Source organism: Fundulus heteroclitus, chromosome 5, assembly GCF_011125445.2.
Source record: "Fundulus heteroclitus isolate FHET01 chromosome 5, MU-UCD_Fhet_4.1, whole genome shotgun sequence".
NCBI classification, from domain to species: domain Eukaryota; kingdom Metazoa; phylum Chordata; class Actinopteri; order Cyprinodontiformes; family Fundulidae; genus Fundulus; species Fundulus heteroclitus.
The window spans coordinates 42,922,024-42,991,561 of NC_046365.1; the positions used below are offsets into that span (position 1 = coordinate 42,922,024).

Below are 69,538 nucleotides of genomic sequence, written 5' to 3' on the forward strand. Positions count from 1 at the left end.
AGGCGTCCTCATCAGATGCCTGAAACCACCTCATGTCCTCATGTAGGAGCAGCAGCTTCACTCTGAGCTCCTGAGATGTTGGAGGCTTTCATATCCAGGATCTCCTGTTCTTGATCGTGATCCGTTCCATGTGGCGGCAGATGAAGGCTGTAAAGCAGATGGACCGGTAACCTGAGAGCTTCTCCTGTCAGCTGCTCTCCAACGTCAGGCTGCTCTGACCATGATGTCGTCTGAAGCGTAGTCTACCCAAACCTTTGAGCTAATTAATGACCTCAGCCTCTAATCCCTCTTACAACAATGTTATCTCTGATCACTTCTCTTCTGAAGGCAGAACTTTTACCTGTATTTCAAGTGATGACATCATCATTAAACAGAGTACCCTACCTTTCTCTTGTAGATAAAGTTAAGGATATATACTGTTAACAAAAACTAAAATGTCCCATTTTCGAACACATTCAGGTATTTTTCCTCTTCAGTGACCATTTGGCTGCTGCAGGTGATTTAAAATATGGAAGGTTTCTGATTTTAAACCTGCCCATGTTCAAACGTAACTCTTCTTCAACTATTTGATTTTTATAAACTGTATTTATAACAATTTAGTACGGTGGCCGGGAAGTGCAAACCAACAATACAAAATCTGAAACACTACAAAGCTTGAAACAAATTCACATTTCAGAAAACAATTTAACAACGCACAAAACACTTTTAAATGTTCTGTTAAATTGATGTTAGAACATTGGCTGGTTTAAAATGAGAAAGCTTCCATATTTTTAAGAGCACCATATTTCTGTTTTGTTTTTTTATTTTGTGTTTACTTTTATGCATCATGAGGTTATGTTGTGTTTTTTTGATTATTTAGTCTTTTTGAGGTTATAACTCTGTTATAGACAGTTTATTTCTGTCTATATTTGCAGTTTTTCTTTGTCTTTTTGTTGTTATGTTGTGTCTATTTGTCAATATTTTGTGTATTTCTGTTCTTCTATTGTGTCTATATTTTAGTGTGAAGCGCTTTAGAAGTCACCAGACTGGTTAAAGCGATATACAAGAACAAGCCATTTACCGTTAATATTTCTTTACTTTGGGTCTTTTGTGATGAATTTGGATTTAACTGCTTAGTTTTCGTCCTCTTTGTTCTATATCTGGTCATTTGCTGTCCATTTAAAGTTTCATTTTACTTAGTTTTTGTTATTCTTTGTATTTTTGGTGCTTTTGTTCAGACTCTTTTACTGTTGTGTGTTTTGCATCCTGTGTAATGTTTGGATGACCCACCTGGTCAGGTGGTTTGAGCATTTTATTGTATGAGGTGACATCAGAGAAGGTAATTTGGGCTCCTACCATCTGGAAAGGGATTCAGGCAGCCTAAAGCAAGGACCAGCAGATGGAAAACTCTAATTATTACAGCTATTGTACAGATAAATGTAAAATATTATTGGGCCTGATTGCTTTGTCATTTCACTCTGATGACCTTAACTAATTTTTGAGCTAGGGCTTTCTTTCCGTTATACCTGCTGTTGTAGAGTTGTTGCATGTTTTTAATTATTTTCACCATGGCTTCATGGCAAATTTCCCTACAGTGACAATAATAAAGTAATAATGATACGGATATGTGTCAGCCTGATATGTTTTGTTTAAAGTTTACACAGCTGTTGCTTTTTCTCAGGTTATTGGTGCCTTTTTACAGCTGTTTCTGGTTGGTTCTCGCTCTGTGATCATTAGAATTAAGATCTTCTGGGGTGCAGGGAGCGCTCCTCAAGCTTTTCTTTTGACTCTATGGTGTTATCAACCATTTTCTATGGTGCAGTTTGTTGGAGCAGCAGTTTATCACCTGTTAAGAGGAATGCATGAAGCTGCTGCAGAACTGCAGAGCTCCTTAATTGGCAGACTGCTGCATCCTGGGTGCACAAAGCAGCGTTATCGCAGCTCCTTCCTCCCAGCACTGGACTTTATAACCATCACTGATCCCAACAAACTCAATAAGAGGTTTACATCCCTGCTGTTGATTGTAGATTTTTTTTTTCATGCACTTATTTATTTTTTGTAGTCTGTTGCCACCTTTAATGCACAGTTATACATGTGCATTTAGTATCATTTTAGATCACCCTACTCAGTTGCAAATTTAATTCTGTAATAACTGTACAGTAAGTTTCACCCATTTATCTCTGATATACAGCACTGAGGTTTTCCTATTAACTATCAATCCTTTATACAATGTTGATACCACTTTACTACCTTTTATATTAGAAGCATCATTTAGTGTTTGTGTAATTACATTCACTTCACCTGGGAGGTCCAGCCTTATCTCTTTTAAATAATGCTTCCGTACCTGAAGGTACATGTAAAAATCTTGATATTTTAAATTTATTTTAAAACTCCCTCTGCAGAGTTTGGAAACTTGCAATTCTATGTAGAATGTTTAATCGTTTGTCACCCCTACTCATCCCACTGTTTGGTTTATGGGGTTCATTTACTTATCTACTGGCAAGCGCACAGAGTTATGCTGCCATCTCCCTCGCTGTCCAACCAGAACGCTCAACTTTTCCAGTTTTAATGTGTTTTTATAGCTGCAGCTCGTTCACTGAGGTCTTTGTAGCTGAAAGAAATCACTAAAAGCAGTCAGAAACAAAATAAGGTTACACCACATACCGGTTAGAATAAGAATAAATAGATTTTAGAATTACAATGATGTGTTTTTAAATAGATCCATTAAATAGACAGGTACACAACACTAACATAAAGTAACATTATTTGTATTGGTTAAAAATGTAATTAAAAAAAATCAGGATTTGCACGTTCTTGACTAAAATGGGAGCTGACCTAGAAGGTTACACATCATCTGTGCTCTTATTCACTTCTGCAATGATCGGCCAGGATATTTACTGCATTTTGTCCATAAAGTGTGTCCAAGTGATAGACTGCACCGCTTTGGGATAGAAACTGTTTTTGAGTCTGTTGGGTTTAGTTTTTAAAGTCCGGGAACCTTTAGTGGGACTAAAGAGAAAAGAATGTGTTCTGGGTCAGTGGAGTCTGTCGTAATGGTGCTGGCTTTCTTTTGGTGTAAATGTTTATCAGAGAGGACAGCTAGGATTCAGTAATGCGTTCCTCTAACTTCACCACCGGCTGCAGGTTCTTCGTGTTCTCCTGAGAGCCGCTGGAGAACCACACAGCAGTACAACCCGAACCAGGAAGTTCTCCATCACTGCCATGTAGAAGGTCATGAGCAGCTGGTGAGGGAGGAAACCGTGCATTTATAAGACACAATTTCATTTATTTTTGTTTTTACTTCTATGCAGGGGAAAAAATTAGAGAAAATGAATAAACTGACAAGAAAACTGAACTTTCAGTACTAAAGGATGCCTTAGCAGCTGATGTGTTACTTTATGCCAGTGAATGTTTTTCACACAGTAACATCCCTCCTCCACATATTCAGGTCTGCGGTCTGTGACGATCACCACAGAACCTCTGCTTGGGTTTCCTAATGTTGGATTTTAAGGCCTGGTTTTCGTGTGTAACCTGGTTTCGGTTTCGTTCAGCTGCAGAACATTAGATACTTTTTCTGCATAGTTGTAGAAAAACTCCTTAATGCACAAAACACACGTATCACTACAGCGACTGTGCTTTTGTCTGCAGCCAAGTTGGGGGGTTGCCTGATTCAGGGCCATTCTTAATTAATGAGGACTGGATTTTCAAGCGGCCATTTGCATGAACAAAAGGGAAGCTGTTGATGTCCTTCTTTGACATGTAACCCACCCCCAGCCCACCGGCAACAATGCAGCCAGAACCACCGGCCCAGACCCACTCCATACCCAATCAGACCTATAATCATGCTGAGAGACACATCAACCAGTCTGATGGTGGCTCAACAATTAAATATTTGTTTTATTTGCTGCTAGACAATGAAATATACTTTTAACTTTTAAGCATTCATTGAAGCTTGAACAGTTTTATCAAACTTTGTAGACAAATTCTTGTGTGCATATGATTTCCACACAACATAAAATACAGTTTAAGAATGGAGAAATATTAGTTTTTTTTTACTTTTTATATAACTGCTTGAGGCAGATTAGCTTTTAAAAGTTTAATCGCCTGAAAGCACGTAGATTAAAGTATATCTGATCAGTTCAAATTTCAAATGAAGGGTGTTTTTAAAGGCGTAGCCTGATAAAGGGCGTTTTGGGTTGGCCCACTGTAAGCAGAACTGAAAGCAGGGCTGCGTGTAACTGCTGCAGCTTTCAAAAAACAACAAACGGTTGAATCTGCAGCCGGAGACATTTTACTATCGTCTTTAGCAGCTGCAAACAAAGGGCGAGTCCGTTTCGCGCCATATGTTTAAAAGTCCATCGCAGCCAATCATGACGGGATAGACAAACCCGAACGCCCGCCTTCAGAGAGCTCAACCAATCACAGCTGAGAACGAGTTCTGTGCCACGGCGTTTAAAATTAAATGCTTACTGGTAGCCAATCCGCTGAAGAGGGGGCGGAGCCGCGGAACCAGTTTTAGGCGGTGACAAACAGTTGTCCTTTCTTCCTCATTCAGTCGTTTACAGCCAGCGTTGTTGAAAGCAGGTAAGAGACGTTGTTTCTGACCAAATAAACACATTTTGGTCTTTTTTCTTACCAAGTTAGCGGTTTGCGTTGTTGTTCGTCAATATTATGTCCTTTTCGATCGATTCGTTGAGTTTTAACAGCGAGAAGTGAACTTTTTGTGGCCTTTTTGGCCTAAAGGGTAAATCTCAGCGAAATTAAAATAATCGATAAAGGAAAGTAATCGGCGGGTGAGTTTGTAGGGATGGAAATGGCGGCTTGTGTGTGTTGGGAGGTTCCGGTTGTTTTTCTGCTGTGTTGTGTTTTTTTTTTTTTTTAAGTGGCGGTCGGAGTTGGTGCGTAACACGCAGTTGAAACGCCATTTGGCTGCGCAGCGCGGCCGCGAACACGACGGAAGCTGCGCCTTTCGAGTCCGAACCGGGCCGCGGTGCCGGTCCGGCGGGGCGCAGGTCGTGGTTCTGGCCGTCCGAACCCGTGAGCGGGTCAGGCGGAAAGGGGCCGATCGGGGCGGCTCTGCTGGGGGAGTTAGGGCGCAGTTGGCGTTTAGGCGGGAAGATACAAAATGGAGTCGCGTCTTTTTGTCCCGAAGAGGCAGAAATCCGATTAGTGTCTGAAGACGCGGCCAGCCGGCGTCTGGCGGCCGGTACCGGCCCGCTTTCACACGGAAACCCGGTTAAATACGAACCTCTGTTCGTTTTTAACCGGGTTTTAAATAACTATGAGCAACTTAAGCGGTTTTATTCAGCGACTGATTATCAGGGTGTTTACATGTTTACACTCAACTGCGTCAAAAGTCTATATTTTATAATATAATGCAACATTAAATGAAGTGAAGGCGTTCTAATAAAATCTGAAATAAAACATTTTCCCCTCTTTAGACCATGTAGTGAAGTTGGAAGCTCTTTTTGACAGGAATAATACTGTTAGCATTTTAACACTAAATATTAATATTTAGATAAAATGTCTGTTGATACAGGATTTTGTGTAAATAAACCCTCTAAAGGTCACTTCCTGTATTACATGTAGCCATTAGGGCAGCTGTAGTTTAATAAGTCCTAATTTAATCAAATATTTAACTTTCTAAATAAAATGTTTAACTTTTTAACCTTCTTACAGGAGTAAACGCAGCCATGACGAAGGACCCCAACAAGCCCAGAGGAAAGACCTCTGCCTACGCCTTCTTCGTGGCGACCTGCCGCGAGGAGCACAAGAAGAAGCACCCAGGAACCAGCGTCAACTTCTCCGAGTTCTCCAAGAAGTGCTCAGAGAGATGGAAGGTGAGTCGGGTCGGCGCCGCCGTTAGCCAGGTGTGTTAGCCACCAGGTGTGACAGGTGTTAACGGGTTCTCTCTGTTCAGACCATGTCGGCCAAGGAGAAGGTGAAGTTTGACGAGATGGCCAAGAACGACAAGGTCCGCTACGACAAGGAGATGAAGACGTACGTTCCTCCTAAAGGCATGAAGAAGGTCAAGAAGAAGAAGGACCCCAACGCCCCCAAGAGACCGCCGTAAGTCGACCCGCCGCGGCGCCTCAACATTAAACGTCGCCACCGTGTAACACTCCTCTCCTCCTCCAGCTCTGCTTTCTTCGTCTTCTGCTCCGACCACCGTCCCCGGATCAAGGCGGAGAACCCCGGCATCTCCATTGGCGACATCGCCAAGAAGCTCGGCGAGCTGTGGGCCACGCAGGGCGCCAAAGACAAGGCGCCGTACGAGGCCAAGGCCGCCAAGCTGAAGGAGAAATACGAGAAGGTACGTTCCCGTCGCGCTTAGCTAGCTGCGCGGCTAGCCGCTTAGCTAGCTGCGCGGCTAGCCGCTGAGGTCGCTAACGGCTAGCCGCTGAGGTCGCTAACGGCTAGCCGCTGAGGTCGCTAACGGCTAGCCGCTGAGGTCGCTAACGGCTAGCCGCTGAGATCGCTAACGTTGGCTCTCCGCAGGACGTCGCTGCCTACAGAGCCAAGGGGGGCTCAGGGAAGAGCGACGCCGGGAAGAAGAGCGGCCCCGGCCGGCCCCCGGCTAAGAAGGTCAAACCCGTGGAGGATGACGACGATGATGAGGACGAAGATGACGAGGAGGAGGAAGAGGACGATGATGAGGACGATGATGATGAATAAGTGTGTAAGATGTGAAGTGACGAATTGTTCAGCTTAAGTTTCTTTTTGTGTGGATGGTTGCAACCTTTAGCCTGCTGTCCCTGCGGACCCGGCCGCCTCGTCTCATTCAGGGATTTAGTTCGTTTCCTCTTAGTCCAGCGCCGTGTTGCTTCTACTGAAGCCGGGTCCGCGGCGCCGTACACCAGCCGACCGGACCGCGCTCCACCAGCGGACGGCAGCAACGCATTTTTATTTTAAGAATCTTGTTTCTGGAAGCACTGCTCATGTTTCTGTTCTAGTGGTGCCGTTTGTATTCGCTGTTTCTACCACGATGTTTCTGTAGCTTCTTTTTTGGCAGCCATTTTTAAAGTGGAACTTTAAGACCTGTAGAATTTTTCTTTTTATAATAAAATTTTGTATATTGACTATGACTGGAGTCTGCTGGCATTTCTTTAACGGGCTGGAGGTACTGATGTTCTGCCAACGGGCCCGGTTCCTCACTCTGGTACTGATGACGTCAAAAAACTTATTTAATGTATAAAAGTTTCCTTTTTCCAGCTAAGCCATGTGATGAACGTCCTTAATGTGAACTAAAGTCCAGGTTCTGGAGAAAACCTGCTGGTTCTGGTAAATTCAAAGCATACAGACCCCAGAATAAAGCCATGGGCTCCAGAACCGGGCCTTGGTGTGATGGGCCACAGTGAGTTTTGAAACCAGGTTCTTTGGACTTTTCTGGAGAACCCGACTAACCTTAGAGCTGCTCAGGGCTGGTTCTCCATCTACAGTCATAAATGCTCCAGTACTTCAAAATAACTGTTTCAATGACTTAATGCATAAAGGGGAAACATTTAACATTAAAATAATTAAACATTTCAGCCACTGAGCAGCTTAAAAACGTACTGGGTTCTGTTGCATCCAGCTCCACCATCAGTGTGCAGCTGGGTCATGCCTTCATGGGGACGTTTGTGCTAAAGTTACCCACCTGTGGATATTATAAACTTTCATTGTACACTGAATTCTTACATTTTCCAACTAAAACTGAATCAAACTTTACAATCAAATATAGAAATTCTCAATCAGGCGACATCGTCGGTTCTGTCCATTTAGGTTTGATCTCCTGAAGGCCCAGAATGAGGAGATGCTCATGTAGCTGCAGCAGGTCAGCAGAAAGTGACTGATGTCCAGGATCATGGTGCCGAGGTTCTGTCTGCAGCCAGAACCGGTCCCAGAACTACGCTGGACCAGTAGGTTGATGGTGCGACTTCAGAGCAAAGCTGAGTAATGAGGTCTGTGGGAGGAAAGTCCATCTCAGACCAGGAAGGCTTGTAGAAAATTAGCTTTTGATATAAATTAAAGTTTGAGTCATTTTGGACTGAATTTGTCTGGTTTTTACACGGTATTAGTTTCTGGGATTAAAAATGCTATTTTTAAATTACATCAACGAAACCACTTCCATTGTGTTAATATATGTATGCACACACCTATATAAATGTGTATATATTTACACACGGATATACTTATATAGATCTGTGTATGTGTGTGTGTGTGTATATATATATACCTTTTTTTAAACTATATTCGTATTATGTTTTATATTTTTAATAATCGCCCTATAATAAGTCATAAAATAAAAGGACCAGAGGCTCCTCCGGACAGGAAGAGCGCTCTAACGGACGCTCCAAGCGGCCAATCAGAGCTCAGCAGCAGCCACCTCAGGGACCAATCAGAGGCGCCGCCGCAGCGGCCCCGCCCCGCTCGGACGGCGCTGAGCAGCAGGAGGCGCGGCAGGACTCCATTCAGCACCGGAGAGCTGTCCGCCGCGGGCCGGGCTGCCGAACCTGACGGTGCGGGAGGAGAAGCGGAGCCACCCCGGGCTGCCGGAGAGCACCAGCCGCCCAGCAGCGCGCAGAGACCCGCAGGTAGCGCAGCCGCTCACCGCGCCTCCCTCGCCGCGCTGCCGCCGCAGCGTCGCGCAGGTGTCTGCTGAACGTCTTCCACGGATTAGTTGGTGTCGCTGAGACCTGTTGCAGGCTCAGGTCCTGCTGACACCCCCCACGGACCGGAACCTCGGTCCGTGGGGGCGGCCGCTCAGCTTCACCCAGGTCGTCGCTTCCTATTCTGTCGGGGTAACGTGGACCGGTCCGGTCCGTGGGTCCGGCCGCGACAAATACCGTCTCGGTCACGAGTGGACGCATCCGCCGTGACACCGCTATGATGTCTGCATAAACAGCCAGAGGAGAGCCGGACCGGGCAGAACCGGGCCCGTTTCTGCTGGAACCGGGTCTACCGGAGCCTGTCAGCGGTGCGCAGTTAGAATAAACCATCAGCGGTTCGGGTCCAGATAAAACTCTCCAGGAGTTCTGCTGCTGCTGGACCAGAACCATCACCAAGGGTCCAGCTGGGGTTCGGTACGCTCCTGTTTCTGCTCCAAACGCAGGTTCTAATGAGCAGATGGGCCGCACCAGAACCGTGTTCTCCTCAAAGCCTGGTCCCGGAACAAGTTGGACCCTGATCCTGCTGGTGATGGGCTTTGTGCACCGCTGGTTCTGTTGGTGGAGGAGCCTGGTGTAAAGTTCTGCTCCTCTCAGGAAGGACTAAGTTCCACTGACCAGAACCAGAACCAGAACCCACCAGAGGAGCTACAGCCAGGAGTAATTTAGAGGTTTGGGTTTTCAGACTAAAACATTTCGGGCTTCTCCTAAATGGACGCCGTGTGAGTCTGAGACAGGTCTCAGGGGTCAGGGGTCAGGGGTCAGGTCAGCGACCACGGCGTAGAAATGAAGAGCCCAGAGTTTATAAATGTGTTCTGGATCAAATGTTCCTGTGGTGGGAAACCCGGTTCTGTTTGCAGAGGAGCTGGACCTCCACCTGCAGCCGGAGACGCTCCTCCATCATTTCCTCATTAATATGTAAATTATTCCCATTTGCACCTGACAAGACAAGGTCAGGGGCAAACGGCGGCGCCGGCCTTTGAAGATCCTCGCCGTCCGCTCGTTGGCGGCCATAATGGCTCAGAGCGGCCTTTTAGTCGCGACCCTCTGCAGAGACGAGAGTCACATCGTTTACTCATGGAAACAAATAGAAATGAATGAGAACCAAGAGGCTGTGCAGCGGCTGCAGGTGTTTGTAGAAGCAAACCCACCTGTAGTTCAGGGCAGGTTCAGGGCAGGTAACATGCTCCTGCAGGTGATCTGGCTAAAGGTGTTGCTGTTTCTGCAGGTGAGGATGGCCAAGGTGAAGCAGGTGGGCCTCCTGGCGGCGGGCTGCCAGCCCTGGAACAAGGACGTGTGTGCAGCTAGCGGGGACCGCTTCGCCTACTGCGCTACTCTGGCCATCTACATCTACCAGGTGAACCGGCGCCGTGATCACGACTGACCAAACGGCCGCCTCTCTAGATTCAGCCCAGGGGGGGGCGTCACACCTAAACAGATGAGATGCTGAAAGGGGAAGTTCTGAATAACTGGAAGTGGACCTGCTGGTTCCACGAGATGCAACTCAGAGTTCTGGAGTAAACCAGATGTGCAGCAGTTAGAGGCAGGAGATGCAGGTCCAGATGTTTGTAGATGTGCTCAGCAGCAGCCAGTGTTGGGCAAGCTCTGCTCTGGAGGCAACACTAGGAGGAACATTAGGGGCAAAACTGGGGGCAACACTGAGGGCATCACTGGGGCAACAGTAGGAGGAACACTAAGGGCAACACTGGGTGCGACACTGGGGGCATCATTGGAGGCAACACGGGGGGAAACACTGGGTGCGACACTGGGGGCATCACTGGAGGCAACACTAGGAGCAACACTAGGAGCAACACTGGGGGCATCACTGGAGGCAACACTAGGAGCAACACTAGGAGCAACACTGGGGGCGACACTGGGGGCATCACTGGAGGCAACACTAGGAGCAACACTGGGGGCGACACTGGGGGCATCACTGGAGGCAACACTGGGGGCAACACCGAGGGCATCACTGGGGGCAGCACTGGGGGAAACACTGAGGGCATCACTGGGGGCATCACTGGAGGCAACACTGGGGGAAACACTGGGGGCAACACTGGGGGAAACACTGGGGGCATCAGTGGGAGCAACACTGGGAGCAACACTAGGGGCATCACTGGGGGCAACACTGGGGGAAACACTAGGGGAAACACTGGGGGCAACACTGGGGGAAACACTAGGGGAAACACTAGGGGAAACACTGGGGGCATCAGTGGGGGCAACACTGGGAGCAACATGATTTCCAGACGTTTGTTTTCTGTCCGCCATCTTGTTGCAGCTGGACCAGCAGTACAATGAATTCAAGCTGAGGTCCATCATGTCGGAGCACAAGAAGACCATCACCGCCATCAGCTGGTGTCCCGACAACCCGGACCTGTTCGCCTCGGCCTCGGCTGACAACCTGCTCATCATCTGGAACGTAGCAGAGAAGAAGGCCGCGGCGAGGCTGGACAACACCAAAGGTGAGAGTCCGTCTCCTGCCGCCGGTGCGCTGACCCGCCTCTCACCCGCCTGTCCTCCTCAGGGGTCCCCGTCTCCGTCAGCTGGTGCTGGAACTCGGCGGACGGAGTGGCGTTCGTCTCCCAGCGAGGTCCGCTCTACATCTGGGACCACCGAGGTTCTGACCCGGGAGTCACGGTGCACAAAGAGGCCCACTCCTTCCTGTCGGACATCTGTCTGTTCCGCTGGCACCCCACCAAGAAAGGCAAGCTGGTGTTCGGGCACACAGACGGGAGCCTGTCGGTGTTCCAGCCAGGTGAGCACCTCCACCAGCAGCAGGTGTTAAAGACAAAGGTGCTAACAGCTGACCGCGCTGAACAGAACCTGCAGAAACAACCAGGAGAACCTTCTGGTAGCTATACGGTCTTGGTTCTGTTGACCACAGCACCTTAATATCACGTCTACGTCGTTTGTTCAGATCCTGCCTGGTTGATCGTTCTCTGTCAGCTTTTCAATCACTGAATCACGTTGGGGTCCCACAGGACTCAGTTTTAGGACCTCTACTCTTTATTCTTATTGCCTATAGGCTCCATCCTCAGGAGATATGGAGTTCCTTTCTATGCTGACGACTATCAGCTCTATGTGAAGCAGGGAGACGGCTTCTCAGGGAAGCCCTGAAGTTTTTAAATTTTAACAATAAGAAAACTGATTTAATGCTGTTTGGACCAAGTTGCTCCTGTGACCCTGGTGCTGATCATCTGGGACCCCTGACAGCGTATTTTATACCAAGTGTCACTGATTTGGTTTTTAAGTTAGACTCAGTTATGGAATAAGGAATAATATATATTAGTTAATAACGGCCCCTGCACATCAGAGAGGCTCCTTCACTGCCCGCCTTAAAACCAACTATTATTCTTTGGCTTTTACCACTAGTGGGACTTAGTTTTTTTAATTTTAATTGATGCCATGGATAAGTGTTTTCATGCATTATCTTTTTATTTTAGCTTTTAATGGACGTGTTTTAGCTTGTAGCGAACTACAGCGCTTTGTTTCAGCTGTTGGCTGTTTTATGCGCTTTATAAATAAAGATGGTAAGTATACCCCATGATCCATGAGGAAGAACCCGCAGCAGCAGCAACCCATCAATTAGGACGTCAGGATTTGACTAGGCCATCGCAGCACCCTCTCATCCTGTAGTGGTTCTGTTCGGGTTCATCGTTCTGTTGAGGACCCAGTTTGGTCCAAACCTCAGCTGTTGGACAGATGGACTCTCCAGAGGAGATCCTGGTCCCTCAGTGAACGCTGATTCAGATGCAGCTTTACAAACCTTCTCTGTGCTGCTGCTGCTGGAGACAAGAGGCTTTCTCTCTGACCGTTAACCTCTCTGAGGTCATTGCTGATGTCTGTCCATCCTGGCGTTGTGTTAACACTCACCTGTTTGCTGAAGAGCAGCGAACTGGCTGATTCCCTGCGGTTATAGCGGTTCTGACTAATAATAATAATAATAATAATAAATTATTATTATATCATAATGCTTTAGATCCTCTCATTAACAATAACGACACTTTATTAATGCATTTATTAAGGGAATTAAGTATTTCAGCAGATTTAATCAGACGGCAGCTCGTTTGCTTACAGCCTCAGTTTGTGTGAAATGGTGTTTTTACGGTTTGTCTTCTGCCCAGGGAGTAAAAGCCAGAAGCACGTCCTGCGTCCAGAGGCGCTGGAGGGGACGGACGAAGAGGACCCAGTCAGCGCCCTGGAGTGGGACCCTCTGTCCACCGACTACTTACTGGGTCTGTTCGGCTTTTCTCAGCAGACGGGATTAAAGCTGCGAATGAACGGTTTATTTCAGACCATGCAGTGAAATTATGGATTTAACAACATATTGTGTAAATAATAATTTATTTAAGGGAAACATGTTTAATCTTTAGTCTTCCTGGTTCCTACTTTACTCATGAGTCCGTATGAATAAGCAAATAAACCATGAAAAGTGTGCAGCAGCCGGTTCTGATCCGGTTCTGTGATTGACTAACATCGGCTCATCTGCAGAGCTCTGTGGGGGGGGGGCTGCCTGTAACCAGGCAGTTTACCCCCCTGGTTCTGGTTCTGTTGGGCCGGGGAAGCGTCTGGAGGTTACAGGACACCGGACCTCCAGCACTGCAGTTCCAGATTCACGATGCTGGTGATGCTGATGTTTTATCGTCTCCACGTTTCAATGCAGACTAAAATCACAAACCTCATTCTGGAAACAGAACCGGTTGACATTTGGGTCAAAGTTCTGCTGCAAACGGACCTCTGTTGCTTTGAAACGCTTCTTTTATTACCGGATTATTGGTCAGATCTTTAATCGTTCTGTAGGAATTCACGTCTCCCAGCAGCAGTTCAGTTTATTCATAACAGGCCAGGCGTTTCTGGACTGTTAGGATCCAGAAGGTTAGTTAGTTAGTTAGTTAGTTAGTTAGTTAGTTAGTTAGTTAGTTAGTTAGTTAGTTAGTTAGTTAGTTAGTTAGCAGCTCCTCCTGGATGAGCGAGGAGCTGTGATGGAGTCGCTGCTTTGACCAGACAGGACAAATATGCAACATAACAAAACTTCACCGTTATTAAAATCATTTCATTATCAAAGAAGTGCAACTGAAGAGGACGTGTTTAAGAAATGTGCCAAACATGAATGCATATTTATTAATAAAAGACCAGCTGTTAGGGTTAGAGGAGCAGCAGGATCGTCGCTGGCGGCGTTAAAACTCTGAGGTAACGTCAGGTTTCCACCGCATCTTCTGCCGCAGTGTCTAACCTCCACAACGGCATCCGGCTGGTGGACAGCGAGGGTCTGGCCTGCATCACGTCCTTCTGCTTCCCCTCGGCTGCTGCGTCCGTCCAGTGTCTGGCCTGGGTCCCCTCGGCCCCGGGCATGTTCATCACCGGAGGTAAAGCGCGGCGCCAGCTGGCGTGTGGGACTGAGTGTGGAAATGTTTTCACGTCTGAATGATGGGACTGAGAACGTTAGGATGTGAGACAGAAACGCTTATTTTCCTGTGATTTATGGAGAATGTCCGTCAGATTCACAGGTCGGCGTGTTGAGGGTTTGGAACGTGTCTCGGTCCACGCCGCTGGACAGCTTCAAGCTGAAGAAGACAGGATTTCATGCTCTGCACGTCCTCAACTCCCCGCTCGCCAAGAAAGGTAAAGTCCTGAGCAGCAGAAAGCCAGACAGCAATTTACACCTTTGTCTTCCTGATAAAACGTCACGTATTTCAACATGGAGGCAGAAACCTTTACTAACAACCATAAGACACAGAAAGACGCAGAGATGCTACAGACTGGGTTAATTTCAGCGCTGCACACTAGAACCACAGTCCTGCTGCCATAAACTGATCGGTACGCAAGTCTGGGTCTGTTACCCAAAGATGGAATCAAACCCACAACCTTTGCATCCCAAGGCGACTTCCCACTGATCCACAGTCGCTCCTCTATCAGTCAGAGATGCATAGTGAACTAAATGTGAATTAAATGTGAACTAAATGTTAACTAAATATTGCTGGTTTCAGATTATTCAGTTTCAACAGATCATTAAGTTGTTTTTATTTTTTACCAGAAATGATGCTTTAATGTAGTTTCTCCAGATTTTCTCCTCTGGACGCGGCCCTGAAACCAGCCACAGGCTCACCTGTGCACACCTGTGCACATAAAGCCCGGTCTCTGCTGTCTGCAGCAGAACCGGCGGTTGGACCAGAACCGATGCTCAGACTAACTGTCTCTGCTCTCTGCAGCTCAGAGCTCCTGTTCTCCCAGTAAAAGCCAGCACACCAGTTCCACCAGCGAGGCGGTCTCCCCCCCGACGCTGTCCCAGAACCGGGCCTTCTCCCTGCCGCCCGGCCAAGCCGTCTGCTGCTTCATGGACGGCGGCGTCGGACTCTACGACATGGGCGCCAAGAAGTGGGATTTCCTGCGAGACTTGGTACGACCGGCACAGAGTCAGAGAACAGGAGCTTCTCTGCGCTCTCGCTCTCTGACGTCTTGTTCTTGTTGCTTCCAGGGTCACGTAGAAACCATCTTTGACTGCAAATTTAAACCCGATGACCCCAACCTGCTGGCGACGGCTAGTTTTGATGGAACCATAAAGATCTGGGACACCAACACGCTGACGGCTGTTTATACCTCGCCCGGCAACGAAGGCGTGGTTTACTCGCTGTCCTGGGCTCCAGGTGGATCAGCTGCAAACACCCTAATGTCGGCTAATGTTAGCATCAGCTAGCATTTATTAGCGTTAGCTCGTTAGCATTAGCATAAACAGTTAGCCACCACTATCTGATATGCTAATGGTTCCTACCATGTGATTTTAGCTAATACGTAGCATTAGCTTAAATGGTAAATGGTTTGTTCTCGTCCAGCGCTTTAACTAGACCGCCGACTCCAAAGCTCTTCACTCTACAGTCGTTCACACCTTGACGGTGGTGAGCTATGCTAGCAGCCACAGCTGCCCTGGGGCAGACTAGATATTTGATGGCAGCTACTGGACGTGTGTGACGGTTAGGAGGCGGTAAGTGAGGTCGGTGCTGCAGGGCATCAACAAGAACAGGGAGACGGTGGTGAGGTGTGAGGGGCGGTTAACAACCGACAACGTTTTGATCTGGAAGGCTGGAAAGGCTGAGGTAGCATCTGGAGCCAAAAGGAAAGGAAGGCACAATACGACTGAAATGGAAATGGATCCAATTATTGGTGGACGAAGCTTCTCAGCCACTGAAGGTTTACTCTGGAGGAGCAGCAGAGGTTCAGGGAGTTTGGCTGTCTGGTCCATCTGTGCTTCTGGACCAGGAAACAGTTATGACTGCATCCCTGAAGGTTCTGTGGAGGTTCTGGTGTACGAGACGCTGGAAACGGCTGTTCTCTGCACATGGTGGGGGTTGGGCTCTGGTCCTGTTGGTGGTGTTCAGGGACTGAAGCTGTAGATCTGGGCGTGGCTGGTTTAGGAGTGATGAAGAAGAGAGGGCAGGCGGTGGCAGTAGATGAAGAGTGGCAGAAGGAGCTGCTAGCGGGACGCTGCTCTGAATAAAGTCTTTGATTCTGTCTCAGTCCGTGTTCTTCTCTGCTTGTTCTCAAGGAGACCTGAACTGCATCGCAGGCGCCACGTCTCGTAACGGAGCGTTCATCTGGGACGTCAGGAAAGGGAAGATCATCACCCGCTTCAACGAGGTCTGTTGGGAGCTCAAAGCTGCGGAAACGAGCTTCATTCAGGCGCTGGAGTGACACACTGACGGTGTTTTCTTTCAGCACGGTAAGAACGGCATCTTCTGCATATCCTGGAGCCACAAAGACTCCAAGAGGATCGCCACGTGCAGCGGAGACGGCTTCTGGTGAGGGTTCCCCCGCTGCAACAGCCGGGCTGGCTTTAATCCACACATCCTTAACCGTGGCGTGTTTTATATTCTTCTCACTGCAGCATCATCCGAACCATCGACGGGAAAATCTTACATAAATACAAACATCCTGCAGCTGTTTTCGGCTGCGACTGGAGCCAGAACAACAAGTAAGACCTCAACACCTCCGCCCAGGACAACTATTCTGTTAGAATATCTGAGTGAAGCACAAAATAGATGCAAAATGGTTGTTTTCTGTGCTTGATGCACAAAATTTGGCTGAAGTCGTTAAAGACGGCAAACGTGCACTCGATGTGTCCTTAAAGGCCAAACAGCGTCATATTTTATAGCTAAAAACATGAAAAGGTTGTTGGTTCCCTAATTGAAATGTCTACCTCTTAAATGATTGTCATCTGCAGAGTCTTTACTTTTCAAACTGTTTCTGTCTCCATACACCAAGTTCATCCCCAGCTTACTTGCATAATGGGTTATAGCCACATCATATGCTTATAAAAAAGACCAAAAACCGTTTGATCATGATAAAATAAGGTGTATATACCTTATTAAATACATATATATTAAACCTCTATCGTGTTAATGTGTTGATGGTCCTTTTTGTAGATAAAAACAGCCTCAGCTCCAGGCGTGATTATCAAATATAATCAGATGTGGCGCCATCTAGTGACAGTATCGCAGAACTATCATAATGCCGGTTTCCTTAATTAATAAATCAAAATGAATTAATGGCGGACCGAGCCTGATCCTCTGCAATGCCTCGCAGTGAAGCAGCAGCTCAGCGTGATGAAGATCCACCGAGGTGACCATGGGTGTCGTTTGTGAGCTTAAAGTTTAGTAGAAGATGTTCTTTTGATGTGGTTTATACTTTGTTAAGGTTGGCTGTGATGTTTTGCTTCAGCCGTATGTTTTTTTCTATCTGAGGTGAGAACAGTAGCTTTGCACCGTTTTACGTAGCCATGCAATCTGACGTTAAACATGTTAGCTTTGTGGTTAGCTTCCTGCGCGGACACAGCCGAATAGAGCAGGATTTGTGCCCTGACAGGATGCGGTATCACAGAATCACTGAATAACAGCAGCTCTGTTCATTTTAAAGGTGCGCCGTAGCTCTGCTCAGTGGCGCCCCCTGTGGTTAATCAGAGAGCAGCAGGTTGATTTCAGCCTGTCATGGTTGAAGCAAATTTCCACGGACTCAACAAAAATAAACATTAGACGATGAAGTCGGTCCTTTAAAGCAACAAATCCTGCATCAACAGAATATAAAGGATCTATTTAACCTGAACCGGCAGAATGAAAGGATATTCCAGTCCGACTGAACAGTTTTCTCCTCCTGAGGAGGAAGTGGTGGTCAGTCTGCCCTGCTGTGCCTCTGCAGGGACATGATAGCGACCGGCTGCGAGGACAAGAACGTGCGGGTCTACTACCTGGCCACCAGCTCGGACCAGCCTCTGAAGGTCTTCACCGGACACCTGGCCAAGGTGTTCCACGTCCGCTGGTCTCCGCTCAGAGAGGGCATCCTGTGCTCCGGCTCGGACGACGGGTGAGTGCCGACGGGGGTGGGGGGGTGCCTTCTCCGGCTGAACGGCTGTTCCTAGCTGTGGATGTTTGTGTGTCGGAGCAGAACCGTCCGGATCTGGGACTACACCCAGGACGCCTGCATCAACGTGCTGAGCGGCCACACGGCTCCCGTCAGAGGCCTGATGTGGAACACCGAGGTTCCTTACCTCCTGATCTCAGGTAAAGAACCACAGGCTGCTCCATGGCTGTGGCCAGGAAGTAGTCACAGCCCACAGAGCAGCTCAGGAGGGAGGGATGGAGGGATGGATGGATGGATGGATGGATGGATGGATGGATGGATGGATGGATGGATGGATGGATGGATGGATGGATGGATGGATGGATGGATGATTCAATTTTCAATTTCAATTCAATTTTATTTATATAGCGCCAAATCATGAAACATGTCATCTCAAGGCACTTTACAAAGTCAAGTTCAATCATATTATACAGATTGGGTCAGATTATACAGATTGGTCAAAAATGTCCTATATAAGGAAACCAGTTGATTGCATCAAAGTCCCGACAAGCAGCATTCACTCCTGGGGAACCGTAGAGCCACAGGAAGAGTCATCTGCATTGTACATGGCTTTGCTGCAATCCCTCATACTGAGCAAGCATGAAGCGACAGTGGGAAGAAAAACCACCCATTAACGGGAAAAAAAACCTCCGGCAGAACCGGGCTCAGTATGAACGGTCATCTGCCTCGACCGACTGGGGTTACAGAAGACAGAACAGAGACACAACAAGAGAAACAAAAAAGCACAGAAGCACACATTGATCTAGTAATCTGTTCTACATTAGATGGTAGTAGCGGGTGAGCCGTCTTCTCTGGATGATGTCACAGTTAACAGAACGCCAGACCAGGTGTACCTACTATGAAGAAAAAGAGAGAGAGCAGAAAGTTAAAGCAGAAATGACAACACATAATGCATAATTGAAGAACAGTAGAACTCAATGTAGTGAGAAAATTAGATCCTGATATACTCCAGTAACCTAAGCCTATAGCAGTAAAACTATAAAGGTAGCTGAGAGTAACATGAGTCACTAGTTATAATTTTTGTCAAAAAGAAAAGTTTTAAGCCTAGTCTTAAAAGTAGACAGGGTGTCTGCCTCACGAACCAAAACTGGGAGTTGGTTCCACAGGAGAGGAGCCTGATAGCTAAAGGATCTGCCTCCCATTCTACTTTTAGAGACTCTAGGAACCACCAGCAGACCTGCAGTCTGAGAGCGAAGTGCTCTGTTAGGAACATACGGGGTAATCAGAGCTCTGATATATGATGGAGCTTGATTATTAAGGGCTTTATACGTTAGAAGGAGAATTTTAAATTCTATTCTTGATTTAACAGGAAGCCAATGAAGGGAAGCTAAAATTGGAGAAATATGATCCCTCTGGTTGATTTTCATCAGAACTCTTGCTGCAGCATTTTGGATCAGCTGAAGGCTTTGAACTGCTTTTTGTGGAATTCCTGATAGTAAAGAATTACAATAGTCCAGCCTTGAAGTAACAAATGCATGGACTAGTTTTTCAGCATGGATGAATGGATGGATGAGGGATGGATGGAGGGATGAGGGATGGATGGAGGGATGAGGGATGGATGGATGGATGAGGGAAGGATGAGGGATGGATGGAGGGATGGATGGATGGATGATGGATGAGGGATGGATGGATGGATGGATGAGGGAAGGATGATAGATGGATGAGGGATGGATGGAGGGATGGATGGATGGATGATGGATGGATGGATGAGGGATGGATGGATGGATGGATGGATGAATGGATGGATGGATGAATGGATGGATGGATGGATGAAGGATGGATGGATGGATGAGGGATGGATGGATGGATGGATGGATGGATGGATGGATGGATGATGGATGAAGGATGGAAGGATGGATGGATGGATGATGGATGAAGGATGGATGGATAGATGGATGGATGAGGGATGGAGGATGGATGGCTGGATGGATGGAAGGATGGATGGATGGATGAGGGATGGATGGAGGGATGGATGGATGAGGGATGGATGGATGAGGGATGGATGATGGATGAGGGATGGATGGATGGATGGATGGATGGATGGATGAAGGATGGATGGATGGATGAGGGATGGATGGATGATAGATGGATGGATGATGGATGGATGATGGATGGATGAAGGATGGATGGATGGATGGATGAATGAAGGATGGATGGATGGATGAAGGATGGATGGATGGATGGATGAGGGATGGATGGATGATAGATGGATGGATGATGGATGGATGGATGATGGATGGATGGATGGATGGATGGATGATGAATGGATGGATGGATGAGGGATGGATGGATGATAGATGGATGATGAATGGATGGATGGACGGATGGATGATGGATGGATGGATGGATGGATGGATGGATGGAGGAGCTGAAACAGCCTCAGCTGTAAATTCTGGGATGTTCTAATGTGGAACCGAGCTCAGTGTCAGAACTTTGCTCCTGCAGGTTCCTGGGACTACACCATCCGAGTGTGGGACACCAGGGACGGGACGTGTCTGGACACGGTCTACGACCACGGAGCGGACGTCTACGGTGAGAGCAGAACCTGTGACCGGCCGTCTGAAGGCGGCGGTTCTCTGAAGGCCTCTGTGTGTGTGAGAAGGTCTGACGTGCCACCAGAGTCGTCCCTTCACCATGGCCAGCTGCAGCAGAGACAGCACCGTGCGCCTCTGGTCCCTCACGCCCCTCATCGCTCCTCTGCTGCTCAACGTCCTCACCGAGCAGCCCTGGGACAAGATCGTGGGAAACACGGGTGAGGGACAACCCGTCGCCTGCTGGCCGTCTCCCGGCCGCCGTTATGACCCGTCTGTCCCTGTCCGTCCCCGTCTGTCTCTGTCTGTCTCCATCTGTCTCCATCTGTCTCTGTGTCAGGTCTAAATACCTAAAACATCAGACAACACAGGGAAAGAAAGGCACAAAGACAATTAGTTTGGTTTCATTCTCGAGGAGAGTAGGAAGAGACCGTACAGTTACAATCTCCAACCCACTCTGCCGGTCACAGTGTTCTCCTTGGTTTTATTAAGTTTGGGGTGTTTCCCTAGTTACAGTACTGAGGCTGTACTGAAGGGTGGGGGAACAGATAGTTACAGCCTCAGTTGCCAACAAAGATACACAGCTGAGTAATCACGTCCAGTCAGCACATAATCTTGTAGCTGAGTCTTCTAGTTTCAGGATGGGAAGAAACAGAGTGTTTTCTGTTTCTTTGTACAAACATGATTAAGCTATCATGTGAGTAATATGATTATATCAGAAGCTTACATTACTACATCATAACAAGATAAATCGGTTAATGAAGTATAAACATTAATCCCAACACTCCGTCTGACTCCGTCTGTCTCCGTCTGACCCCGTCTGTCCCTGTCTGTCTCCGTCTGTCCCCGTCTGTCTCCATCTGTCCCCGTCTGACCCCGTCTGTCTCTGTCTGTCCCCGCAGACACGGCGATGGTCCCCGGCTCGCCGCCGCTGCTCTGTGGGAAGGTGTCCCGGGACATCAAGCAGGAGCTGGACAAGCTGAGCGGGGACGTCCGGGCCAAGAAGCTGCGCTGGTTCTCTGAGTGCTTCTCTGTGAGTGAACGTCTGCAGCAGAGGGGGGGAAACAGTCAGAAAGCCGAGGAGAAGGAAGGTTCCGTGGGACAACATGTCCACCTGCGTCCAGGAAGAGACCCGTTTGGGTCAGAAGCAGCAGCAGATAACGAGCTAACGAGCTAACGAGCACCTACACATGATTAAAGTGGATATAATTTAATATATAGTGTCAGGTCTCGCAGTCAGAGACATGGCTTTAGGCCAGACTGATGTGGATCAGTGGGGGGGGACAGGGGGGGGGACAGGATCTTTAGATCAGGAGTCACCAACATGGGGCCCACGGGCACCAAGCAGCCCCCCCCAGGACCACATGTGGGGCCCATAAGCGTGTCCTAGAAACAGCCCAACCTGCCAGTGAGCTGCATCTGAAACTTTAGTTTATTCCGTTTATTCATATTTGCATTTATATAGATTTAAAAAAAAGTGTGTTTATTTGACATAAAGTTAAGGTGAAGCTTTAGAGCTGACGTGACGTTGTGAGCCTGCGGGCGGCCATGTTGGGTGTGTCAGCGTGTGTAGTGTCTCCTCCAGCCTCCAGGGGGCAGCAGCAACCTGTGGGACCTGGTCTTCGTCATCAACGGGCAGGACGACTCCCTGCTGCCTGCCAGCTACAGCAAAGGCGTGATGCACATGAAACACCTGGTCAAGTTCAAGACGGTGAGCCGCTCAGGTGTCCCAGGACCCACTGTAAGCCCCGCCCCCAATCAGGCAGACAGCCAATCACGTCACAGAGGCAAATCAGAGGCACCAGGACACCAGTTTCTCTGAATATTTCCACCTGGATCCACCTGGACAGGTGTGGAAACCTTCAGAACCTCTGAGAGAAAGTCTGGTTGCCTCTGATTTAGGAGAGGAGCAAAAACCAGCAGCTTGTTTTAAATGATTTATTTATAAAAAATTTAATAAAAAATATTTAAAAATGTCATTAAATGATTTATTTAAACAGGAACAGCTGCAACAACATGGAGACATAAAACTTTAGTAAACGGCCCAAATCACTGAAAGACGAAACAATATTCATAGAATATTTTCTCCTACAGAAACTGAAACGTTAGAAAAATCTGTTAAATGGTTTGAGTCTGAGGCTGAGAAAATAAAAGCCAGAAAAACACAATATGTTTTAAACGACCTTCAGACAAAAAAAAATAAAAAAACTGTAAAAAAAAATTAGCAGTATTGATTAATAGTCGTCAGTTTGAAAGTTAAATAAATTATTGGATAAAGAAATAATTAATTGAACCAAAACACAGACTGTATAATCATGCAGTTTATATGGAGCTGCATACAAAAGTAAAAAGGATGAAGTTACAACAATATAAACTTAAAAATATGATTCTAAACAAGAAGCGTCTGAGAAAAATGAGCAAAATGAACAAAAACGTGATAAATCAACAACCAGAGGATTTTACCAGGCAGGTCTGATTAAAGATATTTTATTTTATTTATATGTTGGTCAGATTATTAATATTCTAATAATTATATTAATTTGATAGATTTTCTCTAAGTGATGATTTGCTGTCAGCAGATTCAGCCTCCGCCGATAAAACCTTTAAAACACCAAACGGCATAAAGGAGCCAACAGGAGTATCAGCTGAGGTTTCCTCTCAGGGGTCCGGTCCGGTCCGGTCCGGTCCGGTCTGGTCCGGTCCGGTCCGTAGACCAGGACCAGAACCCAAGTCATGCGGTGTTCTGTCTGCTGGTTCCAGTCGGAGGCCCAGGAGCTCACCATCGTCAAGATGTCCAAGTTCGGAGGAGGGATCGGCGCTCCCAGCAAAGAGGAGCGTCTAAAGGAAGCGGCGGAGATCCACCTGAGACTGGGTCAGATCCAGCGGTACTGTGAGCTGATGGTAGAACTGGGCCAGGTGAGCCGACCCTCCATCGGACCGGCTCGGCGGTTCTGCTCGGTCTCTGACAGTCCGTCTGTTTCAGTGGGAGAAGGCCTTATCCGTGGCGCCTGGAGTCTCCATGAAGTACTGGAAGAAGCTCATGCAGAGGTAAGCCGGGCCAAACCGGGCCAAACCGGAACCAGAACAGCCAGGACATGTCATCCGGTCCAGAACGGCACACAGAACACGCTGAGCAGTGAACGTCTTTAGTTAAAGTGTTCCAAACCCTCTGGTTCTGGTTCTGGGCTTGGGTCTGGTTCTGGTTCTGGTTCTGGTTCTGACGGTCCTGTCTCGCAGACGGGCCGACCAGCTGATGGCCGAGGACAACGACGACGCCATCCCGTTCTGCGTGGCCACCGGAGACATCGGCAAGCTGGTCTCCTTCTTCACCAGCAGGGGGCAGCTGCTGGAAGCCGTGCTGATCGCACAGGTGAGCCACACACCTGGAGGACAGGTGCGTCCACGGTAACGGGCCGCTCGGTTCTGATGGGCTGCTGTTTGCAGGGAGCGTGCGAAGGCAACATCCGTTCTCCGCAGAGTTCCTCCGTCAACCACACGACCAACGACCTGGACAGCAGGCAGCAGTACCAGAGGTAAGATGGCCCGGATCGGATCGGATCGGATCGGATCGGATCGGGTCGGCCCGGATCGGATCGGGTCGGATCGGGTCGGATCGGGTCGGATCGGGTCGGATCGGATCGGATCCCGGTCCATGACTTTAAGCCAAAGCTGGCGGGCGGTTAAACAGCAAAGTTTCTGTTTAACTGCAGAAATAAAAGAGATTCAAACCAGATTCATTAAAAGGGAAAATTTAATTTAATGAATAATTTTATAAATCTAATGTAAAACAATCTGAGATCTTCAGAGAAAACAGCTGTAGATTTTCTGAAAGGTGTTTTTACGCTAAGGTTGCTAGTTTGAGACCGTGAGGTGAAGCACAAAGAAATCTGAAATGATAGTGATGAAGACGATGTTCTCTGCTATACTGGGGCAAGCATTATAAGTTTATGCTTCCTTTCAATCATACTTTTATTTATTTTTACCTTTTTAATAAAATAAAACAGGATGTGCCAGAACCTCTCTGCTGGATGCCGAGAAGAGAAATAAAGTTAAAGTTAAAATAAAAACTGGGAGCTGGGAGAAGCCGACTGGAATAACTGCATTTAGGATTATTGCTAGTAAATTAGTTTTAATTAGAAGAAAATAATTAGAAGTAATTAGAAGATCATTCTCACATCCAGCTCAGACTAACACCTCTTTTAGTTTTCCCTCCTCAGGTTCTGCTAAACGGTTCTGGTTGCCGTCCGCATCCAGGTCTGAAGCTTCTGTCTCTTCTCACTGGGACCAGTTTTGTTAGTTTTGTTTAGCGACTGACTCAACTTATCTGACTTCAGTCCAGTTTTATTTCTATAGCACCAATTAACATCATCTCAAGGTTCTTTCCAAAGTCAGACTCCATCAGATCCTCCAGGTTGGTGAGAAAGTTTCCTCTCTAAGGAAACCCAGCAGGTTGCATCAAGTCTCTCCAAGCAGCATTCACTCCTCCTGAAAGAGCGTAGAGCCACAGTGGACAGTCGTCTGCATTGTTGATGGCTTTGCAGCAATCCCTCATACTGAGCATGCATGAGGCGACAGTGGAGAGGAAAACTCCCCTTTAACAGGGAGGAGAACCTCCAGCAGAACCAGAACCAGGCTCAGTGTGAACGCTCATCTGCCTCCACCCACTGGGGCTTAGAGAAGACAGAGCAGAGACACAGAAAGCTCAGAAGCTCACATTGATCCAGGAGTACTTTCTATGGTAGATGGTAATAGAGGATGATCTGCCTCCCCTGATGATGTCACGGCTAACAGAATGCCAGACCAGGTGTACCTTCTATGAAGAGAATAATGACAGAGAACAAAAAGTTAAAACTGTAAAACTACGTTGGACTGAATTTACAGATTTTATAAAGCAAACAGCTGATGGTTCTAACAAATAAAACGTTATAAAAATGGAACCGATGCAGAGCAACTGAGCAACGGTCTGGAGGTTAAACTAGATTACTGAATCCAACTAAATGGCCTAACTTTCATCAGGCAGGTTCTCCAGGTTCTCCAGAGCTTTAGGGACCCAAGAGACGCTGAGCTGAGAGGTTTTCCCTTCATAACAGCAGCTAAAAGTCTAAAAACCAGATATTTACCCTCAGAAAGGCGGGTTGGCTTTAGTAGATCTGGCTCCTGGGAGGGAAGTAGAAGAAATGAGGCCTGGATTAGTGTTTGCAGCTACTTCAGGGCGTTTCTGACAGACAGCAGCTTTGTTTCCTCCTTCAGCCTCCTGCATGACGTCTGTAAGGAGCTGGCAGAGTGGTACTTTCAGGACGGCAGCTCGGTCCTGGCCGCCTGCTGCCACCTGGCCGTCGACAACATCCAGGTAGGCCTCCTCCTCCTGCGGGCCTCCCTGGACCCGGAGCGGTTCTGAATCCCGGCTTCTGTCCTGCAGCTGGCCATGGCCGGCCTGATCCGGGGGAACGAGCTGGAGCTGGCTGCGTGCGTGGGGCTGGTGCTGGGCGACGCGGCCAATCAGAGCACGGCGTACTGCCTGGAGCTGCTGGCCAGGAAGTACATGACCTCCCCAACATGGTAGCTGCTCACCTGGATCAGGTAGAGGTTCTGTTTCGTGCTCTGCCGCTCAGAAAGGAGGAATCTCTGTTGTTTTGTCCCGCAGGGCGCTTTCTGCAGACCTGCTGCAGATGATCCCTGACAACCACGTGTTGCTGGCCAAGCTGTGCGCGTTTTACCCGGGAAGCACCGCAGAAATCAACCAGCTGCACCACAGGGTGAGTGGCAGAAACACCTGGGCTGGAGCAGAAACACCTGGGCTGGAGCAGAAACACCTGGGCTGCAGCAGAAACACCTGGGCTGCAGCAGAAACACCTGGGCTGGAGCATCGGCTTAGGAGCGTAAAGCTTTCTGTCTGGGTAACGATGAGGCGGCAGCAGAAAGTGCTTCTGTCTGCTTCGCTGCAGCTAACTAACCTGACTCCGCCAGATGCATGTCGCTCCGCCTAGCTCCACTCATCCATCTGGGACTGATCCATAGGAATTGCCTTTACTGAAGGCTGGGCCTTATCTGAAATCCTTGCATATGATTGGATAAGCCACTTGTCTGTCATCTTTATCGACGTGCTATTTCAACCACTCACACCAAAGCTAACCCGTGACGCTGTGAGAGCGATGCAGGAAAAAACAAAACTTTTTTTTTTTTTTTTATGTGTTTGCGGCTCTAGTGGCGTTTTATTGACAGTGAGCTGACAGGAAGAGGGGGGAGACAGGCGGCAAAGCGCCGCGGGTCGGAGTCGATCCCGGGCCGACCGCGTTGGGGACTAAAGGCCTCCTAACATGGTTCGCGCTAACGGTTAGCGGCTAACCGCTCGTTAGCCGCTAACCGCCCGTTAGCCGCTAACCGCTTGCCAAATCCGGTCGGGAGAAGGGTGAAAACATGGTTTCCACCAACAAAAGCCTTCAGAGCCGTTCTCTGATGTTCTTTTAATGAAACAATATCAGGTAGATTGGACAACATGGAAGAAATAGCAGCATCAATGTTAACGCTTGCTTCCTCAACGAGCCGCCATTGCTATCAAAACAGTCTCACATCATGGTCGGGTCTCCACTACGTCACATCTATGAAATGCCAGCCCAGGTCCTGATTGGCTGGACAATAAAATTGGTTGGAGAAATCACTTTCAATGGGCGAGGTCCCAGATGTATGTGCAGACCTCTCAACTTTTATCAAAAGTTCAGAGTGAGATTATGCTAATTGGGGGCGTGGCTTGTTTGGGGGCGGGGCTAACCGGACCCTGGAAGAGCTGGTGGAGTCAACTCCATCTAATTTTTATCCCACCAGACAATGAAGTAGACATGTATTACTTGTGTTAAAAAGAGAAAGAGACATATTAATACTTTATTGTTCAGTTAATGGATTAAGACATAAAAAATACACAATTGCTCAAATAATACTGAATAAAATTAAGTAGTTTTAAATTATTGACCAAATTATTACACTGTTACATATTCATCTATGGGTTGTTTATCATTGTAAATCTATAACCTGATTGGTGAATCAGGCTGAGTTCCATCAAGTCTTTATGGTCAACAATTTCCCCTCAGCAGCAACACTGAAGCACACAGAGGTTCCCGCTGCGTCTTTACGCACGATCCAGCTGCTGATGTCTCCCTTTCAGCTCAATGCACTTCTAGACTGTTACAGTTTATAACATTCTCATCACCTTTCACAGCGACAGGTTTCTCAGTCAGTCGCCGCGCTGATCAGAATCTCTATTGCTGTCGTCAGTGCGCTCTAGGCGGTGAGGTGGGCGGATTTTACCCCTGTTGGTGCGCTGCGTGCGACGGATAAACAGCGGGGAAAATGCATAACTAAATACTGTAAAGGGCTCCTATAAAGGGAACGGGGGTACGATGAAGCCCCTGATGTTACAAGTTCTTTAAAATGACCCTTAAAAGTGCGCACCTGAATTAAAGCGCGAGGCAGCACGCCCACCGAAGCGCCACTGATTCTATGTTGTTAGAAAAAATAGCATGAAATACAGCTACTAACTCTCCTATTGACTTTAACTGGCACACGTTGCTACCGATGTGAGGACATTAAACGTAGTGATTCACGTTTTGAATGGTGAACGGTGATAAAAGCACCTGCTCCGAGGGAAAGGAGGGGGGAGAGGAGCAAGCGCGGAGGCACAGAAATACGGTGCATGTAGTTAAAAAATGCAGAATTAATAAAAACGAAACTTATAAACAGACCAAGTGGTGTTTTAAACTGCATCTGGTTAGCAGAACTGATTTATGATCAGCGTGCAGCCATGACTGGTTCTGAATGAACCGGTCATCTGGCAGCAGCTCCCCCCCCCCCCCTCCTGCATACGCGGTACAGGACCTTACCGGCTCACTTTCACCACTGTTAAGACTAAAATTATTCATAACTCTGATCACTCTTCCTGCTGCTCTGTTAACATGAACTGCAGCAGGAATTACTGATGGCCACAAGCTGTGAAAGAAGCTGAAACAGCTCAGCAGAAGGCGGAGTTTTGTCGTCCGCAACCCAGATGGGCTTTGTGATTTTTATGCGTGAGAAATGCCATGTTTGCGTGTGAAATGTCATGTGTTGCGTGTGAGCGTGTGAAATTAGTGAAATGCGTGTGTCACACGGTCAATGCGTGAGAGTTGAGAGCTATGTGTATGTGAGTGGAGCTAGGCGGAGTGAAATACATCTGGCTAGAGTCAGGTTAGCAGCTAAAGCTCCTAAAAACGTCACCGTGTTGGAACGGACGCTTTTAGGAGCACAGATGCATCAGGAAGTCTGATTTTTATCACTAATCTCACAGTAACGGCATTTAATCACGCCTGTGGAGATTCTCCGTTATCCGGCTCATGGCAGCAGCAAACAGGCTGAGACGTCTGATCTGAGCCTGTTTGCTGCTGCATTCAGACATTTCTCCTCAGAATGAACTGATAATAAGTCATAATAATTCATCTGACGGTGATGTTTTCTCTTGGTGAAGTGCGGCCTTCCTCCCCTGGATGAGTGTAAGGCTCTGGCAGAGGAGGCTGCGGGGGAAGGAGACCTCTTCTCTGCCGTGAAGTTCCTCCTTCTCAGCCCTGAACCTGAGGAGGCGCTGCAGAGGGGCATCGACTTCGTTAAAGGTACCGGCGACACAGAGACGCTCTGGCCGACGTCTTCGATTAAACTCCTCTCTGAAATCCCATCTTCACTGTTCCTGCTGAGCAGAGCAGCTGTCCGGATCTGATTGGACGGTGGACGGCGTCCAGCCAATCCTGGATCTGATGAGCTACATCCGCACCGACCGCCTCGTCCTCACCAGGCTGACCCAGTGAGAATATTTAATCCCTTCTATCAGAGAACGCATTTACTCACCTGAGGTCCTGAGTTTCTGTCATAAAAGCATAGCAGGTTCCAGGAGGGGGGCCAGAGGGGCCCTGGCCCCTGCTGCGGTCCTCCTTGGCCCTAAAGCGCCCAGTTATTGGTGGGTCTGCAGATAAATGCAACCCTTTACAGCTGTTCTCGTGGTGCGTTTGAATATCGTAGGAAATCTGAGTTAAAGAAATGGAAGAAATAAGAAATGGAAGCCGGATGTAGATTAGAGAGACTTTAAATGTGAGAAAATACGCGACCTGAGGTGCAGCTCTGCAAAACAGAACTAAAAATAAGTCACATTTTCATGAACTTACTGTATCTGTCCTTGATTTGAGCAGCTAAATCATTTTATCTGCCAATGGAGCGAGTATTCTGATCCCTAAAATAACATAATTAGATTTCCTGCACTTGAAATAAGATGATTGAAATGAGTTTAAGTTTTAAGTGCAAAAATCTCATTCCATTGGCAGATCATTTTATTTGCATGCTCAAATAAAGGACAGATACAGTAATTTTAAGAAAATGTGACTCATTTTAGTTTTGTTTTGCAGTGAGGAGTGTTTAGCTGTGATGTTGTGTCTGTGTGCAGAGCCCGCAGCGAGCTGCTGATCCTGTGTGGCTACGTGGGCGCGCTGCTCGCCATCAGGAGAAACTACCGCAGCATCGTTCCTGCTCTCTACGAGTACACCAGGTAGACGCTCAGCGCTGCGGGCGCCGGTAAACCACTGCAGCCGCTCATGAACTAAACCAGGAGATAAGCGGCTGCAGCGAAGGCAGCAACAGGCGGTTTGATTTATTTACACGGCCTGAAAGAATAAAAGCTCAGCTTCCCAGTGATGTGGAGATCAGCACAGAATTAAAGAAGAATGTGGCACTCTGCAGAGAAGATTAGTCAGAAAACAGGCATCAAAGTTTATTTAGAATCACCCAGCCAGTTTAAACACAAAGTTTAAAGCACTGACCGGTTTCTTCATAACTTCAACAAAATCATTTTACAATAAAACCAAAACCTCTGTTTTCTCATAAAGGGTTTTCACATTTTTCTCAGTTTGTATTCTGCCGACTTGTTCCTACTGTTGCTGTGGCATTTATGTCACATTTATGATGGAATGCAGAATAAAAATGATTATTTCATTAAAAATTAAGCTTTACTAAAACCAGAGCTGCAACACTAGTGGCTGAATTAGAATTAGAAAAATTTAGCAGATTTAGTAAATTAAACAGTGATGACTACTGTGTGCAAATTTATCATGGATAGCAATTTATTATTATTGTTAATATTAAACTTTGATGAAGCAGAATGTGTTTTGTATTAAATTAGATGTTTTAGAGTAAAACGGTCTTTCTTCAGAGTGAGACCTCGTCTTACTGAGACAATCTCTACAGAAGTCTGAAACATGGTAAAACTTGTTTTACAGATTTTCTGTATTTTAAGGTGTTGCCAGTAAGTTTACTGTGAATAATGACAGTAGTGACGTGTTTATGAATATTTTCATATTCCTCCAGTTTTAAAGGATCAGGGAAAAATGAACTGTAACGGCGATGGGTCAGATTTAGATTTATTTACTATAAATGGAATAAATGACGCTGCAGGAAAATCAAACCTTCGCCTGTGAGACGTTTGGAAGGGTTCGGCATTTTTACCATGCATTAAAAAATAATTATTTGAGTTTATTTAGTGCCAGATATTTTGTGTAGGAGCCTTAAAGAGCAGCGTGAAGTTAACAGTATGGGCCCCATCGACCAATCCTGATGCAGCTTCTGCCTGCTTCCAGTGTTGAGTTCAGGTCCAGCAGGAAAAAGCGGCGCTGTGCTCCTAACTGGCTGCTAACGGCTGTTATCCAGTAAATCTGGTCACAATAGCTTCTTTTGCTTTTATAAAGATAAACAGCGAAGGAAAATATTCCTCCTCAGACCATTCCTGTTAGATCTGTTGGAGGCTGGTGAAAACTTCACCTCTGACAACATGATGTAGACGTGCTGATGGAAACATGTATGTCTCATAAAAAATATTCATTTATGGTGCTGAAGTCTCTAAACATAAAGATACCTCCATAAAAAGGACAGTCAGCTGCTCGGTCAGCTTGTTGCTGAATTTTAGCAGAAACCCTGAGACCGTAGGAGCATAGAAATCCTGTAAACTAGCTTAACGAACTTTAAAAAGACGTCAGAAGTTTAGAGCACATCTGAAGCTCTTATTGTGAAGGTTCAAATTAAAATTGTGACAGTTAATTTGCTTTTTAAATTAAATATAGACGCCTGTCAGAGTTTTTCTGGAAGAAAGATTGATTTAGTGACTTTATCTCTCTAGTCGATTGGTTCTGCCAAGATGGTTCTGAGTTAAACTGATGAACCGTCTGACTGAGCAGGAAACGACGTGTAACCCCAACCTGTTAGTCACCTTAGAAACCTCCTGCTGTGTCTTTCAGTCAGCGGTGAAATCTGACGCCGTCTACCTGAGGGATGCAGGTGATGGTCAGGAAGCAGCTGCTCGGTCAGCTTTTTAATTGCCGGCTCTTCTTTGTGTCCCTCAGCCAGCTGCTGAAGAGGAGGGAGGTGTGCGTTCCTCTGAAGATCGAGCAGCTGTCGGTGGAGCTGGAAGCCTGGAGAGCGAACACGCAGCCCAGCAGCAGGTAGGTCACCTTCAGCAGCTTCTCTAAATGAAACACGTTAGAAGTGGAACTTTCTCAGTCAGCAGGAATCTCAGGTCCACAAATGTGTCATTAGATGAGCTTCAAGCTCCTCCTAGGGACTGCGGTACCGTCGGTGCCGTCCTCCAGAACTCAGGAGAACCTTAGAACGTCATCTCCAGTGATGATGGAGGAGAATAATTCATGATTTTCTTGTGTTTTAAGTAAGAAGAAGTGAAAATTGTGTTTTATTTTATTATTCGGCCTCCTGAACCTGACCTCTCTACATCTAGTCAGTTTCTTCTCTGTGAAACATCTGAAGGTCCAGTCAGGCTGGATGGAGAACATCAGGTTCCTCACCACAGACTCTCAGTTCAGGTCTGGACTTTGACTAGGCCGTTCTAACCCCTGAATCTGACACCATCCCATAATGCCTCAGGCTGCAGGTTCAGGTTGGTTCTCCTGCTGGACGGAGAACCTCCACCTCAGTCTCAGGTTCTCCTCCAGTTTGGTTCTGGTCTCCTCAGAGATCAGGTGTCTCCTGCAGACTGGACTTCTTCTGGTGTTCTGGAACATCTGGCGGTCTTTAAGCCGGGGAGGGAACCGGTCCGGTTCTCCGTGTTCTGCCGGTCAGAACCTTCTTTGACCCGTCCTGTGTCTGTGTTCCTCAGTCCGGCGTCAGAGAGTCAGAGAGAGGAGTTCAGCTGCCTGGAGCGGAGGATCCTGCCAGCAGAACCAGGTAACCCGTCCTCAGCAGGTCCGGTTGGTGTGTTCTGGATAAATGGGTTCTGGCCCGGCTCTAAACGGGTCCACACAGCTCTCTGGTCGGTTCCGTTTGCTCCGGATGATGACCCGTGTTCCCTTCCCCTCTCAGCCGGCCCGGTTCTGATTGGAGCCGATTACGTGACGGGTTCCAACCTACCGAGCCACTCGGACCTTCACCTGTCCTGCTTCACCGGACACAGAATCCAGGTGAGTGTCTGCGGTTCCGTTGCTCCGCTGTGTTCTCTGGGTCAGCGTGACGTTCTGGTGGGTTCTTCCAGGGCCCGGTGTTCCTCCTGGAGGACAACAAGTCGGCCATTTCTCTCAACGACGCTCTGATGTGGGCCAAGGTGAACCCGTTCTCTCCGCTCGGAACCGGAGTCCGGATCAACCCGTTCTGACCTGCACAGGGGAACCGCACACAGAACAGTATTACCAGAGAACCCAGCGGAACCGTTATGCCTGTCAGCAGAAACCAAGTAGACCCACTTTATCGGCCAGAGTTCTGCCTTCCAGAACCTAATTTAGAACATTTTCCACCGTCTCGTTATTCATTTAAAAAAAACTGAAGCAGGATGTAGAACTCAGAGAGAAGCGGAGTCCCCCTCATGATCCATCAGCCGGTAGAACCTGCTGCAGTCTGTAGAACCTGCAGCTGCCTGTAGAACCTGCTGCAGCCTGTAGAACCTGCAGCTGCCTGTAGAACCTGCTGCAGTCTGTAGAACCTGCAGCTGCCTGTAGAACCTGCAGCAGTCTGTAGAACCTCCAGCAGCCTGTAGAACCTCCAGCTGCCTGTAGAACCTGCAGCTGTCTGTAGAACCTCCAGCTGCCGGTAGAACCTGCTGCAGTCTGTAGAACCTCCAGCTGCCTGTAGAACCTGCAGCTGTCTGTAGAACCTCCAGCAGCCTGTAGAACCTGCAGCTGTCTGTAGAACCTCCAGCTGCCGGTAGAACCTGCAGCAGCCTGTAGAACCTGCAGCAGCCTGTAGAACCTGCAGCTGTCTGTAGAACCTGCAGCAGTCTGTAGAACCTGCAGCAGCCTGTAGAACCTGCAGCAGCCTGTAGAACCTGCAGCTGTCTGTAGAACCTGCAGCTGTCTGTAGAACCTGCAGCAGTCTGTAGAACCTGCAGCTGCCGGTAGAACCTGCTGCAGTCTGTAGAACCTCCAGCTGCCTGTAGAACCTGCAGCTGTCTGTAGAACCTCCAGCAGCCTGTAGAACCTGCAGCTGTCTGTAGAACCTCCAGCTGCCGGTAGAACCTGCAGCAGCCTGTAGAACCTGCAGCAGCCTGTAGAACCTGCAGCTGTCTGTAGAACCTGCAGCAGTCTGTAGAACCTGCAGCAGCCTGTAGAACCTGCAGCAGCCTGTAGAACCTGCAGCTGTCTGTAGAACCTGCAGCTGTCTGTAGAACCTGCAGCAGTCTGTAGAACCTGCAGCTGCCTGTAGAACCTCCAGCTGCCTGTAGAACCTGCAGCTGTCTGTAGAACCTCCAGCTGCCGGTAGAACCTGCTGCAGTCTGTAGAACCTCCAGCTGCCTGTAGAACCTGCAGCTGTCTGTAGAACCTCCAGCAGCCTGTAGAACCTGCAGCTGTCTGTAGAACCTCCAGCTGCCGGTAGAACCTGCAGCAGCCGGTAGAACCTGCAGCTGTCTGTAGAACCTGCAGCTGTCTGTAGAACCTGCAGCAGTCTGTAGAACCTGCAGCTGCCTGTAGAACCTGCAGCAGCCTGTAGAACCTGCAGCAGCCGGTAGAACCTGCAGCAGCCTGTAGAACCTGCAGCAGTCTGTAGAACCTGCAGCAGCCTGTAGAACCTGCAGCAGCCGGTAGAACCTGCAGCTGTCTGTAGAACCTGCAGCAGTCTGTAGAACCTGCAGCAGTCTGTAGAACCTGCAGCAGCCGGTAGAACCTGCAGCAGCCTGTAGAACCTGCAGCAGTCTGTAGAACCTGCAGCAGCCTGTAGAACCTGCAGCAGCCTATAGAACCTGCAGCAGCCGGTAGAACCTGCAGCAGTCTGTAGAACCTGCAGCAGCCTATAGAACCTGCAGCAGTCTGTAGAACCTGCAGCAGTCTGTAGAACCTGCAGCAGCCGGTAGAACCTGCAGCAGCCGGTAGAACCTGCAGCAGTCTGTAGAACCTGCAGCAGTCTGTAGAACCTGCAGCTGCCTGTAGAACCTGCAGCTGTCTGTAGAACCTGCAGCAGTCTGTAGAACCTGCAGCAGTCTGTAGAACCTGCAGCTGCCTGTAGAACCTGCAGCTGTCTGTAGAACCTGCAGCAGCCGGTAGAACCTGCAGCAGCCTGTAGAACCTGCAGCAGCCTATAGAACCTCCAGCTGCCTGTAGAACCTCCAGCAGCCGGTAGAACCTGCAGCAGTCTGTAGAACCTGCAGCAGTCTGTAGAACCTGCAGCAGTCTGTAGAACCTGCAGCTGTCTGTAGAACCTGCAGCAGCCTATAGAACCTCCAGCTGCCTGTAGAACCTCCAGCAGCCGGTAGAACCTGCAGCAGTCTGTAGAACCTGCAGCAGCCGGTAGAACCTGCAGCAGTCTGTAGAACCTGCAGCAGTCTGTAGAACCTGCAGCAGCCGGTAGAACCTGCAGCTGTCTGTAGAACCTGCAGCAGTCTGTAGAACCTGCAGCAGCCGGTAGAACCTGCAGCAGTCTGTAGAACCTGCAGCAGTCTGTAGAACCTGCAGCTGTCTGTAGAACCTGCAGCAGTCTATAGAACCTGCAGCAGTCTGTAGAACCTGCAGCTGCCTGTAGAACCTGCAGCTGTCTGTAGAACCTGCAGCAGCCGGTAGAACCTGCAGCAGCCTGTAGAACCTGCAGCAGCCTATAGAACCTCCAGCTGCCTGTAGAACCTCCAGCAGCCGGTAGAACCTGCAGCAGTCTGTAGAACCTGCAGCAGTCTGTAGAACCTGCAGCAGCCGGTAGAACCTGCAGCAGTCTGAAGAACCTGCAGCTGCCTGTAGAACCTGCAGCAGCCTGTAGAACCTCCAGCTGCCTGTAGAACCTCCAGCAGCCGGTAGAACCTGCAGCAGTCTGTAGAACCTGCAGCAGCCGGTAGAACCTCCAGCTGCCTGTAGAACCTGCAGCAGCCTGTAGAACCTCCAGCAGTCTATAGAACCTGCAGCAGCCTGTAGAACCTCCAGCAGTCTATAGAACCTGCAGCAGCCTGTAGAACCTCCAGCAGTCTATAGAACCTGCAGCAGCCTGTAGAACCTGCAGCAGTCTGTAGAACCTGCAGCTGCCTGTAGAACCTGCAGCTGTCTGTAGAACCTGCAGCAGTCTGTAGAACCTGCAGCAGTCTGTAGAACCTGCAGCTGCCTGTAGAACCTGCAGCTGTCTGTAGAACCTGCAGCAGCCGGTAGAACCTGCAGCAGCCTGTAGAACCTGCAGCAGCCTATAGAACCTCCAGCTGCCTGTAGAACCTCCAGCAGCCGGTAGAACCTGCAGCAGTCTGTAGAACCTGCAGCAGTCTGTAGAACCTGCAGCAGTCTGTAGAACCTGCAGCTGTCTGTAGAACCTGCAGCAGCCTATAGAACCTCCAGCTGCCTGTAGAACCTCCAGCAGCCGGTAGAACCTGCAGCAGTCTGTAGAACCTGCAGCAGCCGGTAGAACCTGCAGCAGTCTGTAGAACCTGCAGCAGTCTGTAGAACCTGGAGCAGCCGGTAGAACCTGCAGCAGTCTGAAGAACCTGCAGCTGTCTGTAGAACCTGCAGCAGTCTGTAGAACCTGCAGCAGCCGGTAGAACCTGCAGCAGTCTGTAGAACCTGCAGCAGTCTGTAGAACCTGCAGCTGTCTGTAGAACCTGCAGCTGTCTGTAGAACCTGCAGCTGTCTGTAGAACCTGCAGCAGCCGGCAGAACCTGCAGCAGCCTGTAGAACCTGCAGCAGCCTATAGAACCTCCAGCTGCCTGTAGAACCTCCAGCAGCCGGTAGAACCTGCAGCAGTCTGTAATACCTGCAGCAGTCTGTAGAACCTGCAGCAGCCGGTAGAACCTGCAGCAGTCTGAAGAACCTGCAGCTGCCTGTAGAACCTGCAGCAGCCTGTAGAACCTCCAGCTGCCTGTAGAACCTCCAGCAGCCGGTAGAACCTGCAGCAGTCTGTAGAACCTGCAGCAGCCGGTAGAACCTCCAGCTGCCTGTAGAACCTGCAGCAGCCTGTAGAACCTCCAGCAGTCTATAGAACCTGCAGCAGCCTGTAGAACCTCCAGCAGTCTATAGAACCTGCAGCAGCCGGTAGAACCTCCAGCAGCCTGTAGAACCTGCAGCAGCCTGTAGAACCTCCAGCAGTCTATAGAACCTGCAGCAGCCTGTAGAACCTCCAGCAGTCTATAGAACCTGCAGCAGCCGGTAGAACCTCCAGCAGCCTGTAGAACCTGCAGCAGCCTGTAGAACCTCCAGCAGTCTATAGAACCTGCAGCAGCCTGTAGAACCCTGACGTTCTGACCCGTGTTTCCTCCACAGCAGCAGAAGTTCTGCTTCTACTTCTGGAGGTTTTTACACACTGAAAAGGTTCTTTTCTTTTCTTCTTGTTTCAGTTTTTAATAAAACGTTCTCGTAATAAAATTTCGTTCTTAGACGGATCATTTAACGCTTTAACCGTAATAAACGCTGATTAGCGTTTATTACGGTTAAAGCGAGGTCTGGTTCTCTTCGGCACTCTTCAAAATGGGAAAGACTAGAGTCCATTAAGGCGAGGATGATGATGATGATGATGATGATGATGATGATGATGATGAAGAACCCTGCTGCTGCTGTTTAGTTTAAATCAATAACGAGTCGCTGGTATTGCAGGACATCTTAAATGTTCTCCATGGCGGTGAACCTTTGTGCTCTGGCTTCAGGCAGCTGCCGGGATTTTAACGCGGGTTGTCGCTTCGTTAGACTCCGCCTCTGATTAGCGTAGCTGTGGCGTGAGGAAAAGAGGAAAAGTCACTTTGTGTTTTTCTCAGCATGTAAATACAGGAAATAAATCTGTAAAAACCCAGAATAAAGAGAACCATGCACACCTACACCAGGCTTTTTCTGTTCTTCACAGCTTTGTGCATAAAAACACAAAAATATCAATAAATATTTTATTAATATAAAATGTTAAATAAGTAAAATAACTGTTTCAACGTTCCTATGAAGGCAGAACTGAGGTTTTATTATTCTGCAGAGGTTCTGGTGTTAAATGATCGGGTATTCAAGCATCCGACCCAGAGTTTGGGTCAGCAGTTCTGGTTCTGGTTCTGGTTCTGGGTTTCGTCTCTTTTGGATTTAATGGCAGCAGCTGCACACAGCGGCCACCAGATGGCGCTCTGCGGTCACTCAGCTCCACACTGAGGAGCTCCCGGGTCAGAACCGGTCAGTTCTGGGCCCGGCTCCACCGGGTCCAGAACTGTTTTTAGGGTTCTCACCCAGAGAGGAACCGGTTCCACAGAACAACCGAAGGCCTAAAGCTTCTCCGCATCCACAGAACACGAGAAGCCGGTCCAGGTTCAGCGGTACCGCACGGGTAAAGGTCTGGTCGTGTGTTTCAGAACCAGGATGGAAACCAGAACCGTACAGCAGGGGAGTGAAAAGTACCGCTGGGCCATAAATAAATGTATTAAACTATAGAAAACACGAGATTTAAATGGACCCAAAGTTCACAGCACATTAATCTCATTAGAACTTCTCCCGGGTCTTCAGAACCACACTGCCTGTGAGCTGGTGCTGTGGACCTGGTTCTGATCTCAGCAGGAAGAGGAACGCTGACATCAGCAGAAATAAGAGGCGTAGAAAGCTGGAGGTTCTGCAGTGGGCTCGTTCGGTTCTTCTGGGTCGGTCTCCAGCAGAACCTGCTCCTCAGTTCATTCCTGCTTTTGTTCAGAGTGAGAAGCTAAACCAGAAGGTGAAGCGGAGTGGAAACGCTCCATTAGAGCTCATTGTTCTGTTGTCCAACAAAGCGGCTGGAAGGAACAAGGAGGCCGTCTGGAAGCTGAGGAGGTGGAGGCGGCAGGTCCAACGCTGAACACCTCCTCTTCCTCCTCCTCTTCCTCCTCCTCTTCCTCCCCCCAGTGAGAGCCGGTGACCTCTGGCTGAGCTCACACGGGTTCCTGGAGAGCCCCGGTTTGGAAAAGGGCCAAAAACTGAGAACAGCAGCCGGACCTGAAGGAGGGAAGATTGATGAGGAACGTCTGCGAGAAACAAAGAGACGAAGAGATTTACAGCCTGACTGGTGGAGTCCATCAGTGTAAGATAGAGAAATCCTTTAGTGTCCCACAGCGGGGCAATCAGTCAATTAATCATTCTGGTAATTAATTAATCAATTAATAATTCAGTCATTCAATCAATCAATCAATCAATTAATAATTCAGCTAATCAATTAATCATTCAATCAACCAGTCAATCAATTAATTAATCAACCAATCAAGTAATTAATCAATTAATCATTCAGTTAATCAACCACTTAAGCAATTAATCAATCAGTCAATAATCAATTAATAATTCAGTTAATCAATTAATAATTCAGTCAATCAATCGGTTAAGCGATTAATCAATTAATCAAGTAATTAACCAATTAATCAATCAGTTAATCAAACAGTTAAGCAATCAATAAATTAATCAATTAATAATTCAGTTAATTAATCAATCAGTTAAGCAATCAATCAATTAATAATTCAGTTAATTAATCAACCAATCAGTTAAGCAATCAATTAATCAATCAAGTAATTAATCAATTAATCAATCAATCAGTTAAGCAATTAGTCATTCAATCAATCAGTCAATCAATTAATTAATCAATCAATTAACAAATTAATGAATCAACCAATGAATCAATCATTCAGTTATTTAATCAATCAATTAATCAATCAATTAATTAATCAACAATCGATCGTCTTTATTACCCCCAGGGACCCGTTACAGGGCACCACAGTAGGAAAACATCTCCATAAATGCATTAAAACATTTGTAAATACTTTTGGTCGTTTTAACAGATCAAATGTTGTAACTGCAGAGAAAAGTTTTAAATCTGCTCGTTCCACACCTGGAAAAAAGAAACGTGCATCCAGAAACACACCGGGTAAAAATATAAGAACCAAAAATGGACTCTAGAGTAAAGATGGAAGTTATTTCTGCCAGAGACCTTCTGACTCCTCCACCAGCACCAGGTCCATGAGCTGATCTACAGGAGAGAACCCAGGGAGAACCCAGAGAGAACCCAGAGAGAACCCAGGGAGAACCCAGGCATGCGTGGGCAGAACATGCAACCTCCATGCAGAACAACCTCTGGCTGGGACTCGAACCTGGGACCTTCTGGGTCTTTCTGGAACTTACCTAGTTTGCTAAAAATGTTCTGTGACCCATTTGTGGAACATCTTACAGAAATATTAGACAATCATAGGTTTATGAAGGAGGGGAGCAGCTGGGGGTCGGGGGGGGGGGGGGGGGGGGGGGGGGGGGTAGAGAGCCCAAATTCCACCTAGTGGTGAAAAACCACTCTCTGCTCCTTTAATCATGACTCAAAGAACGATGTTTGACTCCTGTGAGGAAAACAGAACCAAAGGGGTCCAGAACCATCTTGAATTCTGGGTCAAAGCTCCTCCACCTTCAGGCCGAACGGGGGGGGGGGGTGGCGAGGGGGGCTCCTCCTGCCTCACAGCTCTTATGAGCCCGCATGGGGACATTTACTATAATAATTCACTCATGTCAGCAGAAAGGAATGAACCCAGTGGTACCGAGCCGCTGGACCCGCTGGACCCGCTGGACCCGCTGGCGTGTGACGGCGCTGTCAGGAGGAATTCTGATAACAATGCAGAACCTCCCTGTTTCCAGACCTCACAGCTCCTGATAGTCATCATGTTTGCAGAGCCATAAATATTTGTTCCTGCAGAACAAACGAGAGATTCTGAGCCCGTTTACAGTCGGCGCTGCCGGGTCAGACCGGACCGGTACTGAGCAGAGGCTGCAGACACACCTTTCCTCTGTTGGACCAGGAGGAAGAAACGTTAGTCCAGGTTCTCCACATGGAAGAACGGGTCTGGGTTCTGCATGAGAGGCCCGGTTGGATCCTTCCAGTTGACCGGGTTCTATGTTCTGGTTTGTCTGCTCTTCAGTCCATAGAAGGTTGATGGTAAAAGTCGCTGAGCTGGTTGAACTGGATCTGCTGCCTCTCTCTGGTTTCTTGGAAAGAGTTCTGGACGGAAGCGGCGCAGGAATCCCGTCTGGTTCCTTCCGGTAACGTTCCCCCAGCGAGGAAACGCTGGAAGTGACCCAAACAGGAAGAACCGCCGCGATCATACGCCTCTGAGGGAGGGAGCGCCGTTCTGGAAGAGCTTCCAGACAGAACCGGGCTCCTGTCTCTGGGTTCTAAAATGTCTGAGCTTCAGTGAATGCATCGTCCTGAGGAGATGAAGCCTGCAGACCCAACATCCCCGGTTCTGGATGCAGAATGCAGTAGAACAGGAAATAACCCAGCAGGTTGCATAAAGTCTCTCCAAGCAGCATTCACTCCTCCTGAAAGAGCGTAGAGCCACAGTGGACAGTCGTCTGCATTGTTGATGGCTTTGCAGCAATCCCTCATACTGAGCATGCATGAAGCGACAGTGGAGAGGAAAACTCCCCTTTAACAGGGAGGAGAACCTCCAGCAGAACCAGAACCAGGCTCAGTGTGAACGCTCATCTGCCTCCACCCACTGGGGCTTAGAGAAGACAGAGCAGAGACACAGAAAGCACAGAAGCTCACACTGACCCAGGAGTACTTTCTATGTTAGATGGTAATAGAGGATGATCTGCCTCCCCTGATGATGTCACAGCTAACAGAACGCCAGACCAGGTGTACCTTCTATGAAGAGAAAAATGACAGAGAACAAAAAGTTAAAAGCTGAAATAACAACCAACAATGCAGATTGGAGAGCAGTAGGAGAACTCAGCAGAGAGAGAGAAATAGACCCTGATGTCCTCCAGCAGCCTAAGCCTATAGCAGCATAACTATAGAGGTAGCTCAGGGTAACATGATCATGTGTTGAAGACATCAGCAGAACCCGGTTTAATGAGGAGGCCCGTTAAAAACCGATGCGTTCATGAAACGTGGGAAGTTTGAACCTTTTCGCTCTGTTTACGCGTTACTGGCAGATTGTCTAAAGTATTATTGCAAAAGTAACTTTTATGACCCATAAAATCATTCAGCAGTGACACACAATGGCTGCTAAAGCTCCTCAGCTGGACTGTAGGTCCTTAGATGGTGGAAACTATGGAGAACATCAGATCCTGGAGTCTTCCTGGAGACTCTGGCCTGTGGAGCTGCAGACCAACATCCACCAGCCTGAAGCCTGAAGCCTCCCTGCAGGGCGGGGCCCAGGAGGAGGCGGCTTCCTGGTTTCCTGTTGACTTTCATTCGCTTTCAGTCTCCTGTAGACCTTTTATATTCAGGACCTCCTGCTCCCTGGTCTATCTTCAGCCTCCAGGAACGTCTGACAGAACAGGAGACCCGACCCAACTGGTCCGCAGGAAGCCCGGTTCTGCCTCAGGAACAAGGAGAGCAGCTCGGTTATCTGGGGAGCTTGGTCAGCTGACATGGATCATCCAATCAGGATGCCCTGTTCGCCTCCGGGCTCCAGACCTGAAAGGTTCTCCGACATGTTCTGAGGTCCAGATCTTAGCGTTAGGCTGCAGACGTGCTCAGAGCCTCAAACTGGACCCACATGTGACCCGCCTGCTAACTGCTGATAATAATAATAATGCATTTTATTTGAAAAGAGCCTTTAATAACACTCAAGCACAATGTACAAAATTAAAGCCGAACAAATGGCAATAAAACAACAAAGCATCAATAATGTAAAACAAGAACAAAATAAAACATTTATAGAGAGAAAGCAGCTTTAAAAAAGGACGTTTTGAGGCGACTTTTAAAACATCGAGGATGTCAGGAGGCGGGGGGGGGGGGGGGGGGGGGGGGAATACTTAGAAGCAGTGGACCGAGGACAGAACCCTGGGGAACACCAGAAGCTACAGAGAGAGAGTGGAATGGGAGGCTTGGTGAGAACAGAACCAGAACCAGAACCAGGAGGGCAGCTGTTCTGCTGACAGAATGATGACGTCAGCAGATCAGCTGCTGCTGTAACTCAGGGTTCTGCTAAACTGGACCGGCTTACAGAGACGAGGAACCGGGACAAGAAGAAGAACGCCCACTTTATTCTATCGGATGCCTATAAAAGGTTCTGACCTTCACCGGGTTCTAAAACCATTTAAATGTTACTTCAAGTGAACAAAAACAGAGAAATTAATCATGAAGCCAGCAGGTTCTGCCCAGTCAGAGCGGGAAGAAACGACCAGAACCCGAGAGGTTCTAGGAGCTGCTGCTGGAGGTTCTACAGGATTTAGGATGAGGTTCTGAAGGAGTTTCTGGATAAACTAATTATTATCTGGGTTCTATGTCAGCTGAGATCCTAAAGCAGGAACGTCTTCTGTATTTACCGGCAGCTGTAGCGCCATCCCAACATTTACTACTATCATCACGGGTTCTCCATGTGCCGGCCTGTTCTACATGCAGAACAATCCATGAGAGGAGAACCGACCCAAGTTCCTCCACAACAATGACAGACTGATGTTTTTGTCCACCTGAGGTTGGATTTGACTGATTTTAGAACCTGGTACCGGTCAGAACTTTTATTAATGCCCTTAATTAAAGATAAGAACCTGAGAGTTAAAAGAAGGAGAACTTTGTTTTGTCCAGGAACGTCAGCGACCCGGTCAGAAGAACCGGTCAGAAGAACCGTCTCCAGTGGTGTTCTGTCGCTGGTTGAAGAGCTGATTTGGTCCTTTTGGGTCCACCAGGAAGCGGTTCTGCTCGCTGGAACCGTGCAAACAGGAAGCAGTTCCACTCAGAAACATCTCGATATAGAAAGAAGGAACATATTTCTGTACAGACCTTCAGGGAAATTCTTACAGAACGCGTCAGAACCAAGAACAGCTGAGGTTCTGACAGAACCAGGGTCCATTCTGAGGAAAAGAACCAGTTTAGCTTTACAGAAATGCTTTGGTCTCAGATCAGAACACGTAGAAGCAGCTCAGACGCCTGCAGGGGGAACCGGTTCTGAACGGGTCGGGTTCTGAACGGGTCGGGTTCTGGCGGGTCGGACCTCAGGCCGACATGGGTTCATACATGTGGAAGTGGATTCCCTTTGAGTAGGTGATCTTCATCACGGCGCCGTTCAGGCTGCTGTCTGTGATCAGCCTCATCATCCCTTCAGCTATCAGCTCCGGCCTGCAGAGGAGAACACAAACGGGTCACGAGCAGAACCCAAACGGACCGGGCAAGGTTCTGCTTCAGCTCCGGCCTGCAGAGGAGAACACAAACGGGTCACGAGCAGAACCTAAACGGACCGGGCAAGGTTCTGCTTCAGCTCCGGCCTGCAGAGGAGAACACAAACGGGTCACGAGCAGAACCTAAACGGACCGGGCTAGGTTCTGCTTCAGCTCCGGCCTGCAGAGGAGAACACAAACGGGTCACGAGCAGAACCTAAACGGACCGGGCTAGGTTCTGTTTCAGCTCCGGCCTGCAGAGGAGAACACAAACGGGTCACCAGCAGAACCTAAACGGACCGGGCTAGGTTCTGCTTCAGCTCCGGCCTGCAGAGGAGAACACAAACGGGTCACGAGCAGAACCTAAACGGACCGGGCTAGGTTCTGTTTCAGCTCCGGCCTGCAGAGGAGAACACAAACGGGTCACGAGCAGAACCTAAACGGACCGGGCTAGGTTCTGCTTCAGCTCCGGCCTGCAGAGGAGAACACAAACGGGTCACGAGCAGAACCTAAACGGACCGGGCTAGGTTCTGCTTCAGCTCCGGCCTGCAGAGGAGAACACAGACACAAACGGGTCACGAGCAGAACCTAAACGGACCGGGCAAGGTTCTGCTTCAGCTCCGGCCTGCAGAGGAGAACACAAATGGGTCACGAGCAGAACCTAAACGGACCGGGCTAGGTTCTGCTTCAGCTCCGGCCTGCAGAGGAGAACACAAATGGGTCACGAGCAGAACCTAAACGGACCGGGCAAGGTTCTGCTTCAGCTCCGGCCTGCAGAGGAGAACACAGAGACAAACGGGTCACGAGCAGAACCTAAACGGACCGGGCAAGGTTCTGCTTCAGCTCCGGCCTGCAGAGGAGAACACAGACGGGTCACGAGCAGAACCTAAACGGACCGGGCAAGGTTCTGCTTCCACTCCTCAGTTCTGTCTTCCTGCAGCCCTGAATTTATTCTTCGGTCCAAACGTCTCCAGAGGTTCTGAAGGTCTTTCAGGGTTCCTTTTTGTACTTTGGTTCGTTTACCCGGGTTCTGCTAATCTGTCCGCTATTTGAGACCGGACCACAGGTTCTGATGGGGTTCTGATCTTTGAGCCACTTTGTTCTAACGTTGGTCGGGTCTACAGATCTGTGACAGACGGATTCTGAGCTGGTTGGATTCGGTTCTTCGTTCACGGCCCAGAACCAGACGGACCGGGTCAGGACGCCCTCCGCTGTTCTTCAGATGTTCTAAACTTGTTCTTCCTGCATGGTTCCTGGTTCTGGTCCAACAGTGTTCTCCTCCCTGTTTGTGCAGAGAACGGTTCTGGACCCATGTGAGCAGCGCTGAAGCTGCGGCTGGTCCTGGTGGAACCGGGAACCTTCTGGACCTCGGTTCTCCTGCTGCTGAGCGGCGGCGCCAGAACCAACACAGGCGGTCTGACATCATCGGCTCTGATTGCTGGAACAACAGAACCGGTTTATTTATAGTCGGAATAGTTTCAACGTCCGGCTTTCTCAGGAAAGTCAGCCGCTATGTGGACGTTCTCCAGGAGGAACAGAAACATGGAGGCATGACCCGTCTGCTGGGTTCTCTGACCTTCTCTGAGGCCAGACCCGGCAGCATTAAATCACCCACGCCGGTTCTGGAGGTAACTGGGTTCTATTTAGCGGTACCGCACGTCCTGCTCCATCAGCCGACGCTCAGCAACAGAGAACTCTACAGCTGTGAAGCGCAACCTGTGTGGGTTCTAATGGCGTTGTGATGGCGTTCTAATGCCGTTCTAATGGTATTCTGACGGCGTTCTAATGGTGTTCTGACGGCGTTGTGATGGCGTTCTAATAGCATTCTGATGGCGTTGTGATGGCGTTCTAATGGTGTTCTAATGGCGTTGTGATGGCGTTCTAATGGTGTTCTAATGCCGTTCTAATGGTGTTCTGACGGCGTTCTAATGCCGTTCTAATGGTGTTCTAATGCCGTTCTAATGGTGTTCTAATGCCGTTCTGATGGCGTTCTAATGGTGTTCTAATGCCGTTCTAATGGTGTTCTGACGGCGTTCTAATGCTGTTCTAATGGTGCTCTAATGCCGTTCTAATGGTGTTCTAATGCCGTTCTGATGGCGTTCTAATGGCGTTCTAATACCGTCCTAATGGCGTTCTGATGGCGTTGTTATGCCATTCTAATGGCGTTCTGATGGCGTTCTAATGGCGTTCTGATGGTGTTGTGATGCCGTTCTAAAGGTGTTGTGATGGCGTTCTAATGGTGTTCTAATGGCGTTGTGATGGCGTTCTAATGGCGTTGTGATGGCGTTCTAATGCCGTTCTAATGGTGTTCTGACGGCGTTCTAATGGTGTTCTAATACCGTCCTAATGGCGTTCTGATCGCGTTGTGATGCCATTCTAATGCCGTTCTAATGGTGTTCTGACGGCGTTCTAATGGTGTTCTAATGCCGTTCTAATGGCGTTCTGATGGCGTTCTAATGGTGTTCTAATGCCGTTCTAATGGTGTTCTGACGGCGTTCTGATGCCGTTCTAATGGTGTTCTAATGCCGTTCTAATGGTGTTCTAATGGCGTTCTGATGGCGTTCTAATGGCGTTCTGATGGCGTCCTAATGCCGTTCTGATGACGTTGTAATGACGTTCTAATAGCGTTCTGATGACGTTCTAATGGTGTTCTAATGCCGTTCTGATGGTGTTCTAATGCCGTTCTGATGGCGTTCTAATGGCGTTCTAATACCGTTCTAATGCCGTTCTAATGGCGTTGTGATGACGTTCTGATGGCGTTCTAATGGCGTTCTGATGGCGTTCTAATGCCGTTCTGATGACGTTGTAATGACGTTCTAATAGCGTTCTGATGACGTTCTGATGACATTCTGATGGCATTCTAATAGCGTTCTAATGGCGTTCTAATGGTGTTCTGATGCCATTCTAATGGCGTTCTAATGGTGTTCTAATGGCGTTGTGATGGCGTTCTAATGCCGTTCTAATGGTGTTCTGACGGCGTTCTAATGGTGTTCTGACGGCGTTGTGATGGCGTTCTAATAGCATTCTGATGGCGTTGTGATGGCGTTCTAATGGTGTTCTAATGGCGTTCTAATGGTGTTCTAATGCCGTTCTAATGGAATTCTGACGGCGTTCTAATGCCGTTCTAATGGTGTTCTAATGCCGTTCTAATGGTGTTCTAATGCCGTTCTGATGGCGTTCTAATGGTGTTCTAATGCCGTTCTAATGGTGTTCTGACGGCGTTCTAATGCTGTTCTAATGGTGCTCTAATGCCGTTCTAATGGTGTTCTAATGCCGTTCTGATGGCGTTCTAATGGCGTTCTAATACCGTCCTAATGGCGTTCTGATGGCGTTGTGATGCCATTCTAATGGCGTTCTGATGGCGTTCTAATGGCGTTCTGATGGTGTTGTGATGCCGTTCTAATGGTGTTGTGATGGCGTTCTAATGGTGTTCTAATGGCGTTGTGATGGCGTTCTAATGGCGTTGTGATGGCGTTCTAATGCCGTTCTAATGGTGTTCTGACGGCGTTCTAATGGTGTTCTAATGCCGTTCTAATGGCGTTCTGATGGCGTTCTAATGGTGTTCTAATGCCGTTCTAATGGTGTTCTGACGGCGTTCTAATGCTGTTCTAATGGTGCTCTAATGCCGTTCTAATGGTGTTCTAATGCCGTTCTGATGGCGTTCTAATGGCGTTCTAATACCGTCCTAATGGCGTTCTGATGGCGTTGTGATGCCATTCTAATGCCGTTCTAATGGTGTTCTGACGGCGTTCTAATGGTGTTCTAATGCCGTTCTAATGGCGTTCTGATGGCGTTCTAATGGTGTTCTAATGCCGTTCTAATGGTGTTCTGACGGCGTTCTGATGCCGTTCTAATGGTGTTCTAATGCCGTTCTAATGGTGTTCTAATGGCGTTCTGATGGCGTTCTAATGGCGTTCTGATGGCGTTCTAATGCCGTTCTGATGACGTTGTAATGACGTTCTAATAGCGTTCTGATGACGTTCTAATGGTGTTCTAATGCCGTTCTGATGGTGTTCTAATGCCGTTCTGATGGCGTTCTAATGGCGTTCTAATACCGTTCTAATGCCGTTCTAATGGCGTTGTGATGACGTTCTGATGGCGTTCTAATGGCGTTCTGATGGCGTTCTAATACCGTCCTAATGGCGTTCTGATGGCGTTGTTATGCCATTCTAATGGCGTTCTGATGGCGTTCTAATGGCGTTCTGATGGTGTTGTGATGCCGTTCTAATGGTGTTGTGATGGCGTTCTAATGGTGTTCTAATGGCGTTGTGATGGCGTTCTAATGGCGTTGTGATGGCGTTCTAATGCCGTTCTAATGGTGTTCTGACGGCGTTCTAATGGTGTTCTAATACCGTCCTAATGGCGTTCTGATCGCGTTGTGATGCCATTCTAATGCCGTTCTAATGGTGTTCTGACGGCGTTCTAATGGTGTTCTAATGCCGTTCTAATGGCGTTCTGATGGCGTTCTAATGGTGTTCTAATGCCGTTCTAATGGTGTTCTGACGGCGTTCTGATGCCGTTCTAATGGTGTTCTAATGCCGTTCTAATGGTGTTCTAATGGCGTTCTGATGGCGTTCTAATGGCGTTCTGATGGCGTTCTAATGCCGTTCTGATGACGTTGTAATGACGTTCTAATAGCGTTCTGATGACGTTCTAATGGTGTTCTAATGCCGTTCTGATGGTGTTCTAATGCCGTTCTGATGGCGTTCTAATGGCGTTCTAATACCGTTCTAATGCCGTTCTAATGGCGTTGTGATGACGTTCTGATGGCGTTCTAATGGCGTTCTGATGGCGTTCTAATGCCGTTCTGATGACGTTGTAATGACGTTCTAATAGCGTTCTGATGACGTTCTGATGACATTCTGATGGCATTCTAATAGCGTTCTAATGGCGTTCTAATGGTGTTCTGATGCCATTCTAATGGCGTTCTAATGGTGTTCTAATGGCGTTGTGATGGCGTTCTAATGCCGTTCTAATGGTGTTCTGACGGCGTTCTAATGGTGTTCTGACGGCGTTGTGATGGCGTTCTAATAGCATTCTGATGGCGTTGTGATGGCGTTCTAATGGTGTTCTAATGGCGTTGTGATGGCGTTCTAATGGTGTTCTAATGCCGTTCTAATGGTGTTCTGACGGCGTTCTAATGCCGTTCTAATGGTGTTCTAATGCCGTTCTAATGGTGTTCTAATGCCGTTCTGATGGCGTTCTAATGGTGTTCTAATGCCGTTCTAATGGTGTTCTGACGGCGTTCTAATGCTGTTCTAATGGTGCTCTAATGCCGTTCTAATGGTGTTCTAATGCCGTTCTGATGGCGTTCTAATGGCGTTCTAATACCGTCCTAATGGCGTTCTGATGGCGTTGTGATGCCATTCTAATGGCGTTCTGATGGCGTTCTAATGGCGTTCTGATGGTGTTGTGATGCCGTTCTAATGGTGTTGTGATGGCGTTCTAATGGTGTTCTAATGGCGTTGTGATGGCGTTCTAATGGCGTTGTGATGGCGTTCTAATGCCGTTCTAATGGTGTTCTGACGGCGTTCTAATGGTGTTCTAATGCCGTTCTAATGGCGTTCTGATGGCGTTCTAAAGGTGTTCTAATGCCGTTCTAATGGTGTTCTGACGGCGTTCTAATGCTGTTCTAATGGTGCTCTAATGCCGTTCTAATGGTGTTCTAATGCCGTTCTGATGGCGTTCTAATGGCGTTCTAATACCGTCCTAATGGCGTTCTGATGGCGTTGTGATGCCATTCTAATGCCGTTCTAATGGTGTTCTGACGGCGTTCTAATGGTGTTCTAATGCCGTTCTAATGGCGTTCTGATGGCGTTCTAATGGTGTTCTAATGCCGTTCTAATGGTGTTCTGACGGCGTTCTGATGCCGTTCTAATGGTGTTCTAATGCCGTTCTAATGGTGTTCTAATGGCGTTCTGATGGCGTTCTAATGGCGTTCTGATGGCGTTCTAATGCCGTTCTGATGACGTTGTAATGACGTTCTAATAGCGTTCTGATGACGTTCTAATGGTGTTCTAATGCCGTTCTGATGGTGTTCTAATGCCGTTCTGATGGCGTTCTAATGGCGTTCTAATACCGTTCTAATGCCGTTCTAATGGCGTTGTGATGACGTTCTGATGGCGTTCTAATGGCGTTCTGATGGCGTTCTAATGCCGTTCTGATGACGTTGTAATGACGTTCTAATAGCGTTCTGATGACGTTCTGATGACATTCTAATGACGTTCTGATGGCATTCTAATAGCGTTCTAATGGCGTTCTAATGGTGTTCTGATGCCATTCTAATGGCGTTCTAATGGTGTTCTAATGGCATTGTGATGCCATTCTAATGGCGTTCTAATGGTGTTCTAATAGCATTCTGATGGCGTTCTAATGCTGTTCTGATGGCGTTCTAATGGCGTTCTAATGACCTTCCTGCGGCGCTGTGGCTTAACTTACTTTAAGACTCCGAACTTGTTCATGTCGCGTTTGAAGTCGTCCTTGAACTTGACGAACTTTCCCATGTTGTCCTCGTCTTCCACCGTGTGCAGCAGCGGCGTGTCGACGAAGGCGGGGCACAGAGCGTTGATGCGCACGCCGTAGTCGCCCAGCAGGGACGCGTCCTGAAAACAAGACCACAGAGAGCTGCTGAGGAGGAGGAGGCAGGAGGAGGAAGGCCGGACACGAGGGGGGGGTTCTGCGTGTTCCTCTCACCGCCATGGCTCGGGTGAAGCCGATGACGCCGTGCTTGGTGGCCGTGTAGACGGGCTGGTGAGGCGAATGCATGAAGGCTGAAAGACAGAAACAGAGTCGGTTTTAGCTGCTGCTCGATGCGGGTCAGCCGGTTCCGTCAGAGAGATCGGGTCAGCCGGTTCCGTCAGAGAGCTCGGGTCAGCCGGTTCCGTCCCGGTCAGAGAGATCGGGTCAGGCGGTTCCGTCAGAGAGATCGGGTCAGGCGGTTCCGTCAGAGAGATCGGGTTGGCCGGTTCCGTCCCGGTCAGAGAGATCGGGTCAGCCGGTTCCGTCAGAGAGCTCGGGTCAGCCGGTTCCGTCAGACAGATCGGGTCAGGCGGTTCTGTCCCGGTCAGAGAGCTCCATGCGCTCAGCTCTGAGCTGACAACGTCTCCTCTCTACGGCTGCACCTCTTAGCGCTTGCAGCCATCTTTACTTCCTGTCCCTGACCTCTCCCACTCTGCCAGCTTCGTCCAGCTTCGTCCAGCGGTTTCTGTCCCTGGAGGAGATCCTGTGTGTTTCTGATTATCGTCACAGGGATCAGCAGCAGCTGAGTCGGCAGGCGGGTCACGGCAAGCAGCCGCCGCCACATGACGACAGAGGCTCATCTGGCCTCTAAGCCCTGAGGAATGTGCTGAATTCCTTCCCGTCCTTCAGGAAAACGCTGCCGCTCACGTCTGGGACCACACGCAGAGCAGTTTTAGAGAACAGACGAGTTCTCCAGGCTCAGACGTGTAACCTTGACTCTGAACATGGCAGCTCAGGAACAGCGGTTCTTCCACCAGGGTCCGACGGCGGACATCTTGGTAAACAAACATTCCTGCTCCCCTAACGCTGCACGCTGAGGTAGCTGTCCCCGTTTGGACACGTCCGCCTTTGTTAGAGGAACGGCAGGTATGGCAGGTTCTGAGCGCTGACGTTACTCTGCAGGCAGAAACAGCCTGCTGAGGGTCAGAGAACCAATCTCTGGAAAAGAACCTGAAACTCTGGAAATGATGTGACCGGTTTCACAGAACAACCGACGGAGACCAGGAACCGACTGCGCGGCGCGGCGGTGAAGACGTCACTGATGTCAGTCTGGAGACAGACAGAGCTGGGTCAAAGGTCACAGCGGGTTCCTCACAGAACAGTCCGTGCTGGTCTGTCTGGGTCACAGGTGAGTTGGTTCATGTTCAGAGCGGACCTCCCACATCCAACAACTTCACTTTTATTTGTCTTTTTATGAGTTAAAGCTATAGTTGGTTGTTCAGAAACACGTTTAGTGATTCTGGGTGAAATGGTCCGTCCATCCTGGCAGTAGTCAATATATTATGTATTCAGAAAAAGGAGGTTATAAAAATAATATGAGATCAAATGGTAAGTTAGTGGGAGCTGCAGGCCTGTAATAACTCTGACCAATCGCTGCCGTGCGGTGAGAATGGCAGCGATTGGTCAGAGTTCTGTTCCTGCTCTCATCCCCTCTGTTCCTCAGGTTCTGGAGGAATCATCTTATCTACTGGTTGTCCCACATATCATCATTCTGACTCGCTAGGTTAGCTTAGCGGTTAGCTTAGAGGTTAGCTTAGCGGTTAACTTAGCGGTTAGCTTAGCGGTTAACTTAACGGCTAGCTTAGCGGCTAGCTTAGTGGTTAGCTTAACGGTTAGCTTAGCGGTTAGCTTAGAGGTTAGCTTAGCGGTTAACTTAGCGGTTAGCTTAGCGGTTAGCTTAGCGGTTAACTTAACGGCTAGCTTAGCGGCTAGCTTAGTGGTTAGCTTAACGGTTAGCTTAGCGGTTAGCTTAGTGGTTAGCTTAGTGGTTAGCTTAGCAGTTAACTTAGCAGTTAGCTTAGCGGCTAGCTGTTTATTGTAGCTCCGCTGCTCTCACTGCAGACTTTGAACATGGCTGAGAGTCACAAGAAATGAACCGTGTTCATGTTTATGTGAAGAAGAAAGAAATAAGACCAGAGAGGATTTTGGGAGATTTTTTCACGTGATCCCCCTGAAGAGTGGATGAGCAGGTAAGACGGTCTAATGCATACTTCTCCTTTGAATCGGTCAATTTACAGAACTACAAGCTGCTTAAATTGATTTGATTTAGGCACAATTTAAAAGTTAATGAGTTGTTGTCTGCTTTATTAATTAAACTTTAGAAACATCTGATGATCAGATAAAGAAAATCTCAACATTCCTTTCTTCTTCTCTGCAGAACCTCCTCCTACAGGTTTAGTGTGTTTGCTTCAGTGCATTCGATTATTCTAAACAAGCTGTGTTCACATTCCTCACAGCGGCGGCCTAAACCTGTAAAACGGGGAAAGCTAAGCAGAGCGGAGCGGCTCTGATGGATCCGTGATCTGGGAGCCGAGTTCTTTCCTTCCTGCAGAACCCCAGCAGCAGCAGCAGAGGCTGGAGGGAGAGCTTCCAGAAAGGGCCTGGCTGTGGCTCCGTGTCAGAGCTAACTATCTGCTCATCTGCAGACTGTTTGCTTTAATCACCGCAAGGACAGAGGAGGAAGTTATCTTAGAAAGAACGTGGTTTCCTGCTCTGAGGTCTGACAGCGATGCAGAGCAAGATAAGAGCTTCTGCTGATGAGCATCATGCAGGTCAGTCAGCCTGATGCAGGATGATAAAAGCTTTAATTGAGCTTCTGTCTGCCTGAGTTAATGGTTCCTCTCTGCAGATCCACCCTCTGTTACTACAGATGGAGAAAATTAGATTATTTAAAGCTTACTGCATGCTTCCAGCACGGTCAGTTTCAAGGTCATGAAGCCCGTTTTCCTTCCCACAATGCAACAGGGTCGGCTCTCAGGGCCGATGTGCGGCTGTTTCCTCCCACAGAAACCTGATGGATCTTAGGATCCAGCTTCCTGTCACAGAGGAGAACCCAGCATCCCCACTGGATGAAGAACAGAACCTCCAGTCCTCGTCTGCAGAGGTGGACGTAGAGGAAATATGACTTTATGTCTGCAGAACCCTCCTTTAAATGTTCTGGTGTTCCAAAGACTTCTTGATGCCGTGTGCTCTAGCATGGGACCTTCAGTAGAGAGACAGGCCCGCAGCATCACGGATCCTCTGCTGTACCTCCAGCATCAGCTGCTGAGAAGCTCAGTCTGGGCCTGACTACAGCGCCAGCTCCAGTTAAAGTCCCTGCACTGCACGCCACGGCGGTACCGCTCCCAAACAACACGATGGCCTGCAGATACCGCCTAATGTTTGTCAGTTAAAGGTTTCTGTGGACGTTTTACATTTCACTCATGTTTAGCGTTCATTTCTAACTTATTCTGATGGTAAACTTCCCCTTTTTAAAATTTGTTTTTCCTCCGTGCAAAGATGTGTGACCTCAGATCCAGATAATCTGCCCTGTGGTTACTGATTGCTGCGTGGGCCAATCAGTAACCACAGCAACCAGCTTCCCCGTGTTACTTTGCACATGTGTGTTACCTGCCATAGACGACACATTGATGATGGTGCCTCCTTCTTTGCCGTACTCTTTGCTCATGTGCTCCAAAGCCAAATAGGTTCCCTTTATCACCGAGGTCTGCAGATAAAGACGGAGAAGCTGTTAATGTTTGTGACAGAGAGCAGGCGGTGAAACAGGAACAAACATGATGTGACACTTCTGATAAGAAAAGAAACTAAAGCTGGTGGTTTTCACAGGAAATCAGAAAAAACAAAGTAAAGCAGCTGTGAAGGTCTGAGGGATGAGAAGATATAACTTTATTTACCAAACACCCTATAAAACCACAAAGTACTTTATTAATAAAAAGGTAAAAAAAATACAGAAGACAAGGTTAAACAAAAGCAAAGTTCAAAAGATAAGTTCTTAGCTGGCCTGTCTGCTGATTTAATTATTTTATTTTTCTTTCTTCATTTAACTGAAGAAGATTTTCAACCATCCAGTTTTTATTTTAATCCAAGCATTTAGTAACATTTTCAGTTTCAAAACTTAATTTGGAAAAAAACAAATATACAACTGGATATGATCTGCATAACAATGATGGGAAATATCATTAAAAGATGGCCGTATCGGACCAGCAGGGAGCAGAACCGAGCAGAACCGAGCAGAACCGAGCAGAACCGAGCAGAACCGAGCCCTGTGGCGCGCCACATCAAACCAAGAAGGTTGATCTGTCAGACAAGCGTGAGGAGAACCACTTCAAAGCAGAGCCTGAAAGATCTCAGCCTGTTCAGCAGGTTGGAAGGTCGACAGGACGAGAAGCTGAAGATCTGAACCAGCAGCAGGATTTATGAAACCTGACTGAACGTGATCCAGAATGCTCCACCGATCCAGAACCGCAGTTCACAGTTCACTGCTCCACCACAACCTTCTCTAAAACCCTGGTCAGAAAAGTCAGTGAATCTGATCCAGTTACAGAGAACTGTTCAACAGAAACACGTCTGTCTCTTTTCTTCACTCTCCAGACGATCTCTGTGAGAACGGGTCCAACCCAAAAACACCAAAGATCAGACAAAACCCAAAACCCTGAGCAGACAAACGGTAACCCACAGAGGAAATGATCTGAGCAACCGATGAGCAACAGAACCAGCAGGAGGAAAAGACTTTAAAGAAATGTTCCTGGGTTTTAAAAGAGGAGGTACTGTGCAATATTCCTCCAGAACCCGACAGAAGTGTTGGGTCCAACAACATGGCATCAGGTTCTGTTGATCCAATTCATTTCAATTCAATTCAATTTTATTTATATAGCGCCAATTCATGAAACATGTCATCTTGAGGCACTTTACAAAGTCAGAATCAATCATATTATACAGATTGGTCCAAAATGTCCTTTCTCCTTATAAGATGATTGCTTCACTCCTGGTGTCCAGAACCAGAAACCACCTAAACCATAGAGATAACCGGTCCTTTAGGACCAGAACCAGACATGAATGACTGAGTTCTGCCCAGAGAGGACCCAGTGGTTCTGGGCCTCCTGGTCAGTTTCAGAGCTCTATTTTCATGTTTTTCTGTCAAATGCAGCACTTTGCTGATGATTCTGTCTTCTCCTGTTGATTATTGGGTCTCACTGGTCCAAAGAACAATAAAGCCCAGAAATTAGACAATAATCCCCAAACCTTTAGCCATGACTGTGGAGCTCTTGTTTTTTCCCATAATAGTTCACAGATATCTCCATTCTATGCAGATGATGTATTACTGGGCTGGATTTAAGTCCATTCTCATGGTCCTGCTCTCCTATCATGATGTCCTCAGTGATGCTGCTGGTTAGATGCTGGCAGTAAAACAGAGTTTAGCCCATCAGCTCGGTCAGCAGGTGTTTCCAAGAAAACGCAGCAAGTTAAAGTAACAAGGTGTAATTCTGGGTTTGTTTCTGTGGCGGACGGGTTCTTTAGGACGTGACCTGAAACGCAGACTGGGTCAGATCTTACCAGGTTGACCTGGATGGTCTTCTCCCAGTTCTTCTCGTTGTTGATGCCAGCGTTGTTGATGCTGATGTCCAGGCGTCCAAACTGGTCCACGGTCTTCTGGAAGGCGTCTGTTACACGGAGACAGAGAGGATCAGAGAACCTGGAGGATTCACACCTTCAGGGTTTGTCTGGAGACGCGAGTTATGTCCCAGTATGGCCTCCATATCAGCAGCATCCATGTTCACTGTGTCATTTTAAAATGCTTTATGTAAATCTGTATAAGATTTAAAGAGAAGTTTCAGCCTGAAGCATGTAGCTGAGACTTAAGGTCTCATTATGGTTCTAAGTGAGTTATTAAAGCAGGAACCTGCGGTCCTGGTTGTTTTAGATCTATCTATGCTCCAACAGAAGTCTTGGAGCCGGTGAGGTTCCCATCGTTTAGGTCATGTAGGCTGAGACAGAAAACTGAGAGGCGGAGGAATGGTGGTCTGGGCTTGTTCTGCAGCCACAGCCAAAGTTCTCCAGGGTCAAATGTGAGTCCAGCTGTCCAGAAACTGAAGCTTGGACCAAACTGGGTCATCAACAGAACCATGATCTAGAACACGCTCACAGATCTAGAACAGGATGTGTTAAAATTAAAAGAATTAAGGTGTGCAACGGCCTAGTCAAAGTCCAGACCTCACAACGATGTCAGAGACTGACAAAGTCCAACAGAACAGCTGCTGAGGAAGGTTCTATAAGGTGCTGAAGGAGGTTCTAGAGGCTGCTGGATCATGAAGTGGGCGGTTTTCATCTAAATGTGTTCTCAAACAGAACGATGTAACGTCGGTCGACATCTTTCATCCAGACTGAAGACCAGGTTCAGGTCTTCTGATTTTTGCTTGGTGAGACGAGGAGGAACTCAGTCTAGTTCCACAGTCCCAGAACGTTCCAGGATGAAACCCGAGACTCGAAGCACAGAAACACTTTTAACTCCTAGTTTCCTGAAGGTCTGACTGCAGACAGGATGAAAGCAGCCAAACGGCAGGAACCCTGGATCCTCGGACTCATGCGGACTCATGCGGACTCATGCGGACTCATGCGGACTCATTAGGACTGACTAGGACTTACTGACCCTCCAGTTCAGACTGATGGAGCCGGAGAGGATCTGCAGCAGCAGCTGGACAGAGCGCCCTACTTCCTGCATTGTTAGCAACTTTCACCTGGTTTCCCTGCCTCAGTGTGCCTGGACCTGAACCAGAACCCAGCTTTCCGGACTCAGTGGAGACGCGACAAACGTTCCAGCTTTTGAGGAATCAGAGTCTGCAGCGTCAGGACCGGGGTTTTCCTGCAGGTCCAGGCCCAGCGGCCTGTAGACACACAGATAAGGCTGCTGCTCCACACAGAGCGGGCTGCTGGCCTCCTGACAGATGTGGCTGTGTAAACAGCTTCAGGGAACCAGAGGTGGAAGAACCGGCATGTGTCGTCACCTGCAGCATTCCACGCTAAGACAGCTGGCGGTTAGCAGCCAGCTCCCACACACATGCTGCAGACACACTTTATCAGGAGCCATCTGATCTGCAGGAACATCAGCTCACAGATCGCAGCGCGTCCTCAGCCTGCAGGGGGAACGTTGCCCAAGTCAGACAGAACCTCGCTGCGATCGCAGGGGAACGCCACAGCGGCACATCTGCATCAACTTAATCTAAATTTAGTCAAATGAAGGTTAACAAGCTGAGCTTCGTTTGGACGGGTGACTCACTGAAGTTCCTGCGTCACTCACAGCTTTTTAAAAGCACTTCCTCCTTCATAAATAAGGAACCTGAACCCTGCAGTGGAACCGTTCATCACATCTCCTCCTGCAGGTCATCACCTCTCAGAGCATCTCCGTCGGTCACGTCACACTGGATGAAGATGCTGGTTCCTTCTCCAAAGCCGGCCTCCAGCTGGGCCTGGCACTGCTCCCCCAGCGTCTTGTTCAGGTCCACCACGGCCACCTGCAGAACACACAGGCAGAACATAGGCAGAACCCACAGAGCATCCCTGCAGGAGCAGAGCCTGGAGCTGCTGTTTGCTTCAGCACAGCAGAACCTGTGAAAGCAAAGGTTCTGCTGAAGCATCACAGCAGAACCTGTGAAACCGCGGGTTCCGCAGGTTCTGCTGTGATGCTGAACGGTAGACTGCTCCTCTGGATGTTCTCAGAAACATTTCTAAAAGCAAGGCTCACTAAAACATGCACTGCATGTTCTGCCACCAGCATGTACCAGGGAACCAACAGAACCAGCGCTCACCGGTCCGGTTCGGCAGAAAGTTCGTCCAAAGCTGAAGGGTTAAAAGCAGGAAAAGATGAGATCTGCTCAGAAAGCAGCGGCAGAGCGGCCAAAGTGCGGCAGAAAGCAGAACAGCAGCTGGAGCGGAACCGAACCTTGACCGATTTCTCCAGCAAAGACTGGACCACAGCTCTGCCGATACCCTGAGCTCCTCCGGTCACCAGCGCCACCTTCCCGGTCAGAGACATGATCCACGCCGCCGTCGCGTCGCGCTCCTCTGGCTGTGTGTCTGTGCGCACTGCGCGCTGCGCGCTTTTCTCCTCCTTCCTCCTTCCTCCTCCTCCTCCTCCTCCTCCGTTAATTGGTGTGAGCACAAACAGCCTGTGTGTCAGTCAGAGGCAGGTTAAATAAACTGCAGGATAATAATTACAGGCTGATCCTCCATGTTCCTCCTCCTGCTCCACACCTGAGCAGCATTCCTCCCTCACCGCAGTTTACCTGCTGTTACACAAGGAGCAGCGCGGAGCCCTGCGCCGCAGCGTCAGGTCTCTGCATGCACACCTGGTAACATTAACCCGGGAAAACAGAGACTCTTCTGTCAGCTCAGGTGGTCTCCTGGGAGAACCTATCGCTGGATTTATGTGGAAAAAAGTGTGAGATAATACAATTATTTATACTTTAAAGTTAATTCCAGCTACACTTCTTTCTCTTTAGAGAAAGCTGCATTACTCTGCATGTTTCTGCTGCTCATGTTCTACAGAACAACCGGCCTTCTTTGAAGAAGACCTGAAGTCCTGAAAGTCTGGCCTGGATCTGCGCCATTTCTCAGCCGGAGACGGGGAGAGTTTCCCCTGATTCCAGGCGGCCAATCACAGGCTGTCTGGATGCGTCATTACCACGTTATTACAGTGAGAAGATACAGCATCCATCCATCCATCCATCCATCCATCCATCCATCCATCCATCCATCCATCCATCCGTCCGTCCATCCATCCATTTCAATTAAATTCAATTCAGTTTTATTTATATAGCGCCAATTCATGATACATATCATCTCAAGCCTCTTTCCAAAGTCAGCTTCCATCAGATCCTCCAGGTTGGTGAGAAAGTTTCCTCTCTAAGGAAACCCAGCAGGTTGCATCAAGTCTCTCCAAGCAGCATTCACTCCTCCTGAAAGAGCGTAGAGCCACAGTGGACAGTCGTCTGCATTGTTGATGGCTTTGCAGCAATCCCTCATACTGAGCATGCATGAAGCGACAGTGGAGAGGAAAACTCCCCTTTAACAGGGAGGAGAACCTCCAGCAGAACCAGAACCAGGCTCAGTGTGAACGCTCATCTGCCTCCACCCACTGGGGCTTAGAGAAGACAGAGCAGAGACACAGAAAGCACAGAAGCCACATTGACCCAGGAGTACTTTCTATGTTAGAGAAGACAGAGCAGAGACACAGAAAGCTCAGAAGCTCACATTGACCCAGGAGTACTTTCTATGATAGAGAAGACAGAGCAGAGACACAGAAAGCTCAGAAGCTCACATTGACCCAGGAGTACTTTCTATGTTAGAGAAGACAGAGCAGAGACACAGAAAGCTCAGAAGCTCACATTGACCCAGTAATCTGTTCTACATTAGATGGTAATAGATTGGATTCATCAGGATTTATGGATAAATATAGCTGAGTGTCATCAGCATAACAGTGGAAATTATTCCCATGCTGTCTGATAATTTTGCCAATCGGAAGCATATATATAGTAAAGAGAATTGGCCCAAGGATCTAGATAATGTGTAGATTGCCATTTTCTCTCCAATTTCCCAACATTGTGCTTCAAAGAACGCAGCTCTAAATTAAACCAAGGAGCCAGCTTCCGGTGAATAATCACCTTCTTTTTCAAGGGAGCTACATTGTCTAATGCAAAATGCAACTAGGAAGTGACACTGTACTCCTGGGTCAATGTGAGCTTCTGTACTTTCTGTGTCTCTGCTCTGTCTTCTCTAACATAGAAAGTACTCCTGGGTCAATGTGAGCTTCTGTACTTTCTGTGTCTCTGCTCTGTCTTCTCTAACATAGAAAGTACTCCTGGGTCAATGTGAGCTTCTGTACTTTCTGTGTCTCTGCTCTGTCTTCTCTAAGCCCCAGTCAGTCTGGTCTGGCATCCTGTTTAATATGACAACAGATCGGCTGAGCTGCTGCTGTCAACAGCTTAAATTGTTTAAGCTGAATACTGGATCAGAGTTTATCTGCTCCACTGTTTCTATCCTATACATGGCCACCTATGGAGCTGAGCCTGGTTCTGGTTCTGCTGGAGGTTCTCCTCCCTGTTAAAGGGGAGTTTTCCTCTCCACTGTCGTTTCATGCATGCTCAGTATGAGGGATTGCTGCAAAGTAAATTTGTCTGCATGTTTTTAGTCGTTACTTTAATCGGACCTCATGGACAAACACTTTAAAACAAACAGGAACAAAGCAGAAAAACACACACAGACCACCGTGGGGAGAAGTTACCTTTGTTTCCACCCAAAGAGAGTCAGAACCTCGTCTTTTATCACAGAAACCAGGTGTGCTCACAGGTGGAACCAGCTGCTCATATTAGTAGGTTTTAAAACCCTAAGCAGTGATGGAGAATGGACCTGGCTCTGTCAGCCTCTCCCTGGAGAACTGTGAATTAACTGCAGAATCTTTCTCCAGAAACTCAGCAGGACCCAACTTCCAGATAAAAACTCAAGGTGTGCGCAGGAGAAATGAGATCAAAAAAGCTTTAATGGGCCTGAAGTTAAAAGGTTTCAGCACTAAATTGATCTTAACACTGTCAGTAAACGGATCCAGATTCTGTTTGTCTGTGCAGAAGACCAGCGGGTCGGCCCAGTGTTCCCATTACATCTGTGTCAGAAATTCCAGAACCAGAGGAGGAGGTGGGCCTGAACTTTTCCCACCTGGACCCGTCCACCACCAAGCATCAGAGGATTTCCCTTCCTGTTGGACTGATTTCACTGAGAGGAACTGAAAGAACCAGAATCAGGACTCACATCAACAGGTCTGCTTTGGTTTCTGATCAGGAACACAGAGACAGAACATAGACAGAACGTTCTGGAGCTTGTCCCAGAACACCAGCTTAAACTCCTCTGAGCAGAACCAGGAATCTCCTGCAGACGCCTGGACGCTGCAAATGGACCAGAACCAACCCAGGATCCAGTCTGGACATGTCTCTGGTCTCCAGCGTGATGTTCGGTGTTGAATGTTTGCTGAGGGACGAAGCGACGAGCAGCAGAGGCTGAAACATCAACCACGGGTTTAATCTTTAACCAGGTCCGTCTCAACATAAACACGGACTTATGGACCGGACCGCTGCTGGTCCTCTGGGGAAAATAAACACTGGATCAATCCGGTGCTTATCCAGTGGACCAGAGGTCAGTTTCACAAAACCAAGATAGAGGATAAAGCTGGGATTTTCCTGATGTCCTGGCTGAGTTACGTTTTATAAAAGCTGATTTATTCTGTGCAGCTAGCCTGTTACAGACGAGGCTAACAGCTAGCCAGAGTTAATCCTGCAGCCGTCTCTCTTCAGCCAGAGGTCACTGATGTTGTGCTATTACACACTGTTTAAAGTGATTTAATGTTTAATAAATGACTCTCTGTCTCTCTGGGAAAATGGGTCCTGTGCCGGCTGCAGTCAGCTTCCTGCAACAGCTGAAAAAAAAACAACACAAGGCTGGTTTCAGCAGAGACGGATGCTTTACTCCGGCGTCTGGTTACGCAGACTTAGCTTCGATCCAGCTGGCAGTTCTCCAAACCCAGTCGGGTCCACAGAGGATGACGAGAGTTCCTCCCCAATGCCGTTCCAACGTAACAAGCCTTTATAGCGTAACAGCACCCGGCTGTGAGGGGCAGTCCCAAACGTCTTTGTTTACAACTCAGTCTGATTTTCCCTCATGGCTTAATGGCTGAACACTGATCAGAAACCACAGTTTTGCTTCTGATTCTGATTCTGTTTCCTTATTTGTGTGAGTTTTTTTATCAGCCTGCATTAAAATACCACTGATACATCTTAGTATTCAGTCAAGTACTGAGATTATTAAAAAATTATGATGGTAGTCTTTATTACCATCCATGCGGGCATTACTACTATTACTATTACTACTCCATTACTACTATTGCATTTTTAGGGGATTAGATGAATGGCTGATAAAGAAGCAAAGGTGTCAATTAAATCAGGCTTTTCACCATTTTCCATGACATATTTTGCTGATGCTTCCAGAACACACATTGTGCCCCTCAAGTTAACAGAATTAATATAACTAACAGGAAAAACTACACAGCCCATCAGTCCCGGTGACTTAGCAACAGTTAAGGGAAAAAGGGAGATGCTATTTGATCATAAATAGATCATTTTGTTTCATATCAAGTACCCTACATTAACTTCTTTCAGCTTGTTTTAGATTCCATGTTTATTGTTTTTAAATGCAACACAACATTTGTATTAATCATTAATGCAACTATTAAAATCTAAAATGAGGTGAACATGGTCAACAGCTTTTCTATCAAGAGTTATGGAGGGGTGGGTGAAACAGCGCCCCCTGGAGTCACGGAATCTGATACCACATAAAAACACACGTCTGCTACATAAGTAGCTCCAAACGCAGGTCTGTTCCTTTTTAATAGAAGCTGCATTACTATGGAGCCTCTATTAAAATGTCTATGTCTCTGACTCCATCCTCCGTGTTTCTTTCTAGAGTCGGATGTGCTTCAGTTCCACGTCAGCCTCCATCGACAGATGCTCGTTTGGCTTAAAGCTTGGTGCACGCAGCCCATCAATTGTAGCAGCATCGACCTCATTGTCTGGTGAATAAAGCTACAGACGGGCATTTACCTGAATTACTTAAACCTGGCTTGACATTGTCGGGCCTCCTGAGCCTGGTAAGACCTTCATGAAATGTATAAAGCCCAGATGCTCTGATGGCTCTAACTCAAGCCGAGCTTTGTCTCTGATCCTGGATTTCTAAGAGACCAGCTGGACGTCTCTCAGAACCGTAGCTCTGCGCAGCTTGAAGATTTGAGCTTCAGGTTTATAATCTGAAGAAGGTTCAGTTTTCTGCTGGGTTAGGGTTAGGGACACTAAATTCTGTCTCATCCTCTGGATTTAAGACCTTAAAATTTCTTTAAAGGTTCGACTGTGTACTGATCTGGGTTATTTCTGTGCTGGACACACTCTCATTAATGTTTTATTTAAAGTTCAGGTTTCAAAATGTGTTTTTAGAGACACATTTTCTGAAGTGTCCATGCATGCTGGATATGAGGGATTGCTGCGAAGTCAATGACTCAATGCCAGCAACTGTCCATTGTGGCTTTCAGGAGGAGTGAATGCTGCAACGACTGGATGCAACCTGCTGGGTTTCCTTAGAGAGGAAACTATGAACCTACCTGTTGACTGAATCGACTTTCTAAAGAACGCGGAGATGATGTGGATCATGTGTCGGAGCGATATAAACTGAACTGATCAGGTTCGTCTCTGAAACAGGTCCAGGAAGGAAAGGGGCCTGGGAATGTTCTAGATCACAGGCAGAGGGTTCTATTATAACACAGAGAGCTCCTGTAGGTGAGGAACCAGGGGGGAGGATCTCCTGCGCTTATTGGACCAGGATTATGTCCTGGGAAAATAGACAAAAAACTAAAACTTCAAACACAACAGAACCGGTCCAGGTTTTTCCTCACCTTTTTGTTGTTGGACATTAAAATAATGATCCCAGACCAGGGGTCTGCAATCCTTTGGACCTTCCAAAATGGCTAATAATAAGTGACTAAAAATGATAAAGAACTAACGTTTTACAATCTAGATATGATAACTAATACCGGTTTCAGCAGGTTTTCTGTTTTTATGTAATAATTGCTTTGAATTTCAACTAAAAGTAACCGTAACATTTGTTCAATCAGCTTTTTGTCATCCTCTACTATTATCAACATCTCAAAGAAAGAAATGTTTCCCTCCTGTTTTTCCTCTACTTTAAAACGTATAATAAAAATAAAATTAAATTCTTTAAAAATGACAGCAAATTTCCTAATGTTATGTTTTAAACGTTGCCGGATGGTTGCTGACCTTGCTAGCATGATGCAACGCCAACATTGATTAGCATGATGCAATGCTAACATATAGCATGATGCAATGCTAACATTGGCTAGCGTGATGCAATGCTAACATATAATGTGATGCAATGTTAACATTGGCTAGCGTGATGCAATGCTAACATTGGCTAGCGTGATGCAATGCTAACATATATTGTGATGCCATGCTAACATTGGCTAGCGTGATGCAATGCTAACATATAGCATGATGCAATGCTAACATTGGCTAGCGTGATGCAATGCTAACATATAATGTGATGCCATGCTAACATTGGCTAGCGTGATGCAATGCTAACATTGGCTAGCGTGATGCAATGCTAACATATATTGTGATGCAATGCTAACATTGGCTAGCGTGATGCAATGCTAACATATATTGTGATGCAATGCTAACAAATAGCATGATGCAATGCTAACATTGGCTAGCGTGATGCAATGCTAACATATATTGTGATGCAATGCTAACAAATAGCATGATGCAATGCTAACATTGGCTAGCGTGATGCAATGCTAACATATAATGTGATGCAATGCTAACATTGGCTAGCGTGATGCAATGCTAACATATGTGATGCAATGCTAACATTGGCTATCGTGATGCAATGCTAACATTGGCTAGCGTGATGCAATGCTAACATTGGCTAGCGTGATGCGACCCTCAAATGGACCGAGGCAAAAGAGGCTCTTTGGAGCGGCTGCAGACCGTGTTCTGGATGACTGTTCCTTCTGGACGGTTCGGGTTTATGAGTGTTATCGCCATGCTGGACCCGTAGAGCTGTTTCAGACGGGCTTGTTTTTCAGCCCCTGCAGAGATGGTCCCAGAACTTTGCATCTTATGAAACCAAGACTGGGATAAAACCTTGCTGTTCTCTGGTGAGCAGAACTTCCTGAAGCTGCTGCAGAACTTGGTGCTCTGGTCCTGGGTCAGAGCCAACTGTGCTAAAGGAAACTGACGGACAGCGTCTGTGTTTTCTACCCGCAGGATCTCACAGTCATCACATGTTTTTACAGATTCTGACCCAGCAGTTCAGCTGTCTGAGCCCGATCAGCTGATACCATAAGAACAGTTTGAGGCAAGGATCAGAGACAAATTAAACACAATTTTAATGAGAATCACTTAAAAATTCACAGTGTTTTTGAAACAATGTCAGACAGAAAAAGCAGCTTCAGCTGATAGGAAGTCCGTTTGGGCCAAGACATTTCCTTTAAAACAGAACCGAGTCTTTTCGCACATCGCCACAGAAATCCACAACATCACAGCCAAGTTAAACCAACCGTTACACCAAATAAACACTCCCAGCTTCCCCTCTGCTCTGAAAACAGCTGCCAGAGCACAGATAGACGGCTTACTTCCAGCTTCTCCACGGTCGGAAACATTAGAAGACAAAGTCGGGTCACAACCCCATGTCAGAAGACCTGAATGCTGCTCTAACGGGGAGGAGGAGGAGACGGGCCGCGAAGCACCAGGTGCTTCATTACCTGAAGAAAAAAGCTGCTGCAGAAACAGAAAGACTCAAACTGTCAGAGAGTTTCCTAACAAACACGATCTGGCAGAAAGGAAGCAGAGAAGCTTCGATGCCTTCAGGGAAGGCCAGCATCCAGCGTGGAGAGCAGGTAGGACAGGTAGGACAGGTGAGCAGGTAGGACAGGTGAGCAGGTAGGACAGGTGAGCAGGTAGGACAGGTGAGCGGGTAGGACAGGTAACCAGGTAGGACAGGTGAGCAGGTAGGACAGGAGAGCAGGTAGGACAGGTGAGCAGGTAGGACAGGTGAGCAGGTAGGACAGGTGAGCAGGTAGAGCAGGTAACTAGGTAGGACAGGTAACCAGGTAGGACAGGTGAGCAGGTAGGACAGGTAACCAGGTAGGACAGGTGAGCAGGTAGGACAGGTATGCTTGAGTTGCAGCTAGGCAGAAAGTAAAAAGCCAAAACTACGGGAGCAGCTCTGCTGGTCAGCGTGGTTCAGGTTCCTTTCAGGTTCCTTTCAGGTTCCTTTCAGGTTCCTGGTGCTTCGTTGTATCTCCACATCTCCAGCTTGTCATCAGGATGCGTTCGCTGAACCTCGGGAAGAATCAGGCTTAGCTGTGAGCAGAAAAACTACCAGCTGATATTAAAACATGAAAACACTTGTGTTTGTGTTCAATCCCTGAGTCAGAACTCTGTAGAACCTCCTCTAGCTTCGGCTCTCCTCCAGCTCTGAACATCTGCAGACTGAAGTTTGTTCTTGGTAAAACATCTCCAGCTCAGCCAGGTTGGGTGGAGAACATCTGGGAACATCAGTTTTTAGGTTTTCCCTTGATTCTCAGTTTGATTTAGGTCCTGACTTTGACTAGGCCATTCTAACATGATTCAGCTCTGATCTGAACCATCCCATAATACCTCAGGCTGCAGGTTCAGGGCTGGTTCTCCTGCTGGAAGGAGAACCTCCACCTCAGTCTCAGGTTCTCCTGCAGGATGGTTCTGATTCAGCTCCATCTCCCCCGGCATGATGCTGCCTCCACCGTGCTTCACGTTGTGGACGGCGGGTTCAGGAGGATTTGCACTACCACACAGTCCAGGTGGACGTCCATGTCCTGCTAGGTCTGCAGGAGGTCCATCCTCTCCCCAGGTCCAGATGATGGATTGATCAGAACTCTGGGAGATGTTGTAGAACCTGACCCTGCTGTAAACTGGACCAGAACCTCCTTCCTGATCCGTCTGCTGGGATTCTGAGAGCAGAAACAGAACAGCTGGACTCTGGTTATTGATTAGGTGACTTCTACTCTGGATTTATTTGGGCGTGTCACATTAAATGGGACGAAATACAAAAGCATGCCACACTTTTCAGATTTAGTTCATATCCAGGCGGATCGGTTCTGGGCGACTTTGTGTTGATCTGTGACATAAAACCATAAACGACCCTGAGTTCTGTGGTTCTAACGGAGGAAACGGGGAAAACGGACCGCTGCCTGTGGACCACTTCATCACAGGACTCCTGATGGACGGATCAGAACCAGCGGTCTGTGGATGGGTCCAACCGTCCTGAAATTAAACAAGGAGTCGGGTTTTCCCCAGATGTTTGTCCGAGGAGGGTGGAGAAGATGAAGCCATCTGTGATGAAGCTCCTTTACGTGAGCTCAGGTTCTGTCCAGATCAGAACCACCATGTAGGTGAGACAAACATCTCAACATGACTTGCTAAGAACAGCCTGGTTCTGTTTGCTGCACTGGTTCTGCTGCAGCTGGGAGTTCTGCAACCAGGACCGGTGGTCCCCCCAGCAGGTCCAGGCGAGAGCTCATGTGCATCAGAACATCTGCCGCCTCAGGCTGGAGGAACTTCAGCGTCGGATTCTCCTCAGTTTGAAGACAAGCAGGAGAACCGGTCCGAGTTCTGGACGGTCCAGAACTGTGATGCTGAGGCTCAGACAACAGAAGAACAGAACCACGCTGGCAGCTGAGTTCTAATAACAGCTCCTAGCTCCTGACCGTTGATGTTTCATGGAGTCAGCAGAACTTTATCGGGGAGGAAAGGAGCTTTGGACCGCGGCGCCGATACCAGACCGCCTTTAGCTCTGATGTCATTACGTGACGGAAACATGGACGGTTCTGGTCAGATCCGAGTCTGCAGCCTTCTGAACACGAGGCTGATACGTCATGTCATGCAAAGGATTGTGGGATTCCTTATAGCTCCTTAGCGACGGTAATGGACGTCACAAGGTTCCTAAAGGAGCTATGATAGGAAGCATCCAGGCTCCTTTTCCTGCCTCCTTCACGGAAATCCACTAAAACCTCCGTAGAGCCGAGAGCGTCTCTGTAGCTCATGTTCAGAAGATCTGACTCCATCCTCCGTGTTTCTGACTCCATCCTCCATGTTTTTTTTTTATTAGGGGGATTCAGATGGAGCCAGAGGCTGATGTTCCTTAAAGGTTCCTCTGTTTCCTGTGTCACAGTGAAATGCCTCCTCCCACAGAAAGAAACGGGTCAGGAAATAAAATTCACTTCTTCTTCTTCTTCTTCTGCTGCTGCTGAGGCGACGATTAGCCGCTCAGACGTAAATTAAAACTACGGTTTAGATCTCCAAGTGGGAAAGACGAGTTCAAATGAACCTGAAAAGAAATTCAGCTTTGAATGCAGCAAAACGTCATCACTATAAATAACAAAATAAAATTAGTCCAATTTTAAATTAGAACAAGTTTTTTTTTGTGTGGGGGGATCACAAATTAAGAAATATTACTTTTAACAATATCAACATTTTACTTTATTTTACAAAGTCAGAATCTCTAAATTAAGTTTTAATTGCATATCTCCCTCTTTTTCAAGTCAAAATAAATATTATGAAAAATAATTAAAAAATGATTCACAGTAATAATAATAATTATAATAAGTAAATAAACACATACAATACTTGCATTGTTTAAACCAACTTATATGATACCTTTCTATATAATATAATATAATATAATATAATATAATATAATATAATATAATATAATAAGAACATCTAAATGACAGATTATCAAACAATTTGTGATCAAATTAAAGCTTCTAGGAGCTGAATGAAGGAACATCCCATTTCACAGGAACCGTAAACGTGTTGATCCAGGAGAACGTTTTACTTCCTGGGTTAAATCTTAACGAACGCTGACAGCAGAAATCACAAGAAGGGTTTAAAAAACCACACGAAGCAGGAACGTTGATGATGATGATGATGATGGAGCTGCAGAACAAAAGCAGTGAGGAAGAAAGAATCAGGACCAAAGGCCCGTGAGGAGCAGATGAAGGTCCATGAAGGCGCCGGTCCAGGACCTGAGAGACGGTTCTGCTCCACTGGGTCAGCTGCTGCTGGAGCTGAGATCCTGTTTCTGCAGCATCTTTGGTGGTCTGGGGAGAAGGTGGTGCACAGCTTCCTGCTTCCTGCTGCTCTTCAGCATCACTTCCTGAGTTCTGGGTTTTAGAGTCAGGGTGAAAAAAAACACATCGCTTCTGATTATGGTGGCAGATTTCTCCACAGTTCACCGCCGAAACCCAGACAGCGTCCGTAAAAACAGAAGAGCTTAAAGCTGAGGAGCT

The 69,538-nt window shown here is 47.8% G+C and overlaps 3 protein-coding genes across 4 annotated transcripts; 2 read left to right on the forward strand and 1 right to left on the reverse strand.

Moving 5' to 3' along the window:
- The first annotated feature begins 4,428 nt into the window (after positions 1-4,428).
- On the forward strand, positions 4,429-7,064 carry LOC105918086 (high mobility group protein B2). Its single transcript, XM_012853094.3, has 5 exons — positions 4,429-4,563; positions 5,659-5,819; positions 5,900-6,048; positions 6,118-6,292; positions 6,478-7,064. The coding sequence occupies exons 2-5, from the start codon at positions 5,673-5,675 to the stop codon at positions 6,652-6,654; spliced, it is 648 nt and encodes a 215-aa protein (XP_012708548.1). The 5' UTR covers positions 4,429-4,563; positions 5,659-5,672; the 3' UTR covers positions 6,655-7,064.
- Positions 7,065-8,373: 1,309 nt separating this feature from the next.
- On the forward strand, positions 8,374-33,850 carry wdr17 (WD repeat domain 17). Of its 2 annotated transcripts, none has more exons than XM_012853095.3 (32): positions 8,374-8,552; positions 9,853-9,981; positions 10,900-11,083; positions 11,146-11,376; positions 12,746-12,856; positions 13,847-13,987; positions 14,121-14,243; positions 14,831-15,018; positions 15,097-15,265; positions 16,162-16,253; positions 16,332-16,414; positions 16,501-16,587; positions 17,808-17,972; positions 18,054-18,169; positions 20,475-20,561; positions 20,632-20,781; positions 21,463-21,593; positions 22,146-22,271; positions 23,321-23,476; positions 23,544-23,608; positions 23,798-23,930; positions 24,005-24,093; positions 25,811-25,910; positions 25,980-26,119; positions 26,205-26,316; positions 29,055-29,196; positions 29,282-29,384; positions 30,018-30,119; positions 31,963-32,061; positions 32,730-32,797; positions 32,933-33,030; positions 33,102-33,850. In XM_012853095.3, the coding sequence occupies exons 2-32, from the start codon at positions 9,859-9,861 to the stop codon at positions 33,219-33,221; spliced, it is 3,834 nt and encodes a 1,277-aa protein (XP_012708549.1). In that variant the 5' UTR covers positions 8,374-8,552; positions 9,853-9,858; the 3' UTR covers positions 33,222-33,850. The 2 variants fall into 2 exon arrangements, with proteins under 2 accessions (XP_012708549.1, XP_035993540.1); XM_036137647.1 differs by having other exon boundaries at positions 16,165-16,253.
- An 8,676-nt stretch (positions 33,851-42,526) lies between these two features.
- On the reverse strand, positions 42,527-59,193 carry hpgd (15-hydroxyprostaglandin dehydrogenase). Its single transcript, XM_021310896.2, has 7 exons — positions 58,541-59,193; positions 57,989-58,112; positions 56,158-56,264; positions 54,214-54,310; positions 50,779-50,855; positions 50,524-50,687; positions 42,527-44,047 (listed from the first exon to the last, which is right to left on the reverse strand). Exons 1-7 carry the CDS (start codon positions 58,631-58,633, stop codon positions 43,924-43,926), a joined length of 786 nt encoding a protein of 261 aa, XP_021166571.1. The 5' UTR covers positions 58,634-59,193; the 3' UTR covers positions 42,527-43,923.
- Positions 59,194-69,538: the final 10,345 nt, after the last annotated feature.

Coding starts and splice junctions, on each gene's coding strand:
- LOC105918086 (XM_012853094.3), top strand. CDS start 5,673: ATGACGAAGGACCCCAACAAGCCCAGAGGAAAGACCTCTGCCTACGCC. Junction 5,820..5,899: donor AGTGCTCAGAGAGATGGAAG/GTGAGTCGGGTC, acceptor CTCTCTGTTCAG/ACCATGTCGGCCAAGGAGAA. Junction 6,049..6,117: donor AACGCCCCCAAGAGACCGCC/GTAAGTCGACCC, acceptor CTCCTCCTCCAG/CTCTGCTTTCTTCGTCTTCT.
- wdr17 (XM_012853095.3), top strand. CDS start 9,859: ATGGCCAAGGTGAAGCAGGTGGGCCTCCTGGCGGCGGGCTGCCAGCCC. Junction 13,988..14,120: donor GGGCATGTTCATCACCGGAG/GTAAAGCGCGGC, acceptor AATGTCCGTCAG/ATTCACAGGTCGGCGTGTTG. Junction 16,254..16,331: donor TCATCACCCGCTTCAACGAG/GTCTGTTGGGAG, acceptor GTTTTCTTTCAG/CACGGTAAGAACGGCATCTT.
- hpgd (XM_021310896.2), bottom strand. CDS start 58,633: ATGTCTCTGACCGGGAAGGTGGCGCTGGTGACCGGAGGAGCTCAGGGT. Junction 58,113..58,540: donor TGCTGGAGAAATCGGTCAAG/GTTCGGTTCCGC, acceptor TGTGTTCTGCAG/GTGGCCGTGGTGGACCTGAA. Junction 50,856..54,213: donor CAATGTGTCGTCTATGGCAG/GTAACACACATG, acceptor TCTGTCTTTCAG/CCTTCATGCATTCGCCTCAC.